Source organism: Microtus oregoni, unplaced genomic scaffold (assembly GCF_018167655.1).
Source record: "Microtus oregoni isolate MIOR12 unplaced genomic scaffold, Mior012 000002F_ref0000024, whole genome shotgun sequence".
Lineage (NCBI taxonomy): Eukaryota > Metazoa > Chordata > Mammalia > Rodentia > Cricetidae > Microtus > Microtus oregoni.
This window is the reverse complement of record NW_024543061.1, coordinates 63244958-63315934: the sequence shown is the minus strand read 5'-3', so window position 1 is coordinate 63315934 and position 70977 is coordinate 63244958. Positions and strand designations below refer to the sequence as shown.

The following is a 70977-nucleotide window of genomic DNA, read 5'->3' as shown; positions in this document are numbered from 1 at the left end:
ACGATTAGATCATTTTTTTAATACTTCAATCAAGTAGTTTTTTCCAGCGTAGTTTCCGAAAGACTTTAACAACAGGACGTGGCTAACTTCTTTTTTTTTTTTTTTTTAACATTTTTAGGCTAACTTCTTTGGTATGCAAATTGGAAGCCGTAGCTCTGACCAGCTGAATCTGGTTAAGAAGCAAATTTTCTATCACTCAGCTCTAACCTTCTCGGTGAGTCCCAGACAGGAGCCCAGGCCACCTGTGCTCAAGCTGAAGGCTTACTGCTGTTTGCTCTCCAGCACCTTGGACCCGATGATCTGCTCTCAGCTACTCCTACTGAAAGACCCCAGTGGTGGGCAGTCTTACAGGCTAAGGAGACCCTCCCAAGGAACAGCGAGATCACTCTTCGGATGCAAACAGCAAGAGGCTTTATTCAGTACACAGGTACCTGGGGCAACTTAGTCTCTCGGAAGACAAGCGCGCCTGCAGACTGGGGGAAGGTCTTTTTATAGGAAAGAGGGCAGCAGAAGCAGATTACAGAAGCAAATGCGTTGTTAGTGGTCAGTTGGAATGGGGCAAGGGGCATAGGTGGTTTTTCCTTTCCCAGCACAGATGTATGGGAACAGATATCCTGTCCCTCTTTTGTTCTTTCTTTCCTTTTCCAGCACAGATGTATGGCAACAGATTTCCTGTTAATTGATGTCCTGTCCTAATCTATAGATATAGATATCCTGTTTTGCAGCCAGGGACCCTGACCTCACTCTGCACTTACATTTGTTCGTCAAAAGCTTTGTGAAATGACGTTACAGCAGCTAAGCTGGGATCTTTCATAGGGGGAATTGTTTCTTTTGTGAATTGCTGATATTCTAAGTTGGGCATATGTGCTGACTATAGGCATCCGGGTTCCCTAAGCAAACGGGATATTCTCATGGGAGCAGGCCAGCTGCGGGTTCTGGGAGGGGGTATCCAGAGGGCCTTCCACTTTTCCTGTTTCTAGTTGGCTCCTTATCGCTTGGGGCCAGATGGCTGACTGGCTGACCGCAGATATCTTGCCTGGCCTCTCCGCCCTTGTTCTCAAGTCGAACTTCCCTGTTCTAATGTTACTTATGTTGCTCCAAAGTTTAAGCCTTGCAAAATGGAGTTGCTGCTGCTTAGCTGTTTGTCTATACTGAGTGGGGGTCTTTCACTACTGAGGAATTGCTTCGGAGAATTGCACTGGAGAAGTCAGAGGAAGATCGTTTGTGCGCCCAGTGGTACAGAGCCCGCCCAGCAGGAACGAGGCTGTGGTGTCAAGCCCCAGCCCTACCAATGCAAGCAAACACCCGAGGTGCCACAACCTGTCCAGTTCATAGTAGCTTTATTCTGATTTCTATCTTTAAGGTTCTATTGAGGTGTGTGTCTGTGTGTGGTGGCCAGGAGCAAGTTGTGGGAGCACCGCACTCCTTTTGGGCGGGGCCCAGAAATCGAACTCAGTTTTCCATGGCCTTCGACTGCTGACTCGGCTCATCAGCCCCGTGTTCTTTCTCTTGCGGCACACAAGATGAAACCCCACTTGCTAAGTAAGTTAACATGCGAGGCTGTTTGATTTTTATGCCACCAGGAATGCGGAGGAGGAATCTAAGAATATAATGTCTTGTCCCATGTGAGAACATACATTTAAAAAAAATCTAAATTGCGGCTGGGGAGATGGCTCAGTGGTTAAGAGCACTGGCTGCTCTTCCAGAGGACCTGGGTTCAATTCCCAGCACCCACATGGCAGCTCACAACTGTCTGCAACTCCAGTTCCAAAGGACCCAACACCCTCACACAGGCAAAACACCAATGCATATAAAATAATAATTTATGTATATGTGTGTACATATGTATGTATATGTGTAAGAGTATATATTGCGTGTGTTTGGAGTCAGGAGAGGGTTTCCTTCAGATCTGGAGCTAGAGTCAGGAGTCAATCCTGGGAATAGAATTCCTTCTCTCTGGGCTCTCAGCCCCACTGCTGTTATTATGCAGATTTGGAGTTTGAGCTGCTATTTTACTGTAGGCTAAAGCTTGAAGGCTGGGAGAAAGATCCTCAGGAAGACGCGGAAGCACGTGGGTGTCGGCTTTGCAAACACATCCCGTCCCTTTGTGGTTTTTTATTCACGGCTCTCGATTTAGGAAGGTCCTGGGAGGCACAGAGAAGGCGTAGCAGAGCGTGAGGCTGTGGGAGCACAGGGCTGGGACCCTCACACCTCAGCCAACCAGGGCAGAGAGCCCAGGGAGTCTTTCCACTCCTGTTTGCTGAGGCTGCTTCTTCTGTAATGTCTGCTGACCCTGAACCCGAGTGGCCTGTCCTGACTCCCTGGCCTCACTGCCTCGCCAGCACAGGGATTTACAGGTAAGCCGCCACCAAGGTATACTTACTATTGTTTTGTTTTGAGACAGGGTCTCACTATTTGCGGTCCTGGCTGGTTTGGAGCTCACAGAGATTTGCTTGCCTCTGCCTCCCCGGTGCTGGCCAGAAAGGTCTGCACCACACCTGGCCAAGTTATTCTTTTTCTGTTTCTTTTCTTTCTTTCTTTTTGAGATAGTGTTTCTCTGTAGCTTTAGAGCCTTTCCTGGAGCTAGCTCTTGTAGACCAGGCTGGCCTTGAACTCAGAGATCCTCAGGCCTCTGCACCCTGAGTGCCGGGATTAAAGGGGTGTCACCACCACCTGGCAAAGTATTCTTCTCTAAGGAACTTTTCTTTAGTAAATGTGAGACCGTAAGGTAGTTTCTGAAGCACAGGCAGGATGCTGGTTGATAGGATAAAAACACAGGGAGCTAGAGAGGTGGCATTTGCTGCTCCTTCAGAGAACCTGGTTCAGGTTCCCAGCACAGTGGCTCACAACCAAGTGGGCCAGTCGGTCCCCCAGGGTTCAAAGCCCTCCTCTGATCCACACACAGCCCTCGGAACCAGGTATACATTTAAGAGCTCATTGTGTAGACCAGGCTGGCCTGAATCTCCCAAACAGCGGCCTGTCAAACCCTGGAGCTACAGGTGTGCTTCTCTACACCCAGCCCGAGGGCAGAGAAATCTCAAAGTGGGTGTTGGTAGAGATAAAAGGTGTTCCTGATTTAGTCCCTGAAAGACCTACACTTGAGGCAGGATGTAGGTTAGTTCACAGGTCACACGCTTTGCCTTAGGCACGACCCTTTGTTAGCCTTCTGATTTGAAACTTCCTACTAATATATATATTCCCTGTAACATTTCACATTGGGCTTATTAAATTAAAATTATTTTTAATTCTTTTTTTTTCCTCCCCAGAGACAGGGTTTCTCTGTGCAGCCCTGGAATTGCTCTGGCCTCAAACTCACAGAGCTCCGCCTGCCTCTGCTTCCCTGGTGCTGGGACTAAAGGTATGGGCCACCACTGCCCGGCATTAGCTTTCTCTTTTTAATTGTTTTTGGCCTTTGAAACAGGGTCTTGTTTTGTAGCTCTCGCCAGCTTCAAACTCCCAACAATTCTCCTGCCTCTCAGCCTCCCAAATTCTGGGAACCACAGGCATACACTACCATGCCTGGCTTAACTTTCAAAAATCAAAATGGGGCCGGGCGATGGTGGCGCACGCCTTTAATCCCAGCACTTGGGAGGCAGAGGCAGGCGGATCTCTGTGAGTTCGAGACCAGCCTGATCTACAAGAGCTAGTTCCAGGACAGGCTCCAAAGCCACAGAGAAACCCTGTCTCGAAAAACCAAAAAAAAAAAAAAAAAAAAAAAAAAGGAAAAAAGAAAGAAAAAAAATCAAAATGGGCTCATGATATATCTCAGTGGTACAGCATCTGTCAAGGATACATGATGCCTGGAATTCAATTCCAGGAGGAAAGAGTGGAGAAAAAGAAAGAGGAAAAAGGAAACAGTCACTAGAAGTTAATATAAATAAATAAGATAAAATAATCAAGTATAAGGCTGGGCGGTGGTGACATATGCCTTCAGTCCCAGCAGGTGTGGAACTCTGTGAGTCTGACGCCAGCCTTGTCTAGAGAGAGTTCCCGGACAGCCAGGGCTACACAGAGAAAACCCTGTCTCCACAAACATACATCTATTAAATCAACCAACCCGATGGCGCACGCCATTCATCCCGGCACTCCTGAATCAGAGGCAGGTGGAGCTCTCAGAATTCAACACCCGTTTAATCAACTAATTAAATTCCAGGTCAGCCAGGACTACACAGTGAGACCTTCCCTCAAATGAAACAAACAAAAAAACAAGCAAATAACCAATACATAATTAAGGTCTTTGGGTATGCATATCACCTGCATACCCTTACCTCAGATCAAGTCACAATACGCAGAAAGTGGTTGTAGTTCTCTTTATATGTACATAAACATGTTCATATAAACGTGTGTGTGTGTTCTTTTTCCTCTCCCTAAAACTAGTAAATCTATTCCTTGGGTTTGAGTTGGGGCTCATATCACTGGCCTCAAATTTAAGCGGAAGCAGTTCTTCCCCTCAAAATCCAAACTGTGGGATTATAATCAAGTGACAGAATTCCTTCCCCACTCCCACCCCTCCTGCGTTGCGTGCACGTGTTGAAAAACCCTCGTTTTCAAGGGCGGTGGGAGAAATCCCCCAGTCTCAATAATTCAGGCCAACAGATGCAATCAGCAAGAGGTGTCTTTATTGATTACACAGGCGCCTGAGGGTGTAACAGTAGCTTACGCCAACTGCCCACCCCAGGCAAATTCAAACAGCCATATTTATAGGGAAAAATGATTACATAAGAGGGTAGTATAGCACAAGCATTTCATTGGCTCTCAAATTGGTGGACTTAGCTCATCCTGGGAATGGCCCCATGTCTATTCTCTAATTTTCCCCGAAAAACCATAAAGACAGATAAAACACCCTGCTGCGAGTTTACAGTTTAGATAGGATATCTTGCGGGGGTGGAGTATCCCTTCTCCTTGGTCCCAAAAACCCACAAAGCTAGATATAGCAGTCTGTCTGTCTCCTTAGCCTAGTCAGTGAGTCTGCCACCCATAGGTATCCAGTTTTAGCATCGCCTGAGCTGAGGGGCCCAGCTAAATTTCAGCAAAGTTTAACATAGTACTTGGGCATGGGGGTCTTTCAAGTATGGGGGTCTTTCAGTGTAAGAGAGAGAGAGTTGGTATTGTGTGTGCCACAGATGTGGAGGTCAGTTCTACCACAGGCTTTAGGGCTGGAACTCAGGTCTTCAGGTTTGTAAAGAAAGAACCTTTACTCTTGTTTACCCACTGAGTCATCTAGACACCCCGTCACTCTCATGAGGCAAGCATTTGCCAGTAGCCTTGGGTGTCACTGCACCTGGCTCCTGAATCTCCAAGGATGCCAAGAAGGCCGAACCTAAGAGTAAAGACCTCAAGCGCCACCTCTTCCTTCTTCAATCCTCTTAATCTAGTCTGAGCAGTGGTGGCGCATACCTTTAATCCCAGCACCAGGGAGGCAGAGGCAGGGGGATCTCTGTAAGTTCCAAGCCAGCCTGGTCTACAAGAGCTAGTTCCAGGGTAGCCAGGGTTGTTATATAGAGAAACTCTGGTTTGTTTGTTTTTTTCTTGTTTTTGTTTTTTTCTTCCAGACAGAGTTTCTCTGTGTAAAAAAGAAAAAGAAAAAAGAAAAAACTACTTCTAGGAACTAGAGAGATGGCTCAGTAATCGCTGGTCCAGAGGACAGGGGTTCAGTTCCCAGCACCGACTTTACTTAGCTCACAACTGTCTGTAACTCCACTTCCAGGGGAGCCAATGCCCTATTCTGGCCTCCTTGAGTACCCACACATGTGTGTGCATATAGACACACATATACATGAATGAAAAAAAAGAAAAAAGGGGGCTGGAGAGATGGCTCAATGGTTAAGAGCACTGACTGCACTTCCAGAGGATCCTGGTTCAATTCCCAGCACCCACATGGCAGCTCACAACTGTCTGAAGATCTAGTTCCAGGGGATCTGACACCTTCACATCAATGCACATAAAATAAAGTAAAAATAAACCATAAAAAAAGAAAAAAAAAGACACTTTTAGCAAGCAAAGATTAAAGTATCTGCATTTCAGAGGCAGAGGCCAGCTGGATCTCAGTGAGTCTGAGGCCTGCCAGAGTGCATAGTAAGACTTGTCTCAGGAAAAAGAGAGAGAGAGAGCGAGTGCTGGGAGTTAGTGGACAGCATCTTTAATCCCAGCACTCAGGAGGCAGAGGCAGGTGGACCTCTGGAGACCAGCCTGGTCTACAGAGCAAGTTCCAAGGACAGCCAAGGCTACACAAAGAAACCTGGTCTCAAGCAAAACAAAACAAACAGTGGTGGTTTGAGCAGATGTTTCTGCAATTTAAGACACAGACTGCTTTTCTGGAGAACTAAAGTTTGACTCCCAGCACCCACATGGTAGCTCACAACTTTCTGTAACTTCAGCTCCAAGGGGGTAAAGTTTCCTCTTTCAGCATGTATGAGCACTACACACATGTAGTACACAGATATACCTTGCAGACAAAACACCCATACACGTAAAATAATAAAATAAATGCCAGGCATGGTGGCAATGCCTTTAATCCCAGCATTAGGAGGCAGAAACGGGCCGATCTCGAGTCTGAGGCCAGCCAGGGCTACACAGAGTCCAAAAATACCAAAAAAGAACTCAACAAAATAGAGAAGAGAGAGAGGGGAGGGACAGAGAGGAAGGGATAGAGGGAGGAGAAGGAAGGATACAGTTACTTGAGCAGGATTGGCTCCTGTACAGTAACAATGTTTCTGGAGGTTTCCAAAGCCCCAAGAGATGACTACACCAAAGACCACTGGCCTTTTTGATGCACACCATCAGTGATCTCAGCAACGCAGGAAGCCAAGGCAGGTGGATTGCTAAATTAGAGATCACTTTGGTCTGCACAGGGCTTTCCAGGCCTCTCTAGGCTCTGGAGCCAGAGGTGGTTCCAAAAACACCAAAACCAAAACCGGAAAAAGCAAACCTGAGAGAGCACAGTACACAATCCACATCAATGGGGATCCACTAGGTAAATTATTGACCAGAACAGGAAACTGAGGGGAGGTAAGTAAGTGTAACAGCTGAGAGGGGAACTCGGCCTTAGAGCGAGCGCCTCACCTCAGCAAATGCCAACACCTGGGGTTTGATTCCCAGCACGAAGGGGAAAAAATAAATCAAAACTACTGCTGTTTGAGAAGTCGTGGCACTTGTCTTTAATCTCAGCACTGGAGAGGCATCTGAGATCGAGGCCAGTCTGGTCTACAGAGCTAGTTCCAGGACAGGCTACACAGAGAAACCCTGTCTGGAAAAACAAAACAGAGAGAGAGAGAGAGAAAAAAAAAAAACTTTGTTGTTGACAAGGTGTCACAATGTAGACCAGAATGGTCTGAAACTCCTTTGTAAATCAGACAGCCCCTGAGCCCACAGTGAGCCTCCTGCCTCTGGCTCCAGCGCTGGGATTAAAGATAGCATGCTTATTATTATAATTTTTAATTAATTGATCAGCTTATATTATGCACATTGGTGTTTTGTCTGAATGTATGTCTGTGTGAGCATGTTGGATCCCCTTGAACTGGAGTTACAGACAATTGTGAGCTGTCATGTGGGAATTGAACCTGGGTCCTCTGGGAGAGCAGTCAGTGCTCCTCACCATGGCTCTCTCTCTCCAGTCCCTGACATACTTATTTTTCAAGTTAGTTCATAGGGCTGGAGAGAGAGGTTAGTGGGTAAAAGCATTTGCCACCACACCTGACACATGAGATCAATCACTGGGCCACCCATGGTGGAGGATGGACACGAAAACACACACATACACTCATGTGTGTTCTTTTTTTTTTTTTTTTGGATTTTCGAGACAGGGTTTCTCTGTAGTTTTTGGTGCCTGTCCTGGAACTAGCTCTTGTAGACCAGGCTGGCCTTGAACTCACAGAGATCCGCCTGCCTCTGCCTCCCGAGTGCTGGGATTAAAGGTGTGCGCCACCACCACCCGGCTCATGCGTGTTCTTGCACACACTTAAATACATGCACATATACACATCATACACAAATGTAATTAAATTAGCTTACATATTCTCTCTTTGTGAAATAGTGGGGTTTTTTGTTTTTATTTTTTAATTTTTTTCAATGATATTTATTTACTTATTGTAGTAATGAGGCGAGCAGGCCTGCTTTTCATCCTGTCTGGCTCCTGCACTGCTAGATTAGCCCTGGAAATAATAACACAGAAACTGTATTCATTTAAACACTGCCTGGCCCATTAGTTCTATCCTCTTATTGGCTAATTCTCACATCTTGATTAACCCATTTCTAATAATCTGTGTAGCACCATGAGGTGGTGGCTTACCAGGAAAGATTCTAGCCTATGTCCCTCTCGGATTGGAGAATCACGGCGTCCAACCAACTATGCTTCCTTTCTCCCAGCATTCTGTTTGGTCTACTCCACCTATCTAAATCCTGCCCTGCCGGGCGGTGGTGACACACACCTTTAATCCCAGCACTTGGGAGGCAGAGGCAGGAGGATCTCTGTGAGTTCGAAGCCAGCCTGGTCTACAAAGGGAGTTCCAGGACAGGCCCCAAAGCTACAGAGAAACCCTGTCTCGAAAAACCAAAATAAATAAATAAATACATAAAAATAAAAATTAAATAAATAAATAAATTCTGCCCTATCAAAAAGCCAAGGCAGTTTCTTTATTAATTAATGAGAGTAACACATGGACAGATGACCCTCCTCCATCAATTTATTTTGATTTTTCAAGACAGGGTTTCTCTGTAGCTTTGGAGCCTGTCCTGGAACTAGCTCTTGTAGACCAGGCTGGTCTCAAACTCACAGATATTTGCCTGCCTCTGCCTCCTGAGTGCTGGGATTAAAGGCGTGCATCACCACTGCCCTGGCCATGATATTTATCGAGCTCTACATTTTTCTCTGCTCCCCCTACCTCTCCCCTATCCCCTTCAATCCTCCCCCAAGGTCCCCATGCTCCCAATTTACTCAGGAGATCTTGTCTTTTTATACTTTCTACTTCCCATGTAGATTAGATCTATGTAAGTCTTAGTGTCCTCATTATTGTCAAAGTTCTCAGGGATTGTGGTTGTAGGCTGGCTTTCTTTGCTTTATGTTTGAAAACCACCTATGAGTGAGTACATGTGATAATTGTCTTTCTGTGTCTAGGTTACCTCACTCAAAATAATGTTTTCTAGCTCCATCCATTTTCCTGCAAAATTCAAGGTGTTGTTATTTTTTTCTGCTGTGTAGTACTCCACTGTGTAAACATACCACTTTTTTAAAAATCCATTCTTCCATCGAGGGGCATTTAGGTTGTTTTCAGGTTCTGACTATGACAAACAAAGCTGCTGTGAACATAGTTGAGCACATGTCCTTGTGGCACAATTGAGCATCCTTTGAATATATACCCAATAGTGGTATTATTGGGTCTTGAGGAAGGTTATTTCCTAATTTTCAGAGAAATCGCCACACTGACATCTAAAGGGGTTGTACCTGCTTGCTTTCCCACCAGCAATGCGGGAGTGTTCCCTTTTACCAACAACCTCTCCAGCATAAGTTGTTATCAGTGTTTTTGATCTTGGCCATTTTTACAGGTTATGATGGAATCTCAGAGTTGTTTTGATTTGCATTTCTCTGATGACTAAGGATATTGAACATTTCCTTAAGTGTCTTTCAGCCATTTTAGACTTCTCTGTTGAGAGTTCTCTGTTTAGGTTTGTACTCCATTTTTTTATTGGATTATGTGATCTTTTGGTGTCCAATTTCTTGAGTTTTTTTTTTATATTTTGGAGATCAGACCTCTGTCTGATGTGGGGTTAGTGAAGATCTTTTCCCATCTGTAGGCTGTCGATTTGTCTTGTTGACTGTGTCCTTTGGTTTACAGCAGCTTTTCAGTTTCAGGAGGTCCCATTTATTAATTGTTTCTCTCAGTGTCTGTGCTGCTGGGGTTATATTTAGGAAGTGGTTCCCTGTGCCAATGAGTTCAAGTGTACTTTCCACTTTCTCTTCTATGAGGTTCAGTGTGGCTGGCTTTATTTTGAGGTCTTTGATCCATTTGGACTTGAGTTTTGTGCATGGTGATAGATACAGGCCTATTTTCATTTTTCTACATGTTGATATCCAGTTATGCCAGCACCACTTGTTAAATATACTTTCTTTTTTCCATTTGATATTTTTTGCTTCTTATCAAATATTAAGTGTTCGAAGATGTGTGGATTGATACTTGGGTCTTCTATTCGGTTCCATTGGTCCTCCTTTATGTTCTTATGCCAGTACCAGGCTGTTTCCAGTACTGTAGCTCTGTAGTAGAGTTTGAAATCAGGGACTGTGACGCTTCCAGAAGTTCTTTTATTGCCCAAGATTGTTTTGGCTATCCTGGTTTTTTTTTTGTTTTTTTGCTTTTCCAAATAAAGTTTAGTACCGTTCTTTCAGGTCTTTGAAGAATTTTGCTGGGATTTTGCTGGGCAATGAGTTAGATTTTCAACAGGATCGGAAGTCTTTTTAGTCATTTGTTGGTGGGGGAGTGGCGGGGAATCAAAGACAGAAATTCCCTGGGGTGACAGAGTGTTCTGGTAATCCCAGGACCTGGAAGGCAGACAGAAAGCATCACCATAAGTCAGGAGCTAGCCTGGGCTACACCAAAAGTTCCAGAAAGGTGCCGGGAGATGGCTCAGTGTAGCGCACCACACCTGTCTGCACTACCATACAGTCCATGAGCCGGGCAAGGGGCTGGAGATTGAAACACACAAAGACTCACAGACAGGGACACAGGTCATCCTTGATGCCAGAATGCCCCAAGAATGCCCCCTCTATTGTGTCCAGGGGCAGCTTATATAGGGATAGGCACGCCTCAGCCAAACCCATCAGAAACCACTCCCCTGCCATCAGGAACTCCTGAGCATCTCAGTGCTCAGAGCAGCTGCAAGCATTACAAATTGTTTACCAGAAATTCAGGATCTGGAGGGTTCACAGCTCCCAACAGCTCAGGTTAAGAGCACTTACTGTAGAAAACCCCATTTGGTTTCCAGCACCCACATGGCAGCTCACAACCATATATAACTCCAGTTCTAGAGGATCCGATGCCTTCCTCTGACCGTACACAGACACACAGGCAGGCAAAAACACTTCCATACATAAAACAAATCAAAAAAAGTTCCAGGTCAGCCAAAGCTACATAGTGAGAGCCTGTCTCAAGCACACAAACAAAACAAAACAAAACAACAACAAAACCCAAACCAAACTAAAAAAAAACCAAAAAACAAAAAACCCTGACCTGGGACTTGCTAGGTAGCAGAGGACCACCTTGAACTCGGGTTCACCTGCTTGTTTGCCCCCCAAGTATCTGGATGACAGGCGTGGGGGCAACCGTACTCGGTCCTCCCACTTCTGGGTCCACACTTCCCTTTCACCTTGTCAAGAATTCTGTGCTTCTCCACACAGAGCTCCTCTCTGAAATGCAGTGTGTGAGTTCGCTGAACCCCCCACGCCGCCACCACCCCTCCCGCCACCCCGATGATCGACAGCGTCTGCGTTCTCACCAGCAGACCGGACTCAGCCCCTCAAAACATTCCCATGGCAAATGTACTGGTTTTCTTTTCAATTTCAGACAACATTCATTGAGATGAAATACACTCCAAACTTCTGATCCCATCCCAGCCTCCTGAGCAGCTGGGATTACAGGTGTGTGTATCGCTATGCCTGGTTAAAAACACTTTTTAAAAAAGATTTATTTATTTATTTACACAGTATCCTGGCTGTAGGCCAGAAGAGGGCACCAGATCTCATTATAGGTGGTTGTGAGCCACCACATGATTTCTGGGAATTGAACTCAGGACCTCTGGAAGAACAGTCAGTGCTCTTAACCACTGAGCCATCTCTCCAGCCCCCTAAAAACATTTAGTCAGATGTTAGTGGTGCACACCCTGCCTCAAAAAACATTTTTCTTTTTTGGTTTTTCCAGACAGGGTTTCTTTGAAGCTTTGGAACCTGTCCTGGAACTAGCGCTTGTAGACCAGGCTGGTCTCGAACTCACAGAGACTTACCTGCCTCTGCCTCCTGAGTGCTAGGATTAAAGGCATATGCCACCACTGCCTGGCTAACATTTTTCTTTTCTTTGTTTTTAAAAGGTTTTCATTTTCAAAGATTTGTTTATTTATTTATTTATTTTATTTTTATTTTTTTTTTTTTTTGGTTTTTCGAGACAGGGTTTCTCTGTGGCTTTATTATGTATTCAGTGTTCGTTGTAGCTGCATGTTTTTCCTGCAGCCAGAAGAGGGCGCCAGATATCATTGTAGATGAAAGGGAATTACTAACATTTTTCTTTCTTTCCTTTTTGTTTTCGAGACAGGGTTTCTCTGTAGCTTTGGAGCCTGTCCTGAAACTAGCTCTTGTAAACCAGGCTGGCCTCAAACTCACAGAGATCCACCTGCCTCTGCCTCCCGAGTGCTGGGATTAAAGGCGTGCGCCACCACTGCCCGGCCTAACATTTTTCTTAATTGAGGAACTTTTTTTTTTTTTTGCAGCATTGGGATTGAAAAGCAGGGTCTTGAGTGTTGACTGCTGAGCAACACTCCCAGCTAGTGTTGTGCCATTAGACCATGAGCTATAAAGTTAGAAAACTTCACTTTTAAGATTTATTTTTATTGTTTTAAATTATGTACATGAGTGCAGGTGTCTGCTGTGGCCAGAGGTGTCAGGACCCCTGGAGCTGGAGTCACAGACAGTTGTGAGCCACCAGATATGGGTTCTAGGAATCAAACTTGGGTCCTCTGGAAGGGTAGCAAGTGCTGCGAAGCCCCGAGCTACCCCTCCAGCCCAAACTCTGAGAATCGAAATGAACTGAGCATGACAACACATTTATAGCTTAGCCACAGCTCTTCTGTGAGGTTGAGGCAGGAGGATTACCTGAACCCAGGATTTTATGACTCCCCTGAAAAAGATAATAAGGACACACACACACACACACACACACACACACACACACACACACCCATCTCTCTGAGACAGGTCTCATGTAGCTTAGGATGGCCTCTAACTTCCTATATAACTGAAGCTGGTCTTGTATTTTGACTTTTCTATCTCCACTTCTTGAGTATTGAGATTACAGGTCTGTAATTACCCCCTACAAGAACTCATTTCTTCTTTAGGAAGGAAGGAAGGAAGGAAGGAAGGAAGGAAGGAAGGAAGGAAGGGATTATAGGGCCAGGGATGCAGTTTAATGGGCAGTCTGCTTGACCCTGTATTCCTCCACCCCACCCCCCAACAGACAGGGTTTGTGTAACAGCTCTGACTGTCTTGGAACCCTCTTTGTAGTTCAGGCTGGCCTCGAACTCACAGAGATCTGTCTGCTTCTGCCTCCCCAGTGCTGGGATTAAAGGTGAGCACCACCCCTACCTGGCTCGTCCTGGATCCCATACCATGCATTTTATCAACTAGTTCTGGTGGCAGGAGCCTGTAATCCCAGCACTGGGAGTAATATGTAGGCTAGATCAGAAGCTCAAAATTGAGCCGGCAAGATGACTCAGTGGGTCAAGGTGCTTGCCACCAAGCCTGATAACCTGAGCTCGATTCCAGGGACCCCCATGGAAGGAGAGACCAACTCCCGAGAGTAACCCTTTGAGCTCCACACTTGTACTGTGGCGCACATACCCCACTCACGTGCGCAATAAACAAACAAGCAAACAGATGTAATGTTAAAAGAGAAAAAAGACGGAAGGTCAGCCTAGGATACATGAGATCCTATTTCAAAAAATATATACATATATTTAATAAAAACAAAACAATATAATAAGTTATTCTCTGCCATGCTCCCTTGCGCATCACAGACAAATTAATGTCTGTGTGTTGAGCGAGTGTGTCTCCTTTCCCACCCACCCTGTCCATTGCGGACTGGTACAATTTGACCCCCTCCTCCCCCCAGGGTAGAGCAAGAGAGGGAGGGGGAATACTAGCCACATCGTTGGTCGGTCTTTTCACATCCAATTGCCTCCTAGGAGGTGGGAAGAGAGCAATTCACACTTAATTACCTCCCAAGCTGACAAGCGCAGGGGAGGCTGGACCACCCAGCCTAGCTCCCCAGGGGTTGCGCTGCACCCACCCAGTCGGCCATGCTGCCTTCCCTGAGGCTTTCGACTCTCGGCTTCCTCCTGTTGTGTCTGGCACCAGGACAGACGTCCAAGTATCAAGAACATGACTTTTTGCAGTTTCTGGACTTGGAGAAAACGTCTTCACCTCGCAGGTTCCAACCTGTGCCTCACTTCTTAAGGAAGATCTTCCAGGCTCGAGAAGCTGGTGGGGCCTCCCAGGATTTATGCTACGTGAAGGAGCTGGGTGTCCGTGGGAACCTGCTTCGGCTTCTCCCAGACCAGGGTAAGGGACCCTAGTGTTTGTCAGGGAAAAATCTCAAGTGGGTGCTGTGGAGATAGAAAGAGGGGACAGATTGGGCACCTTGGCTCATAGGAGTCTGAGCTAGGATCTTCAATATTCGGTCTCAGCTTTAAGATCAACTGAGGGGAAGGCGCGTGTTCTTGTCACCCGGGGCTTCTCCACGCTGCTCTAACCGCCGCTGAGTCCTTAGCAGAGTTTAACACACTGTTGGGGGTGGGGGTGTCTGAATGCAAGGTAGGCCGACTCCCCCTCCCCCCCCCCCAACATCTCCGTTCTCCCTCTCTCTCACCTCTCTCTAAAAATGTGTTTGTGCAAGCCTCTCAGAGAGTCCAGCGGGGGCCGGATCCCCTGGAGCTGAAGTTTCAGGAGGTTGGGAGCCGCCCAATAGTGTGGTTGCTGTGAACCGAGTTCTGGTCCTCTTAACCACTCAGCCATCTTTCTAGCCCTCTCTGTTACTTTCCTTGGATGCAAATGGCATGTCTTGCTTTTAATTAGTTTTGAGGCAAGGTCTTTTTTGTGTAGCTCTGACTGTCCTGGAACTTGCTATGTAGACCTTAGCAAACTCCACCTGCCTCTGCCTCTCAAGTACTGAGTGTTGGGATTAAAAGCCAGCAAGTCACTGGTCTTTAATTATTTATTTGTTTATTTTTGGTTTCTTCAGGACAGGGTTTTTCAGCCTGGTGATGGTGGCAAAAGCCTTAAATCCAGCACTCAGGAAACAGAAGCGGGCAGATCTCTGAGTTTGAGGCCAGTCTGCGGAGAGAGGTCTAGGATAGTCAACGCTCTACAGAGAAACCCTGTCTGGGGGGGCATAAAGGGGGATTCTCTGTGTAGCCACGGCTGTTCTGGAACTCTGTAGAACGTGGCCTTAAACTCAAGAGATCTGCCTGCCTCTGCCAACCCAGTGTTGGCATTAAAGGCGTTCAATTTGATTTTTTTTTTAAACAGACCAATGATATTAATTTGAGCCACAATCACATCTTTGTATGAAAGCAGAGTGGCTACCGTCTCACAGTTTCTCAAACTCACCCCCTACGGAATTACACTAGCCACCTGTTTTGAAAGTAGGTTCTTCCAGGCCAAGGCTGTCTGCCCTTCACTCTTGTACTTAATTCTTATTCAAAATAGGAGGTGGCTGGATGAGCCAGCACATTCCTGAGCCTCCACCTTGGCATTCACATGCGCAGCTAGCTTCCTTCCTAGTTACTGGTTTTTCTTTTCTTTCTTTGTTTTTGGGACACTACTTCGATCTGTAACAAACTATGCAGTCCAGGCTGGTCACAAACTTCAGCAATCCTCCTGCTTCAGGTTCCCAAGTGCTGAGATTATAGGTGTGACCCACCACTGAAGACCAAGGGTATAGTTAGTTACACGGCAGATGAAGAGAAGACATGGCTACGCGTTTGTCTCTGAAGCATTTAATGTATACCTGCTGTTAGCTGAGCTGGCCTGGGAATGGCCTTGAGAATGTAGGTTTTTAGAGCTGGGCACCTTTAATCCCAGCACTGTGGGAAGCAGAGGTGGGGGAAGCTCTGTGAGTTTGAAACCGGCCTGGTCCACAGAGCTAGTTCTAGGACAACCAGAGCTACAAAAAGAAGCCCTGTCTCAAAATTAGTTAAAAAGAAGTAAAACTCCAAGGTTGGTCTGAAGAGGGAACCAACAGGATTCCCATGGATGAGGTTTCTCATGATGGAAGGGCCTCAAAGTCACCGGGCGGGGTGTGGGGAACAAGGGAGGGAGCTGGAAGAGGGAGAGCATTCATTAGATGAAAACAAAACAATCTATGGAAATTCTAAACCAAAGGGAGCGGAGGATTCCCACTGTAGCCTTGAGAAGTAGGAGAGGCCGAGCTTTGTTGACACTTTCTGAAGAGGCTCAGCAGTAAAGAGCTCTCTCTGCTCTTCAGAAGATTCTGGCTCAATTCCCAGCATCTGAATAATGGCTCTCAATTGTCTGTGACTTCCGTCCCAGGGGATCCAATGCCCTGGTCTGGCCTCTTGGGCCCACATGTATGTGGTGCGCAGGCATACATGAAGGCAGAACACTCTTATCCATTAGTTGGTATTAAGTTAAAATCACAGTGAGGACGAGGGGGCTGGAAAGGTGGCCCAGACTCAGCACCCGCATCAGGCAGCTCACTATCGCCTGCGTTAACTCCAGCTCCAGGGACTCTGACACTTCTAGACCTCTGCAGGCATTTGCTCAAATTCAGTGCATGTACACATTAAAAAAAAAAAAAAGTGAGAGCCAGGCGGTAGTGGTGCACACCTTTATATCCAACCCCGGGGAGGCAGAGGCAGGTGGATCTCTGTGAGTTTGAGGTTAGCATGGTCTACAGGGTGAGTTCCAGGACAGTCAGAGCTGTTAGACAGAGAAACCCTGTCTCAAAACAAACAAACAAACAAACAATCAAACAAAAACCCTTGAGAATGAGGCTAGATGTGGTGGTATTTCCCTACGGTCATTGCACTCTGCAGGCAGGGGTGATTGGATCTTTTTTGAGTTCCAGGCCGGTCAGGAAAACATAAGACTTTGTCAAAAAATAAAAAATAAATAAAAATAAAAAAGAAGAAGAAAAGGAAAGGAAGAAAGAAAGAAAAAGAAAGAAAGAAAGAAAGAAAATATGGTGGCGCAGGCCTTTAATCTCAGCGTTTAGGAGGCAGTGGCAGTCTAGTCTCAGTGAGTTGAGGCAGAGGAGACACTTCCAAGAGCAGCCTTCATTTCCAGGCCAAATTCTTGGGTGGTCTGTGACTGTGGAATCTCTCTTTTCCCCCAAGCCTGGCTTCTTTCACTCAGTCCCATGTTTGTGGGATTTGGCCATGCTGTTGGAATTGGTAGTTCTTCTGTTCTGACTGCTATGTAGTATTTCATACGAATGAAGATTGGGGAACCATCTTGCCAAGGGAGGGTTTGCATAGAACTCAGATCTATGCGCATGTTGACATTTATCTCAGAGGTGGGTCTGAAGTACAAAGGGTTATTGTGATTCCCGTGTGTTCCTTTTTGCTTCTAGGTTTCTTCCTTAACACACAGGAACCCTCCCGAGATGGCTCTTGCCTACAGAAGTTCCTCTATTTTAACTTGTCTGCTATCAAAGAAAAGGAGAAGTTGACCATGGCCCGGCTGACTCTAGACTTGGGGCCCAGGTCCTACTATAGCCTGGGCCCAGAAGTGGTGGTGGTGCTGTCAGAGGTTGAGGACCATGGTGTGTGGGGGCGACCCCACCCTAAACCAGGCAGAATGCTCGCGCTGCAGTCCGTTCCAGGGCCTCAAGGTCCTCTGCACTTCAACGTGAAGGATGTGGTTAAGGATCAGAATGGCAACCGACTGAAGAGTTTGGGCTTATACTTAGAGATTCTGGCCAAAGAGGACAGATACTCTGGGGAACATTTCCAGGCTGAGAACACCTATCTCCGGCTGAGGCGTTCTCTTCACGCCTCCCTGCTGGTGGTGACCCTCAACCCTGACCATTGCCGCCCTTCTTCCAGAAAAAGGAGGGCAGCCATCCCTGTCCCCAGGGGGTCTTGTAAGAATCTCTGCCATCGTCACCAGCTGTTCGTCAGCTTCCAGGACTTGGGTTGGCACAAATGGGTCATTGCCCCCAAGGGGTTCATGGCAAATTACTGCCATGGAGATTGTCCCTTCTCGATGGCCACGTATTTGAATAGCTCCAACTATGCTTTCATGCAGGCACTGATGCACGCGGTTGACCCCAAGGTCCCCAAGGCGATCTGTATCCCCACCAAGCTGTCCCCCATTTCCATGCTCTATCAAGATAATGATGAGAACGTCATTCTCCGACATTATGAAGACATGGTAGTTGATGAATGCGGGTGTGGGTAGAGGAAGAGGAAGGAATGGTCTTCGGGTAATTCCTTTAATAAAACTTCCATTCTGGCCTATGACCTTTTGAATATGACACGTCCATCATGTTTAATAGCCCATAAATACGCATATTTGTGTGCTTACCATGGAGTCCTGGTAATCTTAGCTACTTTGAGCTCTAACATGCTCATACACATAACATGCTAGACTTTTGTCCCAGGTCTTACTGTGTGTCCTTTGCTGTCTTTGAACTCAGCAATCCTCCTGCCTCTACCTCTGGGGTTACAGCTGTGTGCCTTCAGGACCAAATACATTTTTTTTTTAAGTCAAGGTCTCAATATTTACCTACTGCTTACCCTGAACTTACTATGTAGACTGGGTTGGCCTCAAGCTACCAGAAAGCTACCAGAATGTGGATCAGGCTGTCCTGTAACTCACTATATAGACTAGGCTGTCCTGTAACTCAACAGAGATCAGTTGCCTCTGCTTCCTTAGTGCTGTGATTAAAGGCGTGTACCATACCACGTGTATATGTAAAAATTTGAAATTTCCTTGAGAAACTATAATGTAGAAAAACTCAAATGATTTTTAAAAATATTTTTTCATTTTTATTTATGAGTGTGAGCTTGTGTGAACCTAAGTGCACTGTGCACATGTAGGAGCCGCTGGTGGCCAGAAGAGGGCGGTGATGAGTGGCCATGTGGATTCTGGGGTCTGAAAGTGGAACTCAGCAAGTGCTCTTAACTGCTGAGCCTTTTCTTTAGGTCCAGATCTCTCCTGTGATCGTAGAACTGAGATTATTTGCTCTCCTCACGAGTATATCATGGACTTCTGCTGTGTTTTGTTTTCTTGAGACAGAATCATGGAGTCCAGACATTCCTCAAGACCCTTCATAGTCGAGGATAATCTTGAACTTCTGACCCTCCAGCGTCCACCTCTCCCATGGTGGATTGCCCATGTGTGCCACCACACCCAGAGGTCCTTGGTTTTGGTCTTCTGGAGAGTGTCTCACTCTAGTCTAACTGGCCTCCAAGCTTCTGCACTGCTGGGTTTATAGACCTGACCCTCCACGCCTGGCTTTAGAATTTCTTTCCCTATCTTAATTGAGACAAGAATCTTATTTATCCAAGGTTAACTTAAAACTACCTGAGGTAGCCCTAGTAAGGACAACCTTGAACTTCTAACAGACCTGTCTAAGCGTGTTGCAGCTATGGGCATGTGCCACCATCCCTGGCTTGTGTTTGTGTGGCCCAGGGGACCATGCCAGGCCTGACTCTACCAACTGAGTAGAGCTTCAGTCCTCTTTTGGGGTTTGAGACAGTATTGTATATAATCTACTGACCTCCAACCCTTGATACCTTAGGCGCTGGAAAGCTAGTACTGCAGATTCAGATCACCCTTGGCTTTGATTTTTGTTTTTTTGGTCTTTGTTTTGAGACAGGATCTCTCTATAGGACTGCGCTGGTCTCCAGCTCACAAGGAGTCCACCCCACCTCTACCTACCTCCCTGGTGCTGAAATTAAAGGCATGTGCCACCACACCCTGCTATCACATCCCCGTCAGCCTCCCCACCCCACCCCCACCCCCAGGGAGAGGGTTTCCCTTTGTAGCTCTGGCTGTGCTGGAACCTTGTAGACCAGTCTAGCCGCGAACTCACTTGAGATCCGCCCACTTTCTCGATACAGGGTCTTACCGCGTAGTGCTGGCTTGGATGGAACTCAGATATGTAAACTAGACTGCCCTCAAACTTAGGGCGATCCTCCTACCTCTGCCTTCAGTGTGTGAGTGCAGGGGTAACAGACTTGCACCATCAGGGAGAGTTCATTTATTTGTTTGCAGTTGTGCTGGGATTCAAACAGACATGTGCCACCAGGGTTCACTTATTATCGCATTATGTCCTAAGAACTGGGCTAATTTTTTTTAGTTGATCAAAATTACATATATACACACAAACACATACACAAATACCACAAGCACATACATACATACACACAAACACACACAAATACCACAAACACACCACAAATAATGTACATACGCACAAACAATACACAAATACCACAAGTACACACACACACACACACACACACCATAAACCCGCACACACACAAACACCACAAACACACACGCAAAACTAAAACTAAAAGGAAAGATTGGACAAGCCAGTCAGCCCCATTCATTCCTCTGTGGCCTCTGCTTCAGCTTCTGCTTGCAGGTTCCTCCCTTGAGTTCCTGCTCTGACTTTGCTCAGTGAGGAATTGTCCTCTGGAATTGTAAGATGAAATAAACTCTTCATGACAAACCCAAGTTGTCATGGCTGGAGTGTGTCACAGCAACAGTAAAGTAAATGAGGACACCTTTCAATAAAAGCTGTTGAAAGGCAGAGTGGAGAGATGGCTCAGTAGTCAGGAGTGACTGTGGCTAAATCCTGAGGACCAGAGTTCAGATCCCATCACCCATGTAACAAGCTTGGTGTCCTGCAAATACTCTAACCCTGGCTCTGAGGGATCCTATACCCTCTTCAGGCCTCCACACAAGAGATGTGTGTGTGTGTGTGTATGTGTGTGTGTGTGCATCCACCTACTCCCCCATCCCCCACCCACAGTCTTTTTTGTTTTGTTTTTGTTTTGGTTTTTCGAGACAGGGTTTCTCTGTAGCTTTGGAGCCTGTCCTGGAACTAGCTCTTGTAGACCAGGCTGGCCTCGAACTCACAAAGATCCATCTGCCTCTGCCTCTGGCTTTAAAGGCGTGCACCACCACCTCCTGGCTCCCTATTTCTATTCTTAAATAAGAAATAGCACATAAATATTGGGACATTAGTGATTGTTCAAGAGTTTTTTTCCTTCCTTCCTTCCTTCCTTTCTTTTTTTGTTTTTTCCAAGACAGGGTTTCTCTGTAGCTTTGGAACTGTCCTGGAACTAGCTCTTGTAAACCAGGTTGGCCACGAACTCACAGAGATCCGCCTGCCACTGCCTCCCGAGTGCTGGGGTTAAAGGTGTGCACCACCGCCGCCTGTCTTTGTTTATTTATTTATTTATTTATTCTTATTATTTTTTGATACAGGGTCTCACGTAGCCCAGGCTGACTTTACACTCACCACGAAGCCCAAGGGTGACCTTGGCCTCTGCCTCTGCACCCCATTGCTGGAATTACAGGCTTGCACCACCACTCCTGCCTGAGCCTTACTTCCTGGTCATTTTAGTCTCTACTTAAGACAGTGTCGAGCACTTCCTCTATAATCAAGCACACATGGATGCTTCACTTCCGCGCAGAGAAACGGGAGTGTGTGTCCGTAAAGGTCGGACCCTGGTGAGTCAGCTATCAGCAGCTGTCTCTGTCAGGTCTGTGTTCTGTTGATTTCATCATTATTTTTTGTTTTGTTTTGTGGGTGGGGAGGAGACAGAAATGAGGTGAAACATTACACGTGACAAGATTCTCTCCTCGACTCCATTGGCCAGGGTTCCCCACCATCACTCCACGTAGCTGGTGTCCTGAGCTATAGTAACTCCCACGGGATCTCAGCGATGTTGAATTTCCCCACGTTGACGTTCAGAGCACTGGGCAGGAGTTTGGCTGCATTATCTGGCAGAATTGCCATCTCATGTCTGACTCGGCAAACGTTCTGCTGGGTTTGGCTGGATTGCCCCACCCTCCCTATCTGACCAACCAGGCTGGCTGGGCATCTCAACAACTCCACTTTACTTTCCATCCTAGATGTTAGGGTATTGTAACAGGCCCCCAGCCCAGACCTTAGCACCACTGATCTCATGATGGAAGTGCCATCCAGGCTGTAAAACTCAACACACAGACAGCACCACCAGCCAGAACTAAAGCAAAGACCTAATCCATCCAAGTCCACAGTTCTGGGAACGTCTCTAATGTACTGACCTTGCTTTTTTGGCTTTTGCAGTTCTGTTCTGGATAACTGTTCTTGTTAACTGCAGTGTGTCAACCCAGAAGATAGTTTTTTTTTTGTTTGTTTGTTTTGTTTTTGAGACAGGGTTTCTCTGTGACTTTGGAGCCTCTCCTGGAACTAGCTCTTGTAGACCAGGCTGGTCTCGAACTCACAGAGATCCGCCTGCCTCTGCCTCCCGAGTGCTGGGATTAAAGGCATGCGCCACCACCGCCCAGCCCCCCAGAAGATAGTTTTGTGCTTAAAAGCTCACCCCCGAGAAAGGCTCAGGCCTACACTGGATTCCTGAACACCCAGTATCATCCATAGCTAGATAATAGAGACTTCTATTGGCTCAAATCCATGTCTGAGCAGTCTTCTCTGGTGGATACCCCACGACAGGGGCTTATCAGCGAGATTTGCTTCAGGGTGAATCCTGTTTGGGACCCGGCTTGTAACTCAATGATGTGGAGCCTGCATGAAGCCCTGGACCCAATTCCTGCACCCAAATCTTGTCTCTATAGTCTTTCCATGTTCTTTCTCCTCCATCACCCTGGTCCTCGGCACTTCAACCTGCCGCGTTCCTTTTCCCTTGTATTTAAGACTGAGCATTGCTGGAGAGATGGCTCAGCGGGTAAGAGCACTGGCTCCTGTTCCAGAGGTCCTGAGTTCAAGTCCCAACACCCACAACCAGATGTGGTGGTTCACAAACATCTGTATTGAGATCGGGTGCCCTCTGCTGGTGGGCAGGCACACAGGCAGGTAGAGCGCTGCACACAATCAGAGGACAATCTTTAAGAGTCAGTCTCCCAACAAGTGGGTCGTGGGGACACCACTCAAGTCATTAGGCAAGGCCGCAAGTGCCTTTCCTGCCGAGCCATAGTGATGGCCCTCGCTTTGTTTTTGAGGCGGGATTTCATTTACCCCAGACTGGCTTTGAAGTTACTATTGGTATATAGCTAAGGGTGATCTCGAATTTAGAATCTTTTCCCTCCACCTCCCAAGCACTGAGACTCTAGGTGTTCGACGGTATTTCCAGTTTATCTGGTGCTGTAGTCAGCACCCAGAGGGCTTCACGGCAGACAGTCTACCAACTGAGCGACATCCTTAACCCCAGATATAATTCTTTGTGGACAAAGACTTGCCGTCCCTAGCTTTTACCTTTGCTCCATTCCAGTACAATTTCTCATTCTGAGAAAGAACCCAGAGAAATCACATAGCCCTGGATGTCTTGGAACTCACTATGTAGACCAGGCTGGCCTCCGACCCACAGAGATCCACCTGCCTCCATGTGATGAGTATAGTTTAACAATGTCTTTTAGATATGTAAAAATAGCATGGTCAGGAACCCCACTACACCCAACGCTGCACCTGATGACTCAGTGATGTCACTTAGTCACGATAACCAGTGGATAAGCAGCGACCAAGAGCAGTGCAGTGTTCTGCGCATCTTCTACCGGAGACACTGGAGAGACGCCACTTTGATCTGCCCTGCAGCTGGAGAGTCTCCCCAAGGTCCTGAGCCTCAAATCGGAGGCTTCTGTCGGAGACTAGACCCGACTAGATGAGATACAGCACACAGGTGGGCAGCCTTGGGGAGACAGACTTAGGAAGTTAGTGTGGGCCTTGTCTGATGACCCTCGGCATAATAAAACAGCTTTTGTTTGACCAGCTCTACATACCTGTCTTCCTCTCTCCCTGTCTCTCTCTGTCTCTCTGTCTCTGTCTCTGTCTCTCTCTCTCTCTGTTTTTTTTGACACAGGGTTTCTCTGTGTAACAGTCTTAGCTGTCCTGGAACTCACTCTTGTAGACCAAGCTGGTCTCGAACTCACAAAGATTCACCTGCCTCTGCTTTCTGAGTGCTGGGATTAAGGCATGAGCTACCACAGCCCAGCTCATACCCACCTTCTTGTCCCTGACACTCTGCCTCCCTAGGGCTGAGATTAAAGACATAAAGACCACCATGCCTGATTTACATGTTACTTAAAGAGTTTTTCAAAATCAAAAAGTATTAACTTTTGGCTCCTTAAGGGTTAATTGTCCAAAGAGATCCAGAGAAATAACAATCATTTAGTAATCGTGAGCTGCTGTGTAAGGGTGACTACTGGAACTCTTGCAGGTCCAGGGTCGAAGTGAAAAACAGAAGGAGAGAGTGGACTCGATACAGGCATGGGTGGGGGCGGTGGGGATTCTTACAGAGGACGAAGAGTGAGAGGCAGGTAAAGAGCTCCTCCACCTTGTGAAAAGCCAGAGAGCAAAGGCAGGACACAGAAGACCCTGAGGACTTTCAGGGATGTATGTACAGGGCCTTGGTGGTATTGTTTTTTTTTTTTTTCCTGCCCTCTGCTGGCTAAAACAAGGATGATCAAGCTGGACACGGCTGCCAGGGAGGCTGTGGTGAGAGGCAAGAGGCGGGTGTCCTGGAACTTGCAGTCAACAGCTCCCCAGAAAGGATGGTGAGCTGGTGGGATTTGAGGTTTTAGGCATCAGCTGCCTAGGAAAGATGAGTTTGACTCCCTGGTCGTTTCCTGAGGACTGTCCTTTGGAAACAGCTGAACCTGTGTCTTCTGTTTAAGCTGTTTGTTTCTGCGAGGCTGTGACTGTGTAAGCCCTGACATATACCTGCTCCTGGTGCCACTGATGTCACCAGGCACATTCCTGCGGTGGGGAGCATCCGACCCTGGAGTGCAGGCCCCGCCTAAGCTGGCATAAGCTTGTACACAGATTGTTGGACCATATTGTCCTAGGCGGAAACAACCTATTTCCTGAGTTTGAAATTCTGGGTTTTTGTTTGTTTGGGACACAGTATGCTAGGGGTCAAAGCCAGGGCTTTGGGCTTGCCACACAAGTATTCTACCTACTAAGCTATGTTCCCAGTCCCTTAACATTATAGAAGCAGAGGTGGGGGCTGAAGGATTTGTTCAGTGGTTAAACACACTTTGTTTAAGAACCACCAACCAATCTGCCTTAGCCTGGGAACCAGAGCAGATCTCAGATATGACCAAGATAGTGAGCACGCCTGGATTTCTAATGGAGATGTCTCTCAAGGAAAAGGTATTCAAGACTGATTCTATGGTTCCAAAAAGACCTTTGCTTTCTGGGTTCAGCTGGCCATAACAGCTGAAGGACCTAAAGGCAGGTAGGCCGGCCAGGAGTGTTGTCTACTATGCCCAGCCAAAGGCTGTCGCTTAGGTCCTGGCTAACATATGTCTTAATAGTCGGGGATATAGCTCCACTGATAGTATGCTTGCCTAACATGCAGGAAGACCTGGGTTCCATCTCCAAGACCACATGATCCAGGTGTGAGGCACACAGCTGTAATACCAGCACTCCAGAGGTGGAGGACGGAAGGATCAGAAGTTCTAGGGCACCATGGCTATAGAGTGAATGGGACACTAGCCTGGGGTAAATGAAATTCTATCTTTAAGAAGAGTCACTGCGCCGGGCGGTGGTGGCGCACGCCTTTAATCCCAGCACTCGGGAGGCAGAGGCAGGCGGATCTCTGTGAGTTCGAGACCAGCCTGGTCTACAAGAGCTAGTTCCAGGACAGGCTCCAAAACCACAGAGAAACCCTGACTCGAAAAACCAAAAAAAAAAAAAAAAAAAAAAAAAGTCACCGCATTGTAGCTCCCTCTCTAGGACTTTATCCTAAGGAAGTGATTATCTAGAGATGGAGGCATAAGGATGATACTTGCGACATTATTTACAATGCCTAAGCATCAGTAAAAAAAAAAAAGTCCCTCAGGTTTAGGGGTTACACCAGTTATTCCACCACTGAAGGTTGAGACAGGAGGATTGGCCGGAATTTGATGTTTCCTGTGTGTCCTGAGCTTCAAGGCGAAAGACAATGAACACCATGAGTTTTGGCGTGGATGATGGTCTGTGTAGAGACTAAATAAAAGGGGGCTTTACATTGTCTCCAAGAAAGTACTGTGGATGGTACTCATGGAGTTACTGGAAAGACAAGGGTCCCTTTTACAGCAGTCTCATAGATAAAAGAACTAAAAAAAAAATACAAATAGTAAACTTGATAATTTTACTAGTTTTAAGAGAAAATCTACACCCTAGGCAAGCTAGAGACCTCAGCAGCTGTCAGGTAGAGAGATATGGATAAGATGTTCTGAATTAATTTTTTGTTTATTTATTTATTTTTGGTTTTTCGAGACAGGGTTTCTCTGTGTAAAGTCTTGGCTGTCCTAGAACTCTCTTTTGTAGACCAGGCTGGCCTTGAATTTACTGAGATCCTCCTTCCTCTGCCTCCGAAGTCCTGGGATTAAAGGTGTGTGCTGCCACCACCCCACAAAGGCTGTGTGCCAGTTACCTTGGTTTTGGTCTTTTTTTTCTTTTGTTTTCATTGCTGAGGACAAAACCCAGGGCCTCCCACTTGCTAGACAAGTACTCAACCACTGAGCTACATCCCCAAACCCATTTTTTTTGTTTATTTCTTAAAAAAAATACATATGTTGCCAGGCAGTGGTGATGAATGCCTTTAATATCAGTACTTGGGAGGCAGAAGCAGGCAAATCTCTGAGTTCAAGACTAGTCTGGTCTACAGAATGAGTTCCAGTATAGCCAGGGCTACACAGAGAAACCCTATCTTGACCCCACCCTGCCCCTCACATGTGTTCCTGATACTCACGGAGGTCAGGAAAGGGTATTGCATCCCCCTGGAAATAAAGTCACACATGGTTGTTGCTGGCCTGGTAGGTACCGGAAGTTGAACCCAGGTCCTCTGAAAGGGTAACCAAGCGCTCTTGGGCACTGGACCCTCTCTAGGCCTGCTTTCTAACTTAGAAAGCTGGCAGGTGGAGCCTGGGAGCAGCTCCATGGCAGGGGGGTACTTGGAGAGACTGAGAATGTTACCGGAGGTCAGGGCTCCCTGTTGTGAGCTCTTAGTCTCACCAATACACTAATTTCAAAAGGATTTAAAAGCTGGCTGTGGTGGCACACACCTTTAATCCCAGTACTTGGAGGCAGAGGCAGGAGGATCTCTGTGAGTTTGAGCCTAGCCTGTTCTACATAGCGAGTTCCAGGACAACCAGAACTACATAGAGACTCCATTCCCAAAACACTAAATGAATAAACAAATAAATAGGATTCAGAAAGACCTTGAAGGCAATTTTTATTTATTTTTTATTTTTTTTATTTTTAATTTTTTTTCCAAGACAGAGTTTCTCTGAGTAACAGTCCTACCTGTCCTGGAACTCACTTTGTAGACCAGGCTGGCCTGGAACTCACAGAGATCCACCTGTCTCTGCTTCCCAAGTGCTGGGATTAAAGGCGTGCATGACTACTGCCCGGCCTTGAAGACCATTTTTAAAAAAAATTTTTAAAGTGATTTATTTATTTTTATTTTATGTATATTGGCATCGTATCTGTATGTTTGTCTGTGTGAGGGTGTCAAATCTTGAAGTTACAGACAGTTGTGAGCTGCCATGTGGGTGCTGGGAATTGAACCCAGGTCCTCTGGAAGAACGGCCAGTGCTCCTATCCACTGAACCTTCTCTCCAGTCCCCAGATTCCATTCATTCTTTTGACCAGGAGGAAGTAACTTTTCTTTAACAGCCCCTTGATAAACTCCGTCTTCCTATGATATTTTACAACCTAGGAGGGACATTTGTGATACTTTCCTTGCTAGTTTTACCAGGAGAGTGGGAGCTGAGGCCCAAAACTGTAATCAAGGATGTGTGTATGGAGGTTCATCCTCAATGGCCTCCAACTCACAAAAGTGGGCAGACCTAGGATACCACTGCCTGGTCTGTAAGGCTGACCAGTGGGGCTGTTTTACTCCCTGAGCTTCAGGCAAGCTTTATTTATTAAAATACAAATGAAATGCCACTACAAAGTCTGGGACAGAAAGAAAACGCAAGCTAGAGTCATCTGGGAAGAGGGAAGAAATACCCCCATCAGATTGGCCTGTAGGGATGTCTGTGGGCTGTTTTTTTTTTTTTTAAATTGATGATTGATGGGCTGGAGAGATGGCTCAGCGGTTAAGAGCACTGGCTGCTCTTCCAAAGGTCCTGAGTTCAATTCCCAGCAACCACATGGTGGCTCACAATCACCTGTGGTGAGATCTGTGCCCTCTTCTGGCCTGCAGGCAGAGTACTGAGAATACTGTATACATAATAAATAAATAAATCTTTAAAAAAAAATTGATGATTGATGTGAGAGGACCTAGTCCACTGTGGGCGGTACCACCCTGGGGAGGAGGCCCTGGGGTGTATAAGCAGGCTTAACAGGCAAAGGTGAGCAAGCCAGTAAGCAGCACTCCTCCATGGCCTCTGCATCAGCTCCTGTTTCCAGGTTCCTGCTTAAGAGCCTGCCCTGGCTTTCCTCAGCGATGGTGTGGGACTTGGAAGTGTAAGCCAAGTAGACCCTTTCCTCCCTGAGTCGTGTTGGGTCTTGGCGTTTATCATAGCAAGAGAAACCAAACTAAGAAAAGACCCAGTGGGAGACATAGGTCTTGAGAGAATGATCTCAATTCTGAGGAATGGTGCTGACTCCCAGAAAAATTGGTAGCCTGAACTTGACCCTGACAACAGAGGTGATTGCTGTAGAGATGTAGAGCACATTAGCTTTTTTTTTTTTTTTTTTTTTTTTTTTTTTTAAATTAGGGCTAAAAATTTCAAGAGTGGACTTAGTCATCCAGTTAACCTTCCCTTCAAGAGCCCCAGACCAGCACACTAGTTATCTGACTCAGAGACCAAGGTCCAGCTGCTTTTGTACCCTTAGGTGCCCCTCCCTTCTCCGACAGAGAGATGGAACAAAGGACAAATGAGAGGAAGTAATAGGTGAAAACCACAATGTTCTCGCCAGGTCACGCTAAGAAACAGTTTCATTTTCTCTGACCTCTGCACTGCCTTCTCTCCCAATCTTACTTGAACTCGAAGAAGAAAGCCTTGTAAATTTAGACGTCACCAGGAAACATCTGAAATTTATTAAACATATGAAATTTCAAACTATCAGTTTCTATTCTGCAGAAGTGACGATTCCTGTGCCTTTGGGGTTCCTCCCTGTGGAGGATGAAAATCCAGATGCCACTTCCTTCTTCATTTACATAGGACAGCTCTCAAGTAGCTGCTGCCACTCAGGAACTAGTCATCCTCTGTCTACGCGGGTGACTGTGGCACTCCAGAGGAAACGAAACTCAGACACACACTTGGCAGAAGTCATCCTCGCTACATACGCTCGGGAGGAAGGAGTCCAGATAGAGCAAGATGAGCTCCGAGACAGGTAAAGGGGTGCCAGGTCCTGGCAAAGTGTGCAGCAGATTTTTTTCCTCTTTACTTTGCTTCTTTCTATACAGACTTTTGTCTCGTTGGCCCAGACTGACCCCAACTCCTGGCCTCAATGATTCCCCTGCTTCCCTCAGCCTCCTGAGTATATGGGAATGCAAGTGTCTGCTGCCATGCTAAGCTTGGGTCCATGGTCTTGAAGCGCACATCAATTATACATGGGTGTAACCTGCTTATGCTTGGGTACCTAGGTGCTTTCCAACTTTCCTATTATGATTAATACATTAATATTGTTCTTAAGATGAATTACTATTCTGATGGGGTATTTATAGCTCCTAATGATTTTGACAAGCAACCCTAAATCAATGTTGGTTTTATGGTAATAAAAAATTTAAGTTAGTTGAGTCTGGTGATATAGTCTTATAATTCTAAGTCCTTGGGAGTCTGAGGCAGGAGAATTACTCGTTGAAGGTCTTTGTGCACTACAGGGCAAGTTCTAGGCCATGCTGGGTAATTTAGCAAAAACCTGCTTTTAAAAAAGGTGGGAGAGCTGGAGGGGATGGCTCAGCAGTTAAGAATATTCGCTGTTCAGTTGGGCGGTGGTGGCGCACGCCTTTAACCCCAGCCCTCGGGAGGCAGAGGCAGGCAGATCTCTGTGAGTTCGAGGCTCAGCCTGGTCTACAAGAATTAGTTCCAAGACAGGCTCCAAAGCTACAGAAAAACCCTGTCTCCAAAAAAAAATTTTTTTTTGTTGTTCTTGTTTGATTCCCAGTGCCCACATGAAGCTGCTCACAACTGCCTGTAACTTCAGCTCTAAGGGTTCCAATCCAATGCCCTCCTTTGGTTTCCACAGGTACACACACACACACACACACACACACACACACACACACGCAATTAAAAGCTTTGTTTTTGCTAAGAAGAGTTACGGTGTAGCGTAATGGTAGAGAGCTTGCCTAGAATATATGAGGCCCTGGGTTTAATCCCTCAGTCCTGCCCACACTTCAACCTGGAAAAAGTAAAACTAAAGCTAAGTAAGAAAAAAGCAGAAGCAATAGCAAATGGTCTGTGTGCTAGCTGGCTTACTAGACAATGGTGAATAATGTCAGCCAGCTGTGGTTACTCCCACCTCTGATCTCAGGAGTCTAGAGACTGAAACAGGCGGATTACAGAAAAATTGAAGCTATCCTGGGCAACACAATACACTTCAGACCAGCCTAGGCTACAGTATGAGACATCCCCTCAAAACCAACCAACCAACCAACCAACCAACCGACAAACAAGCAAATGGTCTGGGGATGTAGCTCAGTTGGCAGAGATTTGACTAACATGCAGGAAACCCTGGGTTCCACTCCCAGCACCATACACAGCAGACATGGTGGCTCACGCCTGTAATCCGAGCATTTGCGAGGTGATATATGAAAAATTGCAGGCGGGAGACGTGCCCAGCTTTGGAAGGAAGTGACCTTAGAAGAGCTGAAATTGGAGCCCACGCCTGAAATTGTTTTTCTTATTGTCTTTGGCAGGGTTCAAATCTTTGGAGATTTAAAAAAAATATTTATTGTTAAGACGTGGTCTCCTGTAGCCCGGGCTGGCCTTGAACACACTGAGTAGCTGAGGATGATCTTGAGGATTTCTGAGGCACAGAGATGACTAAAACAGTGTTTTGGATACATTTGCCTACTATTTAATTGGTTTGGGGCTGGGCACAAAAAAGAGTGGAAAAAACAAGGTTATGTGATCTGTTTATTATAAACTGACTCTCAAAAGCAAACAAAACACAAGCCAGAGTAACGGTGACCCAGAGCAACGGTAGGGCCAGGGCGACCATGTTTCTAACTAGCTCTTATGACTTAAATTGACCTGTATTCTAAATCTATGTTCTTCTATGAGACTCGGTTGCCTTTACTCTGTATGGCCTATCCTGGTTCCTCTCCAATCCCTTTCTGTTCCCAGAAGTCCCTCTTAGTCCCTTCCTACCTAGTTAGTGGTCATTCAGCTCTTTATTAAGTCACAGTGACAAATCTTCATGCAGTGTAAAGGAATATTCCACAACACCGTACTCAACAGTTTACATATGGTGGAAGCGAAGTTCTTCCAAGGACAGTTGTCTGTGGAAGATGTAACCATGATGGTGTTGTATAAATCCACTTTTGTCCTTAAAATCGCCATCTCTTGAAAAACTAGAGAATAGACAGGAAGTAGCTCAGTATACAATTCACCAACAAGAAACGGCCAAAAAGGAAGAATAGCAAAGAGTCCACTGACTAGCAACCCTATAGGGACACCCCATCTCAACTGTTTAAATCACCCACTGACCAGCCACACTGTAGGGATACCCCATCTCAACTGTTTAAATCACCCACTGATCAGACACACTGTAGGGACACCTCAGCTCAACTGTTAAATAACCCACTGACCAGCAACCCTATAGGGACACCCCATCTCAACTGTTTAAATAACCCACTGACCAGCCACCCTATAGGGACGCCCCATCTCAACTGTTTAAATAACCCACTGACCAGCCACACTGTAGGAACACCTCAGCTCAACTGTGGTAAGAACTGAGATCAGCTCTCATGGATATAGGGTCTGTCTGTGTTTATCAGAAAACCACGTCTGAAAATAGATTCTAATCATGTATAAAGTATGTTCAGCTTGCACACTACCCCAAAACAAACTCAAAGAAACATAGAGGTGAAAATAGAAAATGCTTGTAGAAGACTTTTGTAAAGCTCATCAATCAGGATTCAGTACTCTGCATTGCTCACCAACATGTCCTCAGGAGAGTGACAGAGTCTGGAGGAAGAGATGTATCATCTATATCCCACAACTTCCAAATTGAACCTCTGGGACCCTTGAGAAGTGACTTTCCCATTAGATTGCTTTTCTTGAGGTCAGATCAGAGTGTAGCCTAGGCAGACCTTGAACTCCGCATCCTCCTGCCACAGTGTCTAGTATGTGGGGATGGGAGGTGCACGCTGTACCGGCTTCGCTTTTCCAATATGGTTGTAGATTTGGGAGACTAGAACGCGTTACCATAGCAGCTCCATGCTGATTGGGTGTTATCTGACAAAGTCGTCTGTCTCTTGGTTCACAGGTCCTGCAGTTGTTGACCCCACTCTGAGGTAAGACGTGCATAGTGCCTCCCAACTCAATAACAGAGATAAACATTTAAGAATTACACAACTATAGTTTATTTTTTAGTGTGCAAATTTGCTTGTCTTTATTAGATAGTATAAAAAGGACCTCAGCACTTGTGGAAGGGGACAATACTTATACTTACTGTAAAAAGAAAATAAGAGGATTTTTGAATATATGTCAGTTTATTTGCTTATTTTCTTTTATACACTTTAATATTATTATTATTATTATTATTTTTTGAGATAGAGCTTCTCTGTGTAGCCTTGGCTGTCCTGGAACTCACTCTATAGAACAGGTTGGCCTCAAACTCACAGATAATTTGCCTGTCCTTGCCTCTTGAGTGCTGGGCTTAAAGGCGTGCACCGCCACTGCCCAGCTCATTCCATATCATTTTTCAAATGTTTTCTATATTAACATTATCCTGGATACCTGGCTTTCACAGGACATGATCAGGGGTGCTGAGCGGGAAGTTGCATGCTCTCATCAGAAGGTTTTTAGTGATGTCTCTGAGCAAGGGCAGAGGAGCCAGCTCCCTCCCATCCTCCTCCCACCCCCCTCCCATGTCTCTCCACCTTTAGGGAATGAGATAAGTCATCTTGCTATCACGCTTCAGTCATGTGGAAAATCATGTTTCCTGGTGACACACAGAAGTAAATATGAGCATGTTTTAATTATTTGTCTTTTCCTTATTTACTTAATCTGCCTTTGTGTGTTTTAAGAATCTGTTTTTTAGTCGGGCGGTGGTGGCCCATGCCTTTAATCCCAGCACTCAGGAGGCAGAGGTAGGGGGGATCTCTGTGAGTTCGAGGCCAGCCTGATCTACATGAGCTAGTTCCAGAAAAGGCTCTAAAGCTATATAGAGGAACCCTGTCTCGAAAAGAAAAGAATAAATAAAAGAAAAGAATATGTAACCATCTAACCAGCTACATAAATCGTTACCATTAAATTTATTTTGTTTTGTAACTTAGAAACCACCACCATTATGGCCCACTTAATAAAACAAACAAACAAACAAACAGGAAATTCCTTGTGTGAAAGGGGTTGTGGGTGGTAAAAGATTAAAAAGCCAGGCCAGGAACATCTTCCTTGCTTTAGGTTTCCCCTTGTCACACGCCCATAAGACTCTCGCTGTAGCGTGAATGAATGTCTAAGTGTTGATGTTTTAAAAACCAGCGCTGTGTGCCTGGTGCCTAGAATCTGTCCATTATCGCAGACAACTGCCTGTCCCTGCCTCCCAAGAGCTGGGCTTAAAGGCATGTGCCACCCTGCCCAGCTCATTCCATATAACTTTTCAAATAACGCGATACTCTGCCCACTCTCTGCCGTGGTCTTCTTCAGAGACTTATGCAAAATCCTGGTAGTTATTATCTGTTTGCCCATCCATCCATCCGTCCATCCATCCATCCATCCATCCACCATCTATCTATCTTCATAAGCTGCCCTAGAAGCCAGAGTGAAATCCAAAGGCTTAACTCCATGATGAATGTTTTTCAAGAAGGCCACTATCCATCATGTGGGTATGTGTTGGCTTTTTCCTGGTCCCCACAGGCTCCAGGTTCCTGGATGTGCCATCCTCAAGGGAACTCGAGTCTCTGTGCCAGGTCTGCCATGGCCTGTATTCAGAGAGGTCAGGGGTAAGGACTGATATTTCTGTTTTCCCACCTGTGGTTTTGAGCAGTTTCTGCTGCTTCTTATAGAAGGCTCTTTCAGAAAAAGAATCGATCAGTTTTTGTTCTCTGAAAAACTGTATTTTTTTTTTTCAAAACAGGGTTTCTCTGTGTAACAGTCTTAGCTGTCCTGGAACTAGCTCAGTAGACCAGGCTGGCCTCAAACTCATAGAGATCCACCTGCCTCTGCCTCCCGAGTGCTGGGATTAAAGGTGTGTGCCACTACTTCTGGGAAAAACTGGATTTTTACAGATCACTTAGAAATGACTTCAGCAGACTTTATTTACCTATTTTAGCTTTACCTATTTTATGTGCATGAATGTTCTGATCACCATGTCCATGTCACCATATGAATGCCAGATGCTGATGAGGCCAGAAGAGGGTGCCTGATCCTCTGAAGTTATAGATGGTAACATGAGCCTCCATGTGGGACCCAACTCAGGTCCTCTGAAAGTGCTTTTAACCTCCGAGCCTTCTCTCCCTCTCCCGGACTTCTGTTGCTGTTGTTAATTGACTTGTTCCGGTTCTGCTGACACATCCTTGGGGGATCTGAGGTTCTGCTCTCACGCAGAGTCCTGACTTCAACTGGTCCAGATGGCAATGGAGGGAGGGAAACTACAGGTTTGGTTTTGTTTGCATTTCCACGCTTTCTCAACTTAATCTCTAATGGTCATTGTGATTGGGAATAACTCCTATATCTTTTTGTTTCTGTTTAAATCACTGTTAATGGAACAGGCCCCCCAGATCTTAGCACAACTGACGCCATGATGGAAGTAACATTCATGCACTGGAACCCAGTGAGTAGGCAGCAACACCTGTGAAAAAGGGAGCCAAGATCAAATCCATTGAAGTCCACAGCTCTGGGAAAGACGCTAATGCACTAACCTTGCTTTTTGGCTTCTGCTTTTTTCCCCTTCTGCCTGACTGTTCTTGCTGACCGAGGCATGTCAACACAGGATGTGGGCGTTGTGCTTGAAATCTCACCCGGAGAAAGGCTCAGGACCTTGCTTGGATCCCGAATAGTGTAGTGGCTAGGAAATACTTCCTAAAGGCTCGGACCTGGTCTTCTCTGGTGGATCCCCCACAACATTGCTGGAAATTCTGGGGAGTCTGTCCAGAGCCACCACATGTTCCTGGGGAAATCTGGGTCTCATCTTGGGATTGGATCCTTAGTCATGTTAATAAAATGGGTTTAGAAAAAAGTACAAGAAGCCGGGCGGTAGTGGTGCACGCTTTTAATCCCAGCACTTGGGAGGCAGAGGCAGGCTGATCTCTGTGAGTTCGAGGCCAGCCTGGTCTACAGAGCTAGTTCCAGGATAGGCTCTAAAGCTACACAGAGAAACCCGGTCTTGAAAAACAAAACAACACAAAACAAAACAAAAACCAAAAACCAAACCAAACCAAAACAAAACAACAACAACAACAAAAAAATAAGTACAAGAACAGTTATGTGAGAGATTAAAAGAAAAACCACAGGACAACCAAGATGTTTATCCCAGCAGCTGCCCAGAAACAAAAACAGGGAAAAGAGAAAAGTTATCTATTTAAGTCAGCCTGGAGATCAGCCACACGGTGGACAAGCAGCCACACGTCATAAAAGGGAGCCGTAGAGAAAGAGCCACGCCTGCTGTGCTAGGGAAAGCACGCTTAGGCTCCGACCAGCGCCCCGAGAAAAAGGCAGAAGAGAAGTAAAACAAAGTCTTCCAGAGTCGGGATTAAATGCGTTTCCAATCATTTCAATAGTTTGTAATAATTTCATTATTAACGAAATGCAGTGATAGAAAGCCTTGGAAATCACAGTAGGAGTATGGAGCAGTAAACTCCTGCCCTGGCCCCTTCGCTTGGTTGGAAATGGGTTCCTTCCCTACTTACTGACGTGTTAGTAAGCTACCTCTAAGGCCCTGCATTTCGGGGAGGATAGTCATTTCTATGGTCCCATTTTAGAACTCCCAGGAGCCCTTTGGATTCCTTGGCAAACGTGATAGTTCTGAAAATCCCCAAAGCTTTGTCCCTCGCAAATCCCGTTTCCACGGCGTCTCCTTGTGAAGTTTTAGATAGTGCCTGAGAGCAGCCTCGGCCATACACGGTACATGGCCTGTGTTGGCCACACTCTCAGCCTCCCCAGTCAGCTCCCAGGCCAGCCAGTTGGGAAAATCTACTCAGCAGTGTGTGAAGTCGGGGAAGCAAACCCTCCTCCTCCTGCATCTCAGGCAACGTCTCTGGGGCTGCACCACGGATCAAACTCCCAGGGTGCTCTCTGTTGTGGAGCCAAGTAACACTCAGAAAGGCAGGCTGACCCAACAGAGCTTCTTGACATCCCCGGAGCAACTGCACGGGGGTGGGGGTGGGGGGCGGGGGCAGGAATTCCAGAAGGAAAGCTACAAAATCTCATTAGAGGGGCAATTACTCCTCCTATCCCTTTGACATGGTTTAAGGTACTCCTGCCTTACCAAGCGGGTGGTCCTGCAGCCAGGTGATCGACTGACTGGATTCTTTCCTCCTCCTCTAGCTCCTCCTCCTCCACCTGCTCCTTCTCTTCTTGTTTTCTCCTCCTCCTTCTTTCTGTAGCCCTAGATACACAGGTCTTTTGAGTTCACAGAGATCCTTCTGCGTCCTTTTTTCGTTTGTTTGTTTTTGGGCTTTGTTTTTGTTTTTTCAAGACAGGGTTTCTCTGTTTAACAGTTCTATCCTGGAACTTAATCTGTCAATCAGCCTGGCTTTGAACTCACAGAGATCCGTCTGCCTCTGTCTCCCGAGTGCTGGGATTAAAGGCGTGCGCCACCACCGCCCGGCATAACTTCTCTTTTCCTTACATTTACTGTTATTAATCTGTGTGAGTGGGGCAGGGGAGTAGACACGTGCCGTGGTGTGCCCTCCCTTTTTCTAAATTACATTTCTGTATTTTATGTGTGTGTGGGAAGCGGGCGTTGTGCACGCCTTGCCACACTTGTGAAACCACTTCTTTTCCCGCCTTCTACCATATGGATCCTGGAGACTCAACTCAGATCATCAGGCCCGGTGCCTTTACCCGCTGAGCCATCTCCCCAGCTCCTGGTTTTGTTTTTAAGACAGAGTCTTGCTGTTCTTGAACTGTGAACCTTCTGTGTCTGCCTCCTGAGTGCTGAGATTATATGTGCCACCACACCTGGCGATTAGAAAGAGAAACTTGTAAGAGAGAAGGACGGAGTGATATCTCAGTTGGTAGAGTACTTGCCCACATACACGAAGCCCTGAGTTCCCACACAGCGGTGGTTCCAGTTCTTCGGGTAGAGGCGGGAATATCAAATGTTCAAGGTCCTGCTGGGAAGATGGCTCATTGGATATAATGCTTGCTCTACAAACACAAGTACCCTATTTTGGATTGCTAGCATCCTAACAGTCAGGCCTGTTGGTGTGTTTATGTAACCTCAGCACCACAGAGGCAGAGTCAAGTGGATCCAGGGGGCTAGCTGACCAAGAGCTCTAGGTTCATCGGAAGACTCTGTTGGGGAAAATAACGGTGGAGGATGTTAGAGGAAGATGTTCAGCACTGACCTCTGACCTCTGCACGTGTACATACGAGCAAGTGCATGTGGCCATATGCATGTGAACATATATGTACGGCACACACACACACACAAATAAATAAAGTATAAATAGAACAGAAATCAAGGTCAGCTCTGGCTCCATATCAAATTCCTGGCCAGCCTAGGATATGTAAGATCTGTTTTAAAAACAACAAAGCATGAGGGGAAAGTTTCTTAGATTCCCCTAGACTGCATGGGAGTCTTTTTGTGTTTCAGGAGAAGAATCGAACCCCAGGAGTTTGAAGTCTTCTTCGACCCCAGAGAACTTCGGAAAGAGACCTGTCTGCTCTATGAAATCAGCTGGGGCGGAAGGCGCAGCATCTGGAGACACACGAGTCGAAATACCGACAAACACGTTGAAATCAATTTCATAGAAAAACTCACCTCAGAAAGATCTTTTCGTCCATCCGCCCGGTGCTCCATCACCTGGTTCCTGTCCTGGAGTCCCTGTGGGGAGTGCTCCAAGGCCATCACAGAATTTTTGAGTCAGCACCCCAACGTGACTCTGTTTATTTATGTAGCACGTCTTTATCACCACATGGATCCGGGGAACCGGCAAGGACTCAGGAACCTCATTTGCAGAGGTGTGACTGTCCAGATCATGACCGAGCAAGGTAAGAAAAGAATGGTCCTTGAGGGAGTGGTGTTAGTGATGCTGGGGTGGAATTCCAGAGGGGGAAGTTCAACATAAAGTGAGGAGGGACCAGGAGGGATTGACGAACAAAAGCCCTTCTCTCCTAGGTATCTCTGCCTCCAGCTCACCTAAAATGAACTTCCTTTTAGGGAGTGTGACCCCTTCTAGGAACAAATAGGCAAAGCCTTTAGGTAGAGTTTATGCTTGGTGGTTGTTGCTGCTGGGAATTAAAGCCAAAGCCTTGCAGGTGCTAAGCATATATGGGAGGCAGGCTCTATATACACTGCTGAGCCACATCCCTGCTCTCCTTAGTTTTTACTCGAGACAGGGTCCTTAAGTTGTTACTCTGTACTCGCTACAGGCTAACCTTGAATTTTCAGTTTTCCTGCTTCAGCCTTCTGAATAGCTTGAATTGCAGGCATGAGACACTGTGCCCAAGTGTGTATGTAAGTATGTATGTATGTAAGTATGTATGTATGTATGTATGTATGTGTTTGTTTGTTTTCCGAGACAGGGTTTCTCTGTGTAACAGCCCTAGCTATCCTGGAACTTGTTCTGTAGACCAGGCTGGCTTTGAACTCACAGAGATCTATCTGCCTCTGCCTCCTGAGTGTTGGGATTAAAGAGGTGTGCACCACCACCGCCCGGACTCCAACTAATTTTAAATAATTTACCATTGCATTTGCTAGATGAACCAAATTTTGTGTTTCTTTAGAGTATTGTTACTGCTGGAAGAATTTTGTCAACTACCCACCTTCAAATGAAGTTTACTGGCCAAGGTTCCCAAATGTGTGGATGAGGCTGTATATGCTGGAACTCCTCTGCATCATTCTAGTAAGTGATTCTGGCTTTCTGCTTTTTTCTGTTTTGAGATAGGGTCTTATATAGTGTAATCTGCTCTTGAATTTATTATGTAGTGGATGGTGACCTTGAATTCCTGATCCTTCTGTCCCCACCTTCTGAGTACTGGGATTATATTACAGTCTGGTACTACCACATCTGGCTTCCTAGTAAATTCCTCCTCCTCTTCCTCTTTTAAATGAGTCTCTGTGTCTTTATGAAGGGATGCTTGCAGAGGGTGCCCTGGAGCTGGAGATAGAGGTGCTTGTGCGCCCCCTGGTGTAGGTGCTGGGAACTGAACTCTATGAATGGGTACTACAAGAGTTCAGGTGCCCGCAGCGGGTCCTCTGAAGTTAGAGACAGTGATGGTTGCTGCTGGGATCAGCCTCAGCAGAGAAGTGGGTCTCGAATCTGGGATGTCTGGAAGGCAAAATGAGTACACAGAGTACACAAACACAGGATTCTGATGCAAGCTGACAGGCTGTCAGCTTCAGGGCTGCTGCTGCTGCTTCTTCTTCTTCTTCTTCTTCTTCTTCTTCTTCTTCTTCTTCTTCTTCTTCTTCTTCTTCTCCTTCTTCTTCTTCTTCTTCTTCTTCTTCTTCTTCTTCTTCTTCTTCTTTTTCTTCTTCTTCTTCTTTCCTCCTCCTCCTCCTCCTCCTCCTCCTCCTCCTCCTCCTCCTCCTCCTTTTCCTCCTTCTCCTTTTCCTGAGCTTCTTCTTCTGCCCTGAGCTTCAAACCTCAGTCTTTTATTGTAAATTTTACACAACAAAAATCATTATTTTTTTCTTGCCACAGGTTAATCATTACCTGGGCAGAGCAGTTCACAAGAAGTATAAAGATTCTTTGAAGTCAGAACATTACCATTCATTATAACATTTTCCCACTTGCCAAGCCCCATGCCAGCCACGATATTCTTAATTCTTAGCTGAGTTAATCATAAAACAATTTCTGAGGCTTTCACCTCAGAGGGAAACTACTTGCAGTTACAGAAGCATAAGGGGGTTTCCCTTCTTGTCATACCCTTCCCATTGTTGTTCCTCACAATTCCGACTTTGATTTATAAGACCATAGGCAGTCAGCCCCAAAGCCCTAGGTTCTTCAGAAACTTTATTCATCATAGTTAGTATAATTCTTTTGCCAAGTTTTATAACCAGGTAAAAAATAATTTCTGCATTTTTCCTAAATTTCCCCAATTCTTTCATCAGTCAGGTTTTCCCCCATAACCTGCTTTACAGCTTCAGTGCCTATCTGCTCTATCAGATCAGGAAGACTCATATTATCATACGGCACATCCATATTTTTAGAAGCCACTGGTGTGGAAAGAGAAAAAGAAAGTGAAGAACAAGTACACGAATAGAATTGCTCTAATCAGAATCATCTGTAACATTGCCAAATGCATATGCAGACTCCATAGAAGCAGTCCTCGGGGCACATAGGTGTTTTCTTCTTGGTCCTCAAGTAACAGGCTCAGTGAGCTGCCACTGGGTTGCCTGGACAGAATTACTTCCTGTATCTCAGGAACCACATGTGCAAGGGGGCCATGCTTTGCCATCTCCACAGGTTGCGAGCCCCCTGACTTGGGTGCTGGGAACTGAACTCTGGGTCCTCTATGAGCACAGTCTGCACTTGTACCCATTCCTTCACTGCTGCTGTGATAAACCTCATGACTGTAGTAAGGAGGCTGCTCGTTTGTTCCTAGACACTTAGCCCTGAAATAATCACACAGAAACTGTATTAATTAAATCACTGCTTGGCCCATTAGCTCTAGCTTCTTATTGGCTAACTCTTACATATTAATTTAACCCATTTCTAGTAATCTGTGTATCGCCATGTGGCTGTGGCTTACCAGCTTAAGTTCCCAGTGTCTGTCTCAGGGGGGCTACATGGCTTCTCTCTGACTCTGCCTTCTTCCTCCCAGCATTCAGTTTAGTTTTCCCCACCTAGCCCTGTTCCCTGCACAGGCCCAAGGCAGTTTTTTTTATTAACCAATGGTAATCACAGCATACAGAGGGAAATCCTACATCACACGACTAAGCTGATTATAGAAGCAAGGGTTTTCTTGGGCTTACAGCTCCCAGGGGGAGAGTCTACATAACATCAGGGAGGCATGGGAGCAGGCAAAGAAAGCTGAGATGTTAGACCTTAGCCCCATGAAGGAGGAGAGAGAGAGAGAGAGTGAGAGCTGGGACTAAGGGGACAACTTTAACCTCTCAAGCCTGTCCTCAGTGAGATATTTCCTCTAACAAGGCTTCATGTTCTAAAAGTTCATCAATTCCCAAACCACGCCACCACCAGACATCAAGTGATAAAATACTCAGGCCTGTGTGGATGTTTCATCCAAACCACCACAGCACCCTAACTGCTGGGGTATCTCTCCAGACCCTCTTATAAGTGTTTTTCCCTCCCTCCCTCCCTCCCTCCCTCCCTCCCTCCCTCCCTTCTTTCTTTCTTTCTTTCTTTCTTTCTTTCTTTCTTTCTTTCTTTCTTTCTGTCTTTGAGACAGGGTCTCACTATATAACCTTGGCTGGCTTGGAACTCACAAAGACAGATCGGTTTGTTTCTCCTCCTCTTAGTGCTGAGACTAAGGAGTGTGCCAATCCCCCTCCACCTTTCTCGGAAGTCTACATAAGTTCACAGAAAGATGTGGCCTTCTTTGTGCTTCTCTTCTGAGGATTTCCCCATATGCTCTGGTTGCATTTTTTTTTTATCATTTATACTGCATTTTAGTTATTTAACTTATTAACTTATCTTAAAGTGAGAGGACAAGATAATCTGAATCCAGGCATGGTGATACATGCTTGAAACCCCAACACTCAACAGGCTGAGTCAAGAGGATCCTGAGTTCAAGGCCAGCCTGGGCTATAAATCTAGACTGTATCTCTAAAATCTGCACCACCGCGGCCAAAAACAGCCTCCTTTAGTGGGAAGCAGGTAGGAGGAGGGAAGGGGCCAGTCAGCGTAAGGTGTATCTGGAACGTGTGGTGACTCCGTTTTGTCACACTCGATGCTGTTGCCGCCACACTTACTGGGGCTCAGTGTTCCAAGTCGTCTTGTTTCACAGTGGTTGAGATCAGGCACACTATTGAAGAAAAGGTGCCTCATTCAAATTCTTAGTCCAAATGATGGCTCAACTGAATCCCAATAGACATTTTTAGATGTTTATAGTAATAGTAGTGTTAATTGTTACTGAGGATAAAATATAATCTTTGTTTCAGGGACTTCCACCCTGCTTGAGGATTCTGAGAAGAAACCAACGCCAGGGTACCCTTTTTACACTTGTTTTTCAAAGATGCCATTACCAAAGGATCCCACCCCCCATCGTTTGGGCTAGAGGGATGTGACCTGGGAGTTGGAGATGAATGGAATGTCTGCTTGTATGTGTACTGTTTGGACAGCAAGCGCTGATGGCACAATAAAAGTGACTGCCGTGAAGAATCTAGAAATCAGGCTGGGGCTGTCACTCCTGGGTCGTGTACTAGCTATACGCGTGAGGCCCTGGGTTCAATGCCCAGCACTCCCAGGAAAACAGAGAGAATCTAGAAATTGAGCCAGGTATGGTTGTACATTCCTGTAATCCCAAAACTTGGGAGGCAGAGGCACCAGATCTCTGCGAGTTCAAGGCCAGCCTTGTCTATATAGCAAGACTGAGGCCAGCCTAGGACTTACACAGTGAGATCTCGACTAAAAAAACCCCAAACCTTCAAAATCAAGAATCTAGAAATTGAAGATTCAGGTAAGGTAAGGTGGGCATTCCTGGACTCCTAGTAATTTTGTGATAGAGGCAGGAGAATGACAAGTTCAAAGTCAGCTTTAGCTACACAGTAAGTTTGAAAACAGCCTCAACAGCTATGAAATTCAATATGCTGTCTTGTGGGTTATGCCACCTCACCAGCTTGTGTAATAGGGTCACTCAGACCAGCTGACCAGTTTGTGTAATAGGGTCTCTCAGACCAGCTCACCAGCTTGTGTAATAGGGTCTCTCAGACCAGCTTAGTCATTTGCCTGCCTTCCTCTCCAAAGACTGTGATGGCATACAGCAGTCCCTGGGTATAGTGAGAGGTCTCTTGTTTGTTCCTGGCTGCTCAGCCCCATAATAATCACACAGAAACTATACTAATTAAATCACTGCTTGGCCTATTAGCTCTAGCTTCTTATTGGCTAACTCTTACATATTAATTTAACCAATTTCTATGAATCTGTGTATTGCCATGTGGCTGTGGCTTACCAGCTAAGGTTCTGGCGTCTGTCTCCTGTGGGGCTACATGGCTTCTCTCTGACTCTGCCTCCTTTCTCCCAGCATTCAGTTTAGTTTTCCCTGCCTACCTAAGTTCTGCCCAATCAACAGGCCAAGGCAATTTCTTTATTCACCAATGGTATTCACAGCACACAGAGGGGAATCCCACATCACCTCCCCTTTTCTGTTTAAACGAAAAGGAAGGCTTTAACTTTAACATAGTAAAATTACATATAACAAAACAGTTATCAAGAAAGAATTATAGTTACAACATTTATATCTACTTTATTTTTATCATAACTAAGGAAAACTATATCATTACTATCTACTTTTCAACTCCATCAAAGACTCCAGAAGGATAAGATATTACCTAAGTAAACAGGAAGTGCACTGTAAGCAACTTCCAAAACTCTAGAATTGACAGAGACATCTCACTGCCTGACAGTCATCCAAAGTTCTGTACCATTGGGGCATCCATCTTCAGCCCACAGGCCCATAATATTCAGCAGACTTTTCCATGAAGCAGGAAATTTCAAAGATAGTTCCACCTATATTGGCAGCTTGTCAGTCACTTTTTTCTGTATTCTGCAGAATGTCTAGAAGACTCTTTCATGAAGCAGGAACCCCAAAGGACCATCTCACCTTTAGGCAAGTTAAACAGTCATTGTGGGTACTGCATGTCCAGTTCACACAGCATACTATCAAGCAGTCTAGGCAAGAGCAATTTCTTGCCCAAATGGCTAACCGACTCCATAAGGAGCTTCTTCAATGCCCATCTTCCTCTTGAAATAGATTGGTGCTGCCAGAAGCAGATGTGTCTCACTGTCATGAAAAATCCTAAATTCTTAAACATTTTAAATGCCATATTCTGTTAGTCTTTGAGATATTTGAAAAATAACTATCCATCTGAAATACATCTCTGTACATCTAGAAAACCAAACTAACCTGACTACAAGCTTGACTATTATAGATGACTATCTATTAACCTATATTTCTTAATTATCCATTACTTTTTTAAGTGAGCTGCACAAACACAATACCTTAATCAAGTTTAGAAATACATATACACAGTATAATAAAACTGACTTTAAATTTGTATCAATAGACCAAGATTCATACCAGTGCAAATCTCTATAGTATATCCCCCTTTAAATGTAAACAAACATTTATAAACAATATTTTGGAAATGGGTATAGTTGTCTCCAAACTGCTTCCTGCTATTTATTGGGCAAAGTAATTTTTTTGAGGGGTGTTCAAGGCAACCTTTCAGGGGGTCATTGTCCATCAGACAACATTAGTCTGGAAGGATTTCACAGGTTCTCATCCTCTATGGAAACAAAAGAAGAACCTCTTTTCCAAAGCACCATATCCTTAGATTCAAATTCTGAAGTCAAGATACCTTTAAAGTATATATGCTGGTTTAGTTTAGCAGCCCGTACAATGAAATGTCTCTCTGTACTTAGCTCATTCACAGTCAAAAAACTCAAAGAAAATACAGTAATATACATAATCCAGACTCTCAATTTTTCATCTTTATGTGGCTTATTTCTCTTTACTCTTTTTAATCTATGACTGTCTGTACTCTGTCTATTTCTTTTCTAACTCTCTATACTCTTTCACTGAAAGAGGCTAGGCTTTACAAAGTCTATCTATGCCCCACATTTTAAAAATCATTTATTTATTATTATTATTACTTGTGTGGAAGGGGTTGTGTGTGTATGTCATGACACTTCTGTGAAGATCAGAGAACAACTTTTAGGGTTCTCTCTCTCTCTCCTTCTACTATCTACCCTGGGGAATGAATGAAGATTGTCAGTTTAAAAAAGTAGTTTATTACTATTATTTTTACCCCCAAGTCATCTCAACAGCCCTATATCTATACATTTTTTTTAAAAAAAAAACTTCAGTGAAAGATACCATTTACCAATTATTATTGTATTTGTTTGGCTCCCAGCACCCAATGGAGTTTGTGAGAAAAACGAGGAAAGGTGTTTGTTGTTTGGGAATCAAGGCTTCCCACCTCATTAGAGCCAAACTCAGCTTTTTTTTTTTTTTTTTTTTTTTTTTTGCTTTGATTTGTTTCTATTTTGAGACAGGGTCTCAAAAAGCTTCCAATTCACTATGTAGTTATGGATGACCTTGAACTCCTGAGTCTCAACATTTTTGCCTTTTATCCATCCACTTGTCCATCTGGGATCCAGAACTCAGCTGTGGTCTCCTCTCTTTCCAGTTCACTCTGTCTTAGATCCTGCTCCCTTCTCTCCTGGCTACTCCTTATCACAGAAACCCTTCAGGCTTTGAGCACATTTTCTTGACTCCAGTCATGCACTTCTATCTTGAAAGACATCTTAACTGTGTATCATCTCTTGTTCTAATGAAAAGGTTTGTATTAGGCGTGGCAGCATGCCCTCTGATCTCTGTACTCAAGAGGCTGAGGAGGGGGACCATGAGTCAGAGATCAGCCACTGGGCTACCCATTGAGACTCTGTCACAAACAACCAATCAAACAAAAGAGGGAACAGGGCGATTGCTTAGTGGGCAAAGACCATTGCCCAACAAATCCAGGCAGAAAGCCAGGCAAAGTGACATGAATCCAGGATCAATGGACCCAAGGACCGTGGACTAAAATCTCTGAATCCATGCACTGATTCTTCCTTCTTAATAAATAAAATCAACCTTGGGTCAGGAAAAGGACCTTGCAACTTTGAGACAGAAACTAGTCATAGAGGGTCAGAGGAAGTCTGGAAGACAGAGATATGCATAGGAAGTAGTAGGGAGGGACTTTGAGTGGGGAAGTCAATTTTGGTTTGAAAGAACAGAAGGATGCTCTTTTTCGGAGACATCAGCGAAGAGGGAAGATCAGCTAGTTGCTCCTCAACCTTTCTGATCTAGCAGGTTTGCACCCCAACCTCTGACTGCCTAGTCTTATTGATAAATAGAATAATGAGTTTTAGTTGAAGCTGTATTTGATGGCAGGGGCAGGAGACAGCTCCAGCAATATGTAAATGTCTCACCGGGCCGCTGAGGAAGAAGTGGGCCAGTAACCATGGAGCAGCAATTAAAGATTCAGGTGCAGCTTCTGTGCCAAAGATAAAACAGCATGACGATGGAGAGGCAGAGAGACCCCAAAGTTCATTCCCAGTGACAAACTTACTCCAACAAGGCCACACCTCCTAATTCTTGGTGACCAATCATTTAAATATATAATCCTATGGGGGCCATTCTTATTTGAATCACCACAAGAATGTAGATCAATAGTATAACACTTATCTAGCCTGTGTGAGGCTCTGGGTTTAATCCCCAGCACTGCAAAAAAAAAAAAAAAAAAAAAAAAAAAAAAAGAAAGAAGAGAAGGGAAGACAGAAAAGGCAAGAGAGAGAGAAAAACATATCCTTACCTCTGTCTTCTAATGCTGTGTTATTCCCATGTACCCGTTTCTTCTCTGCCATATGTCTTAAAATAGTCACATGCACTCATTATCATTCATTATCTATTTATAGCACCCACGTTCAACTACATTATTCTTAAAAATTTGACATCTATTATGTGCTTTTAACCTACCCTTTTTTAGGTCTTTGTTGTGTTTTAAAAACAGAATTAATTGATTTTACTTTTCTGGTATAAGTGTTGTGGCCCCAGCAGGAGCCTGGATCTTCTGAACAAAACACTCTGGTGTGAATCTTCACCAGCAGGTCAGTGAATTCCTGATAGGGAGACTTGGTAGACAGTCTCTTTCCAGTGGTCAGGGTCAAGTAGTTGTGGAGCTGGGAGATGCGTCAAAGATGGCCTTGGTGAAGTTGCCCAGGGTGGAGGTGAATCAGTACTGGCTAACCAGCAGCTTTTGGGACACAGAGCAAAGACAGTACCTCTGGGGCCAGGAATGAGGGGTAGCAGCGTAGAGCCGCAGGGTGTGGGGCTCGCCAGTCTTGTTACCCAGGTAGCCTCTCTGCACAGGGACGATGGAAAGCTTGGGAAAACTAATGGTTTCTTGGATGGCAGTGACTACCTCCACAGAGCACTTAATGTTGGGTCCACGGGGGTCACACAAAGATGGGGACAGACCACCGAAGTATAGTAAACCAGAAGCAAACTTCATTCCAGGAAAAAAATAAAAAATTAAAAAAATAAATCTCCTTGGAGCACAAAAAGTTTATCAGATAGCTGAGACCACAGCCAGAGATGGGACAGCTTCTGAACCTCAGCTTTTAAAAGTAAGGATTAGGCAATAGCAAAGGAATTTTTAATCTTGAAACTTAGACACAGATTGCCCTTCTTTGCAATAGTTAGTACCAGGGTTTTTCAGTTAAACTAGTGTTTGTATTTAGCCTGTTGTTTCTCTCTGGCCTTGCTGGTGGTGTTTATTGATGTCTGCATTCCCCTGACACTGCCAGTTTGCATAGAAGGGAAGGGCATGAGACAATATAAAACCAAAAAGTCACATACATCTCATCAATTAAAAGTTAACTCAGCTCACATCAATTGCTGGTCATGTGTGGCCAGGGGCGTTATCTAAAAGCTGATCCTCAGTTTTGCAGAGTGTCCCTCAGTTTGCAGAGAGCTGCTTTAGCCTTGCCAATGTGTAAAACAAAGTAACCCACTCTTAATAGTTAATCCTTAAGCTGCTGAGACAGCTGCTGACAGCCTGCTCTCATTCTCCTAGGCTTACAGCTTTCTATTTCTTTATTTCCTACCTCCTTATTTTTGGAATCTACACTTCTATATTCTTATTCTTGGACTCTTCACCACATACACTCGGAGGTAACCATCATCATGCTTTTAACAACTGTTATCACACCAGAGACTCAGCTGCTCAGATAACCACTCTGTCCCGGCTCTTGAGCTGGCTGGGTACAGTTCAGTCTATAGTATCACTGTAGAATATAATAAATTGCTCACGCACATTCTGGAAGCTAGCAGAAGAAGCCATAAACAGGTCAAGTTCCAGTTCTGTTTCCTGCTGCTGGGGCCTCAGGCAAGTTAGTCAGCTGTTTCTGTTTCCTCCTCAATATGATGAGAATTGCTGACGTTGCCGTTGCGAAACAGGGCTGTGAAAACGAAACCTAAGTCACAACGTCATAGGCCAAGTGATTTTCTTCCTGTAAATGTTCCCAGAGTGCTGGGACACTTACAGGAAACTCAGAGTGAACAGGATACTCATCAGTCAATCAGGTCTTGAGTCTTGATTCTATGTCCTGCGTTGCATGGGAAAAATAAAAACAAAACAACGACAGCAAAACCCAGCAGATGTCTATATGACATTCATCGTGGACCAAGTACGGAGTGCCTCACACTCAGAGATCTACGCCTCTGCCTCTGGAGTGCTGGGATTAAAGGTGTGCACCACTACTGCCTGGCAAACTCATTTATTCTTACCAGCTGCCTCCAGAATTACTTTGGAAAGGAGAAAAACTTCAACACAAAAAGTTCAAATGATTCAACCAAGGCCACCGAGCTGCTGAACTTTTAAGTCCCTCTCCCTCAGGAAAGAGGAAGCAGCCTTTTATGAACAAAAGAGCATTTCTGGCACCTTTCTTTATAAATACCAGACTTAGTTCCCTCCAGATTTTATAATTCAAAAATAACCTTTGGAGGAAGTCAGCTTTGGCCCTGACACTGCCCGGGGATGTGAAGCGATTTGACCTTTCATTAAACAGGCACGGATGCATTGAATATTTCTCCTCCATCCCAAAATGCATATGCTCACTTTAAAGTATAAAGTGATGTCTCTGGGAGCTTGGGTGGCCCCCAGTCCTTGTTCAGTTACGAAAGAGTAACTACAGCAGGCGTTGGTGACAGAGGAACCAATAAGTGTGACTCACTTCCGGAATACCTCCCGACTTCAGGGCAAGCAAATCCCCAGATGTGTGCACCGGTGTGTAGACTTGGTTGGTGGAGTCTGACCCGCCCACAGAGGTACACCATGTTTACACACTGTAGTTAGAAGGGTGCTAATCTGGTCTTCAGTTATAAAGGGAACACGAGCCTCAGCTGTCACACTGGTATCTGTGAAAAAGGACTGAGACAGCGTCTCAAATTGAAGTCCATACATTGTCAGGGCTGGAGACGGGGCACAGTCCAGAGATCTTTTGCCTAGCTTTTGGGAGGTCCGACGTTTGATTTTTAGAATCTCAGAAGCCAGGAGTGCTGCCGTGGGCTATCAACCCAGAACTCGGTAGGTAGAGGCAGAAGAATCAGGTGTCCAAGGCCACCTTGGGCTCCACGGTGAGTGTGAGGCAGCCTGAGCTATGAGATAGACACTGTCTCAGAAAGAGCTCCTCTACATCTCAGGTGCTGTGTCTCCTGGAAGAACTGATTTTATTTTTTGTTATTTTTGTTGTTGCTTTCACATCCTCTTCACTTGTTACGTTTGAAACAAGGTCTTTCTATATAGCCCAATCTGACCTCAATCTTATGATCCTCAGACACAGTCTACCACATCCGGCTTACCCCCCACTCCTCCACACACACATTATTCCTTTGGTGTCAGGGATTGAATCCAGGACCTTCCCAATAGCGAGAAGGTACTCTATCACTGGGCTACACCCCCAGTTCCATGCCCTCCCCCACAGCGAGTAGGTAGGTACCCTACCACTGAGCTACACTCTCAGCTCCTGGCCCTTCCCCACAGGGAGAAGGTACCCTACCACTGGGCTATACCCTCAGCTCTGGGCCCTCCCCCACGTGAGTAGGTACCCTACCACTGAGCTACACTCTCAGCTCCTGGCCCTCCCCCACAGCGAGTAGGTACCCTACCACTGAGCTACACTCTCAGCTCCTGGCCCTCCCCCACAGCGAGAAGGTACCCTACCACTGAGCTACACTCTCAGCTCCTGGCCCTTCCCCACAGGGAGAAGGTACCCTACCACTGGGCTATACCCTCAGCTCTGGGCCCTCCCCCACGTGAGTAGGTACCCTACCACTGAGCTACACTCTCAGCTCCTGGCCCTCCCCCACAGCGAGTAGGTACCCTACCACTGAGCTACACTCTCAGCTCCTGGCCCTTCCCCACAGCGAGAAGGTACCCTACCAGTGGGCTACACCCCCAGTTCCAGGAATAACTGCTTTACCACAGAGCCGCCCATGTCTAGTGAGTATCGCATGCGCTTAGCAGGCACCGTGCCAGACGCCTGGTATCGTGACTAAATAGATGGAACAGCTGAGCCACCCTCGGACACAGGCTGGATCTGAAGCCCTTTTCTTTTGCTGCCTAAGTCATCGCTATGTTTATGTCACAGCAAATCCTATGAAGTCCTGTCTTGTGTGAAAACATTCCAGTGGTAGTGAAGAGACCATTGAAATCGTGGGAAAAAACACCTAGGGTTTAGACTACAAGGAAAGGCAACCACAGGCCCCAGTTTGCTCTTTACACAGACTGATCTTGCAGGACATTTGTGGAACCTTCTCGAACGTCTGTGCATCGTTGTCGTCTACATCTTTGGCTTAATTTCTTATTTAGACCTCATGTCTAATAAAGAAACGTGACACCTCGGTGAGATTTAAATCGGAAAGTAAAAGAAACCAAATTGCATGGACCATGACAGTTTTAAAGCCCCAGGGGCCGATTCTATTTGATTAGCACTCAAAAGTGGTTGTTTGTGCCGTGCAGATTTCACGGTCTGAAGACTAGAACATCTTGGTGTGCATACAGCTGACCAGGCTTTGTGCCTGTCTCCCAGATGGGCCATGACTCCAGGCAAGTTCCCTCCCAAGGTGGCTCTCTCTCCAGCCAACTCTGCCACTCCCTGGTTATCAGATCTCCCAGAGAAGAGGGGACTGGCCCAGGGATTCTTCACTATCTTGTTTTTGGCACCTCCTTTAATTTAATCTTCTAAACCATCCTCTCATTAAATGCTCATTAGGTTTCCTAGGTAAAGTTACCTTCTGCAGATAGAATCCCATTTTTATGAAATTAATAGGTAATGCATTCTTAACTCTTCCGGGCTTCTGAGACATGGCAGGAATTAGTAACTTGAAGGGAAGGATATGTTAGTGCGTCTATTAAAGTTTCAGGAGCCAAGAATAAAGTAGAGGCTATGTTCAACTTGCAGACCCATGTGGAAAGGAACCCAGAACAATGCATATCCAACCATGGGTGCAATTCCTGGGGCAGCCTTTTCCTCAGAGACAGCCAACAGGCCAGAGGATGGCTGGTGCTGTCTCAGTGTCTGTTCTTTGTTCATCTTTATTGGGACTGGATGCAGCTTGTGGACCAGAAGAGACAGGAAGGGTGTTTGAGTAGAGAGAGGAGGATCCATAGAGTCTTGTGATGGAGCCCAGGCTGGCTGGGAACTTACGAGCCTTCTAGCTAAGTCTAAGTGCTGGGGTTAGAGGAGTGCCACCACACCTGGAAACAGTCATCGTGAAGTTCATGCACAAACAAAGAATGAAATTATTGCACATCATGAAAATTTAGTCCTCTGAGGAAATAAAACTAACACATCTTAAACCTCAGAATGATAGGAACCTGCTGGTAACGGTTGTTAAAACACCGGTAGAGACTGGGTGTGGTGATGCCGGCCTCACTTCTCACTAAGTAAACAATAAAGGTTTAACATTGTGTTTTAAGTTTTTATTTTTTTTTGTTGTAGAGACAGGCCCAGATTGATCTCAATTTTACTAAGTATCTAAAGAAGACCTTGAACTGTATATATATCTACATATATATTGATATATTAATATGATTTTATTTATATGATGTCTTGTGAAGATGCATTGTGTGCACTGCAGTTCTGTCAGGATTAGAGGACAACTTGCAGGAATCTGTTTTCTCCTTTCACTTTTACGTGGGTTCCAAGGATTGAACTCAGCTCGTCAGACTTACATGATAAATGCTTTTAATGTCTGAGGCATTTTAAAGGGCTGACCTTGAACTTCTGACCCTCCTGTTCCTATGCTCTGAATGCTGGAATTGCAGGCTTGTATCCCCATACCCTGAACCCGGGACTTGGTGCACACTGGGCAAGCACTCTCCCTACCAAATAGTTCCGCTCTCAGTCCTGAGTTATTATCTTCATTGGATTGAATGTTTATTTATGTTTCAAAAGACTAGAAGTATCAGTTCCCATGAAAAAAAGTTCTCTGAGTCCCATCTCAAAATTTCAAATAGTGTTTCTCTGGATACATGGGATTCAAGACATGTGCCACTATTACCTGGTTTAAGACTGCTTTAAAAAATTATTTATATTTTTAAATTTATGTGTGTGTGTGTTTGTATGTCACATGTATGCAGGTGCTCATGGAGGCCAGAAGAGGATGTTGGATCCCCTGAAGCTGTAAGAACTTGGTACGGCCAGCCAACAGATGACACATCACCAGGCTGTCTGTCACTCCCCGTTCTCAGCTTTCTGAAGAAACAGTTATTCAGAAGAATGGGTCTTTCCTCTTTCCCATCGAAAGACCGTCCTGCTGCTAAATATTCCTGGTTTCTCTGGAGACCCGTGGGCTCAAGGACCTTCCTGCTATGCTCCCTACAACTTTGCCGGCAGCACATTAAGTCAAAATCACAGTGATTATAATTTCTCAGACTAACGGCATCTGAAATTGGTGTCTCATGAGAGAGTACGGGCAGTAGGAACCACTTTGGCTTCCCCGTGAGCCTGGACCAGCTCGCAACTCTTATGGGCTGTTTACCTTTCATCTTGGGGATGAATTAGAGAGCTATTTAGGGGCCGCGTGTGGTGGTGTGTGTTTGTAATCCTAATACTCAGGAGACAGAGCAGAAGGGCCAGGCAAAGTAATCAGTTAGTTAAAACAAAAGCTCAGTCGAGCGGTGGTGGCACACACCTTTAATCCCAGCACTTGGGAGGCAGAGACAGGTGGATCTCTGGGAGTTCGAGGCCAGCCTGGTCTAAAGAGTGAGCTCCAGGAGGGCCAGGGCGATACAGAGAAACCCTGTCTAGGGAAAACAAAACAAAAACAAAACCCAAAACCAAAACCAAGCAAACAAACAAAAAACCCAGAAAAACAAAATAATAAACACCAAAAGCAATTCACAGAATTCTACTAATTTTATTGGAAAACACCTCCCTCTGCGTGAATCCCGACACCCAAAGCTAAGCAGGTCCTCATTTCCTTCTCCCACAACCAGCGTTTAGGGGTCTCTGTGGGTTTACCAGTTGTCAACATTGCTCTGTTCTGACTCTCTGTGTTTGAGACAGCGTCTCATGTGTCCCGCACTGGCCAGGAGCTCACTGTGTACTCACATCTGGCTGGGGGCTGTGTGTATGTGTGTGTATGTGTGTATGTGTGTGTATGTGTGTGTATGTGTGTGTGTATGTGTAGGTGTGTGTGTATGTGTGTATATGTGTGTGTATGTGTATGTGTGTGTGTGTGTATGTGTGTGTGTATGTGTGTGTATGTATGTATGTGTGTGTGTGTATGTATGTATGTGTGTGTGTATGTATGTGTGTATGTGTGTATGTATGTGTGTGTGTGTGTGTATGTAGGAATCATTCCTCTGGCTCTATCCACCTTTTTTTTTCTTTTTTTAAAAACAGAGTCTCATTATGTAAACCAGGCTGGCTTCAAACTAACAGAGGTTTTCCTGCCTCTATCTCCCAAGGGTTGTGGTTAAAGACTGAAGAGTCCAAAATAAGAATATAAAAATGTAGATTCCAAAAATAAGCAAAAGTAAATAAATATAAAGTTGTAAGCCTAGGAGAATGAGAGCAGGCTGTCAGCAGCTGTCTCAGTAGCGTAAGGATGAACTATGAACAGTGGGTTACTCTGCTTTACAACTCACAGATTGAGAGGCTGAAGCGGCCCCTGCAAACTGAGGATCAGCCTTTAGATACCCCGGGCCACTCATGACCAGCCACTGATGTGAGCTGAGGTAACTTTTAAATGACAGGAGGGTCGTGACGTCTGACTTTTTGGTTGTGCATCTTCCCATATCCTTTCCTGCTACGTGAAACCGGCAGTGCCAGGGGAGGTGCAGAGCTTCAGTAAGCACCATCAGGGAAGGCCAGGGGAAAACAATGGACTCATACAAACACTAGTTTAACTGAAAAACTCTGTTAACGGAAGTTGCAAAGAAGGGCAATCTGTGTCTAAGTTTCACCTCAAGATTGTAAAAATCCCTTTGTTATTGCCTAATGTTTGTTGCTTAATGTAAAAAGGTGGTGTTCAAAAGCTGGCCTTTGCCACAGCCTTACAAGCCCATCTCTGGCTGTGGTCTCAGCCAGCTGATAAGCTTTTTGTGCCCTATGGAGATTTATTTTTTTTTAATTTTTATTTTTTTCCTGGAATAAAGTTTGCTTCTGGTTTACTAAGCTTCAACTGTCTGTCCCCATCTTTGTGCCAACCCCATGGACCCAACAAGGTGTGCACCACCACCACCCTGCAATCTGCATGACTTTAATTTTATAAATCAATTTTTACATTATTTTATTCATTATTTATTATTATTCTATTATCTTCAAAACTTCCAAATTTTATTTATTTATCCAGTTCACTTGAAATGAGCCAGAATAAATTTGCTGTGGGGAAAAAGGTTTCTAAAAATCAAGAGACTAGCTGCTGAGCGATGGCGCAACAGTTTTAGATGGTGGCAATTTTCTGTGCTGCCGTAGTAATTTCTAACGTTTCGCATGTATGAGACTTCAGGAACTCACTTCGATATTTCAGAAGAGGAAATGATGGCAGGAATGTCACTGGACGCTCTACAGCATAAAATAAAACACAAATAGATACAGGAAGCCATGATATTTATTTTCAACTCTTCCACAGCAGCTCACATACAATAAATACAGTTGTGTGCACAGGACTTCCTGTGGGTCTTTTAATTGCATAATAAGGGTGATTGGGTAATAACCGCACAGGGATGTTTATTCTGAATTCTTTTCTCACTATCGAAGGTAGTTGTTAGGGAGACTAGGTACACATAGGGACTATGGGTCTATGTTGGTTCCTTATATTTTGTTGGGTAAAACATAATTTCCTTTTGTGGTCTTGCATTTTTCCTTATTAAGTATTATTTACCACCCCCACCACTGTTTTAAATAGGGTCTCACTGTGCAGCGCAGGCTGGCCTCAAACTCGCCATCTTGTGCCCCTCTTATACAGTTCACAGTTTAGGGGAGCAGCATCGCACACATACAAAAACTGGAAAACCCTAACTGTGTCAACGAGAACAGATCACCTCTCCATACTCAAGCAGCTCCCAGGTGTCCCTTACTAGAAGTCTGTGGTGTTTCTAAAGCACAGGCTCCTTTAAGAGTCGTGAGGGAAGGAGACAGAGTGATGCAGCCATTTCTGCTGCCTCCCATCCCTGCACGCTTCTCCTTGGAGCTCCCACAGCGGCACCGAGTTGGACCAGAGCATCCGGAGGTTCACCTCCTCCGTGGTCGGTCGCAGCCACTGTGAGGAGGACGCGGGAAGAATCTGCCATTTCTACTGGGAAACAAGCGACTCTGATGACTGTTGGATCTGAATTCGCTGCTCCTTTCTTTATTGCAAGGCACCAACTACTTAAAAAAAAAAAAAGATGCTTAATTCATCCCTTTCAGAGAATGAAGGCTGTTTAAGGGATGCGCTCTGAAAATTGACTTAAACTCTTGAACTCTTATGCTAGATCAGATTGCAAAGAAGCTGATGACATTAAAAAAAAAGTCTGTGAGCCGGGCGATGGTGGCGCACGCCTTTAATCCCAGCACTCGGGAGGCAGAGGTAGGCGGATCTCTGTGAGTTCGAGACCAGCCTGGTCTACAGAGCTAGTTCCAGGACAGGCTCCAAAGCCACAGAGAAACCCTGTCTCGAAAAACCAAAAAAAAAAAAAAAAAAAAAAAAGTCTGTGTTCCCAGAGCGTTCGCTCCTTGTGGCACCAATTCATTTCCAGATTTCTTCATAGTCCTCTTCCGCCTTTTAAGATCCTTTATTACAACCACCCAGAGCTGATCACACACAGCTCAAAGCCCACCCAAGCCCTCTCACATATAAACATTTAAAAGCACGACAGACAATGAAAACGTACAGCGCATGCCTGCATATTAATGCTTTGGCGAGAGCGGTTTATGGTTGGTCCCGCTTCCTCACCAGGACAGACCACAAACTATGACCTCGGGGAAAAGGCTTCCTTGAAAGTGAGCCCCAAAGGAAGAGAGTAGAAAAATCTGTCACTGATACCGCCGATAATTCAAAGGAATAAAAACACAGAGGGTGCGTGTAACAAATCGCGTGACCGTCTCCATATGCTCTTCTAAGCATAAGTCTTCTGTTTCCATTCTGCTTAAAACTCAGAGAGAAACGTCACTATGGTCCAAAGTCATGAAATTCTGTTGTTCTCCAGCAGATGGCGATGTTGCTCTCAAAGCTGCCAGCTGTATCATCTCTCTGGAGGTCCTATGCTATTTTGCATAGCAAGCATTTTTAAAAAGTCATATAATTTCCCCCCTACACTCTATGAAAATGAGCATTTAAGAAGAAAAACGGACACTTGAAGGATTGTTTTCCTATCCACTCTCTCCAACAGAGAAATTTCATCACATGTGACATTCCAGGAGGTTGCTATCAAAGTCCCAAAATACGAAATGCATCTCGCAAGTCATCAACTTCATACAAGGGCTGCGGAGAAAGAGAGATATAATCTGAGTGAATGGCTTCAAAATTGAGCTGGGGGTGGGGGAGGAAAAGCGTCTAAATGAAGTGGGTGGCTTGAGAGGAAAGTATATTGGGACCAGGACCTTTTTAGGAGGGAGAATTCTGGCCTGGAAAGAACCCCATCTGAGGGGAGGGTAATAACAGGAAAAGTTGTGAAGACTTGGTGAAGAGAAGGCGAGAGGAAGGAGTCTAAGTGGGGCTCTGCCCTGGGGAAAGACGGAAAAGGAAGGAAACTGGACTGCAGGAACCCTGAAACATTCACCATATAAAAAATGAGTGATTCAGAAAATATCTAAGAGGCTCCAGTCAGGGGAGAGGGAGACAGAAAGAGGGAGGGGGAGATAGAGAGGGAGGGGGAGAGAGAGAGGGAGGGGGAGAGAGAGGGAGAGGGAGGGGGAGATAGAGAGGGAGGGGGAGAGAGAGAGAAAGAAAGGGAAGGAGGGAGAGGGAGGGAGAGAGGGAGGGAGGGAGGGAGGGAGGGAGGAAGAGATTCTTACCAAAAGGATGCGCCGGAGCTGTCTGGTTAGACGGACAGAATTTTCATGCAGCCCCTCCCAGGCTTTGAAAGTTCTCTCACGATTTTCTACAAATGTATTCCAGCAGTAGAAATAGTCTTAAAAGAAAAAAAAAAGGCAAGGTGGAAGTGTGTGTGTGTGTGTGTGGGGGGGGTACAGTGTGTAGGTGAAGGTCATAAGTCGGAAGGTTAGAGGGTTCGAGGACAGTTCTCGAGACTTGCTTCTCTTCTTGCATCATGTGGGGTTCCAGGATTCAAACTTAAGTCATCAAGGCAAAGACCCCTCTGAGCCACCTATCTATCTGACCCTTTATTATTATTATTATTAGTCTGGTAAGGGCGGAACGCAGGGCTTTGCATATGCTGGACAAGAGTTCTGTCACTGAGCACACCTTCAGGGCCCCAACTTCTGACCCTCAAATTCTGATCATTCTGAGACAGGTGCATACTCAGAATTCCAGCACTCAGAAGGCAGGGGCCAGAGAGTTGCAAGTTGAAGGCTGGCCTGGGATAGTGAGACCCTGTCTCAAAAAACAAAGTAATACTTTTGACATTGAAGAGGAATTGAGAGCAGGTAGGGAGTCGCCCCCCCCCCCCCCCCCTCGGCCCGCAGTCTCCCCTCTGACTAGCTTCACTCTAAACTGCAGTTCAGCTCTCCCTCTACTGGGCAGAACTCTCACCTTTGAAGGTCATGATCCCGATTTGGACACCGGCGCGGTGCAGTTTCCGCAGCCCCTCGGGCTCGGCCTTGCGGTCCTCGCAGAAGTAGAGGCGTGCGGTGAAAATCCTCAGGGTGAGGTTGGGGTTCCATCTCAGAAACTCAGCCACGTGCCGGGCACAGTCGTAGCAGGGGCTCCAGGAGGTGAACCAGGTGACGCGGTAACACCGGCCGGGGTCCAGGTCCCAGTCTGAGATGTAGCGTAGGAACAACAATTCCACGTGGCAGCCCGACTGGGGAGAGAGCAGAGAGCGCTAGTGACATGCCCTTAGACCCAGGGCCAGGGGCTGGGGGAAGGGGTGTCGCAACTGGCTGACCTGGAACTCGACATATAGACCAGGCTGTCTCAAACTCATAGAGATCCACCTGCCTCAGCCTCCGGAGTGTTGCTCTGGAATCAAAGGCGTGCGCCACCACACGCAGCATACTGTTAATTTTCTTGTTAAGCGAGCTATTGTTGGAGTCAAATCTATCTTCTTCCAGTCACAACGATGAACTGAGTTGCGACTGGAAGAAGAATCCTCATACACCTTGCAGGGATTATATTTGTGTTTCGAAAGTGCCTGTTTGGATGCAACATGTGAAACTGCACCGTGACCACTAGGTGGCGCCAGAACTATTTGTAAAGGGAATTAGGACACTGGAGATGAAGCTTTTTTTTTTTGGTATTTGTGTGTGTGTGTGTGTGTGTGTGTGTGTGTGTGTGTGTGTGAGAGAGAGAGAGAGAGAGAGAGAGAGAGAGAGAGAGAGAGAGAGAGAGAGAGAGAGAGAGAGAGAGAGAGAGAGAGAGACTATCTTGGCGTAGAAGTGGGGAGTGATTGTGTGTGTGTGTGTGTGTGTGTGTGTGTGTGTGTATGTTGTGTGCTCATCATGTCTCTGATCATTGCAACAGTAGTAGGTCCACCTCCTATTGTGGAAAATAGTCTAAGACTCTGAAGATAGCTTTTAGTTTACTTAACTCTGTTGTTCTATTTCCTTAGTAGTAAATAGTGTCGTGAGCACTGCATGAGAAATAAGATCAAGTACCAATTGATAGAACCATCTAGAAATACAGTGTGTCGTGGCTCCAAGTAGGATTGTGTGCTAAATTGCTGCTAAGTTACCCTGTGAAAAGGTAGGCAAAAGAGACTACGTAATAAATCGCCAGCCCCACGGGCCCTTCCCTGGGAGTCCTGGAGACGCCCACGGGCACATGGAAGCCAATCTGCAACTCAGTGAACTCTGGTGGAAATGCTTCTCTCAGGAAGCTGAAGGATTGATCTCATTACCCAGCAGGCAGGGCTTCTTTATGGCTCCCGAAAGACGCTCGCCAGGTTAAACATGTTTGCTGGCCTCTGGTCTTTGTGAATAGGAGGCAACAAAATTATTCAGATAAACAGAGTTGAGTTGATATAATTTTTTCCTATTTTTTTCTCCTTGACTTTCAAAATAAATTTAAAGACAATGTACTTTTTTTCACTCAAGAAAGTGCTTGAGAAAGAACCCAGCGCTGAGGGGATAGAGCGCTGAGGGGCTGGACGTTGCTAGGGATGGAGCTCGGGGTGGGCCCTTGTCTGGCAAGGGCAGGTCCTTCACTTCATCCCGAGGACTGTGAAAATTATTACTTTTTTAAAGACAGGGTTTCTCTGTGTAGCCCTGGCTGCCCTGGAACTCACTCTGTAGACCAGGTTGGCCTCGAACTCAGAGATCCGCCTGCTTCTGCTGGGATTAAAGGCGTGCGCCACCACCTGGCTGAAAATTAAAGTGTAAATAAAAAAGTTTCCTGCATCAAAATACTTTTATTTTTTGTTTTTATTTATTTACTTTGGATTTTGCTATTTTTTTGGACACAGGGTCTCACTATGAAGCCCAGGCTGGCTTGAATTTATGGTAGTTCTGCCTCAAGCGCTGAAGATCCATGCATGAACCACCAAGTTTGTCCTCTTACATGAATGATTTTAAAGGCTATTTTTATTTAATGAGCATGGGCGCTTTGCCCGCATGTGCCTGGTACCCTTGGAGGCTAGGAGAGAGTATTGGATCCCTGGAACAGGAATCATAGTTGCTGTGTGTTGCTGTGTGGGTGCTGGGAATCAAGCCCAGACCTTCCCAAAGGACACCAGGGGCTCTGAGCCCCAAGCAGCCTCTCCAGCCGCCTTCTTTACTTTACTCTTAAAGCAGTTCAGAGGCTGGGAAAAGACAACAGAGGCTGGGGACAATTCTTTTTTTTTTTTTTGGTTTTTCGAGACAGGGTTTCTCTGTGGTTTTGGAGCCTGTCCTGGAACTAGCTTTTGTAGACCAGGCTGGTCTCGAACTCACAGAGATCCGCCTGCCTCTGCCTCCCGAGTGCTGGGATTAAAGGCGTGCTCCACCACCGCCTGGCTCTGGGGACAATTCTTGTCATTGAAGAAAGGTGTGCAATTAGGGTGCCCAGCATGACTGGGGAGGGCACTACCACCCTTCTGACCATGTCTAATGCGGATGGATAGAACGTGAAAGGACTCCGAAGAAGCTGGTGGAGACAATCCAATCTGAAAAAGTGCAGTGTGGTGGCGTATGCCCGTAATTACAGCGTGCAGAGGCAGGAGGACGGCCAGAGTTGGTCAGCTTGGGAGTAGAGGTGCTTGCTTTCTCTCTCTCTCCTTCTCTTCTCCCTCCCCTTAGAGATAGTGTCAGTACCAGTAGCACCCACAACTTAACATCACTGCTACAACGTAGCCGTCACCAATGGTACCTTGTTGCGAAGGTGGCCGAAATCCAGCGAGAAGGAGGTGGCGCTGTCTCTTCTCTTCACCACATAGCACAGGTAGGTCTCATGCCGACCCTTAGCCCAGCGGACATTTTTGAAGTGGTAAAGAAACTTCCTCCTTTTCATAAGAAGGCTGTGAACGAGAGTAGAAACTCAGGGCATCCTTCCCTGTCACCATGTCCTTCCTTCAGCTTTATTATTATCATTATTTATTGCTGTTAATTATTATTGTTGAGGATTGAGTTGTGTGCACACTAGCTAAGTGCTTCACCACTGAGTTGCATCACTGAACCTATTAAAATCATTGTTTTAAAACTTTTATGATTATTTGGGTTAAACCAGGAAGATAGTCTTGCTTCCTTTTCTGGATACCCGAGACCACCCTCAGCTTTTCTGGATACCCGAGACAACCTTCACTTTAAAATCCACCCATTTTTTTTTTCCCACTTCAGATTGAGACCCAATGGGAGAGCCCTCCACCTATTTGGGTCCCCATGACAGTCACGCCTTACATAGCTGTCTTCTAGCTGATGATGATGTAAAAGGATCTTTCCTCAGTCTTATCGCTGTATTTCCAGCTTTTTCTCCTGTCTCTACCTCCATCTTCTGCATGGATCTCAAACTCCACATGGTCAAGCAGTGACCCTTACTCACCCAGGGCCTGCCCCTCCCCCCACCACAGTAGTCAAACTAGGTGGTCACTCCCCCCTCGATTGCTTCTTCTTCTTAGTTTTCGTATTTAATTGATTTGGGTAAATTTGCAATTTCTGCTGGGCGGTGGTAATGCATGACTAATCCCAGCACTCGGGAGGCAGAGGCAAGTGGGGATTTCTCAGTTCAAGGCCAATTTGGACTACACAGGGAGTTCCAGGACAGACAGGGTTCCACAGAGAAACGCTGTCTCGAAAACAAAAGACAAAACAAAACAAAAAAATGTATGTTCTGTTGGGTCTCAGAAAAAAAAATATGGCTCTTTGACATTCTGAGAACTTGGAACATGGGAGACACAGCCTTAAAGGGCATCTCTCTAACCTCTGCTCTCCTGGTCTCCCGGCTACCCCAAGAGCATCACAGAACCAGAACTCCTGTCTGTGGGCTACCCCCAAAACATCATAGAACCAGAACTCCTGTCTCAAGGGTACCCCAAGAACACAGAACCAGAATCTCCAGCACAACAAAACAAAACCGACCTAGAGAGGTTGCTCTCAGACAGGCACACTGGCACACAAATCCAATTCCAGCACTTGAGCGGTGGAGGAAGAGCAGGAGTTCACAGCCAGCCCAAGCTACTGAGGAAAGAAAAGTCTTTCTCTTCCTCGAAGACCCTCATTCTATGGGAGTCCCGCCCAAAATCCAGGTAAAGGAACACTGCAGACAGGTCTTGCCCGATGTCTCCCCTACCTCTCTAAGCACAGGGTCATAAGAGGTCATGCCAGTTTCCAATCCCATTTCTACATAGTACCCATTCTTCATTGTACAGAAGTATAATAAAGTCTCCTTTGTGTCTTTAAAAATTACATTTAATTATTATTGTTCTGTATATAATGTGTGTGTACGGACACACACACACACACACACACGTAAGGGGAGGTCGGGTGACAACTTGTGGACGTAGGCTCTCTGCTTCCGTCATGTGAATTCCAGGGATCAAACTCAAGTCACCGGGTTTGGCTGCAAGCACCTTCACCTGCTAAACTATCTTGACAGCCCTCCCTTGGCTTCTGGATTTCGTTGGTTTTATTTATTTATTTTCTTTGTTTGTTTCGAGATCTCACGGAGCTTAGGCATATAGGGAACTTGACCAGGGATGCCTCTCCTGTCTCTACTGCCAAGGGCTGGGGTGCGAGGTGTGTCCCGCCCACTTGTTTTAATGCGGCGTTGGGGACTTAACTCAGAGCTTGGTGCATGCTGGGAGTTCTCTACTAACAGAGTTAAGTCTCCATCCCGTTAAGGTCTCTCTCTCTCTCTCTCTCTCTCTCTCTCTCTCTCTCCCTCCCTCCCTCCCTCCCTCCCTCCCTCTCTCTCTCTCTCTCTCTCTCTCTCTCTCTCTCAAAATAAAACCTTTGTGGGGGCTAGGGAGGGGACCCAAGTTCTAGACCAAGCAACCACATCAGGTGGCTCACAGCCACCTGTCACTCCAGCTCCAGGGCAGCCAACCTCTGGCTCCTGAGGGCACTTGCACTAACACACACACACACACACACACACACACACACACACACACGTACGAACGGGGGGGGGGAGAGAAAGGGAGAGAGAGACTTAAAAATAATTTTAAAAATCTTTGTATTGTATGCAGACATATATGGGGGGGGGGGCAACCCGTGCCACAGTGCGTGTGTGGAGATCAGAGTACAGCCCTGGATGTTGGTCCTTGACTTCCCTCCTGTCTGAGGCAGAATCGCTAGTTCTTTGCTCGGCACCCCAGGCTAACTGGCTCACCAGCTTCCTTGGGTTTTCCTCTCTCTACCTCCCATTTTACCTTAGAAGCTTTGGGATTACAGACGTCTGCTTTTGGGGAGCAAAACTCGGGGCGTCATGCTTTCATGGCGAGCGTTGCTCCCGCAAAGCCGTTTTCCCAGCCCTCAAGTTTCTTTAAAGAAAGTCAAGTCCCTGTTAACAGCGCTGTAGACACGAGATAGCGAGATAGCGTGATTGGTAAAAGCTAGCGCCCCTCCCTTGTAGAGACAGCACTGCCACACAGTGGTGTTGCCGGGAAGTGAAGTGCAGAGAATAGGTTTAAATTTTTTTTTTTTTTTAAAAAAGGGCTAGTTAGGAATTTGAATATGGTTTTGATGCAAGAGAATTGAAACTTTTTCACTTTTGGGGAGTGGTTGCTGAGATGCAATTTACATAGTAAGGTCCCCTCACTTAAGATCTACAGCCCAGTAGATACTGACAGGTTCGCACCCCAGACTGCCAGCGCGATCAGAGTAGCCGGCGTCTCTAGCCTTCTTCGTATCTTTATCTCTATTTGCTGCTATTTTCTAACTTCTTATAATTTCAGATAAAAATATAAATCACATTCTCTCCTCCTTCCTGTGTGACTTCTCTCACTGAACATCGTGAATCTGATATTCATCCAAGAATTAGCAGCTGCTTCCTTCTTCCTTCCGAGTGATATTCTACTGTGTGGGCACAGTGTGCTTTGTTGATTCCTTCGCGAGCTGATTGACCTCTGGGTATGGTCCACTTTGGCGCTGTGTGGGTGAAACTACTATGAATACGTATGGACCATCACTGAGCGCCTGTAGTTAACAGCTCATGTTTCAATAAGGCAATGCAAGTCCCTCCCTGACTTTTGGGGAAAAAAAAACTTTTGGAGATATGGTCTTGCTGTGTAATCCACACTGACCTGGACATCTTGATGTAGCTGCAGCTGGCCTCAAACTGATGATCCTCAGACTCTAGAGGCCTTGGCCTCTAGCAATACTAGCTTATTTTGAAATAATAATAATAATGTACTATGACAGTCATCACAGTATCTTTATGTCTACTGTTTATCACTAGCATAAAAAAACCACTTAGAAGCTGGGCATGGTGGTCTACACCTTTAATCCCAGAATTTGGGGAGGCAGAAGCAGGTGAATCTTTGTGAACTGGAGGCTAGCCTGGTTTACCTGGAGAATTCTAAGCTAGCCAGGTTTTGTAGTGAGACCCCGTCTCAAAACAACAACAACAACAAGCATGTAGCACAGCTAAGCTCAGCAATAACAAGGAACACACGGAGAAGTGCACAGACCTCACGAATTCAGCCAGTTTTACACAGAGTGAGCATCGTCTCTTAGCAATAAATCCCCTTTACATTTAACTAAACTTTCTGTGCTGTCTAGATGGGAAAAGTGGAAAACCCTGTACAATGACTTGAGCCTGGAGCCTTGTACACACTAGTGAGTGCCGGATACGCAGCCATACCCACAGCCCTGGAAAACTCGTTTCTTCCCCATAGTGTGGGGAGCCCGTGTATGTACATGTTTCTGTGTGTGTCTGTGTGCATTTATGTGTTTGTTGCTGCCATGAAGAAGGAGAGGTATCCTGGGAGTTTAGAAAAGGATGATGTGCCACAAGCAAAACAATTACGTCCGAACCACAGGACGATACACTAGGCAGAACCACAGGAAGATATACAAGGCTGAACCACAGGACTATATACTAGGCTGAACCACAGGACGATATACTAGGCTGAACCACAGGACGATATACTAGGCTGAACCACAGGATGATATACTAGGCTGAACCACAGGACGATACACTAGGATGAACCACAGGACGATATACTAGGCCATTTCTGCTTTATGATTCCAGCCTCGGTGACCAGAATCGCACAATCCTGACCTGCTGATTGGATGCCTTGATCCATCATTTCCCTCAGCTCTAGCTAGGAGCCTGTTTCTAGTTCCCTCTTCTCAGTCGCAGGTAGGGAGGACATTGCCAGGTAGTTTTTCAGGCCTGCAGATTGACAGCTGTTGAGACAGCTGTGCTCCTTGAGGCAGAACACGAGCTGCTTCCCCAGCAATGCAAACCAAAGACAAAAGGTCAAAAATAATCCCAGCAGAGTCACAGGGCGGCCTTGGCTCTGTGCAGTCCTTTCTCCGCTCTCTGGTTTGGTTTCTCTGACTTTCGGTCCTGCCTTTATCTTTGCATTTTGTTATGTGCATATATTTCTCTCAGTCCCTTCCCCGTCAGGGTCTTCAGATCTGTTTTCTATAAGCTCACGAAGTAGCACTGTCTGCCCCCTGAAATTTTTTTTGGGGGGGAGGGCTGGGGAGAGAGTTCAGTGACAGAACATTTGTCTAGCCTGTGCAAGGTCCTCATTGTGGTCCCTAATAGGGACGAGGGGGAGTGGAAGGAGTAGGAGGGAGGGGAGAGAAGAAAAGAAATAAAAAATAAATAAATAAAAAAAGAAGAAGAAAAGAAAGGAAAAGAACTGGAATCCGACAAGCATGCACACTATCATTAGATATTTTAGCTCTATATTCCAAATGTTATAACCAAAGTGGACTTGAGCTCAGGGTATGGGGTAGGCACGACTCTCACACACTGGCAGTAAGTGTAGGAAAACAAGAGAGAAACTACTGATAATGGCTCGTCGTGACCTGCATACAACAGCCCTGAAAAGCTTTCAAGAAGTTAAGACATCTCTGCACAGATTTCATTAAGCAGTGAACATGCCACTAAGCGCCGAACAGTTGATGCTATAACACTAAACTGCCTGCTTTAATGAAATTCTCTCTTTACAAGAGACACCATCGCAGTGAACTGCAAGCAATCATCTCAAATGCTTGGTATTTTTTAAGACGCACAAATTTCTTTACTATAGCCAAATAATCCAGTGAAGACTCCCCATGTGAGTCTTACAATGTTGATCATTTGCCAAAGAATTATGGAAATAACCACTCCTGTTTTTAGTAAGGTGCTGAGACAACCCTTCGTGCTGGGTCCCTAAGGGTTCCTTGTGATTGCTATTGAGCCAGTTCCAGTACTGTCCGAATCTCAGTGAGCCAGGACTTCCTACCTCCTGTGTGACACGGAGAAGAGAGAACTGGAGAGAGGCGAGGAGGGCTAGGTCCAGAGTGCAGAAGACCCGAGCTTCATGAGAGACCCAGCAGAAGAAAGTGCACAGTGACAGGCGGAGCCTGCCACCCAGACAGCCAGACTGCACACATACACACACACACGCACACACACACACGCACGCACACACACACACACACACACACACACACACACACACGCTCGCATATAAGACTGCCTTGTTACCTGTCCATTTCGGTCTCCAGCGTGACTGTCTTGACTCGTTCAAAGTCTCAGGCCAAAGGAAGCTTGCTTTCAAGCAAGGCTGCTTCAGTGCTGCTGTGTGACAGAGCACTGGACCCCGGCATTCAAATCTGAGCTCACCCTTGTGGGCTCCTCCCCCAACAGCATCACTACCCCCAGGTATCCAACATCTGCCTCCTGGTTGGGTCCAGTAAAGATGGGTGGGGCTGTGGTAGGCAGAGCCACATGGTTTAAATGATTCAGGGCAGTTCTGCTCAGTTCAGCTTCCCTTGAGGCTTTTCCTCTTAAAAAAAAAAAAAAACAGCTCAGGAACCACAGGTAACAAAGATCAAGGGACAACAACAGTGGACACTTCACAAATTGTCAGCATGTTAATAAGAAGTATCTCGTGTGTGTGTGTGTGTGTGTCCTTGTGTGCGTGCATGTATGATCCTGAGTATCAAACCTAAGGCCTTGTGTAAGCTTCCTAATTTTAAAACTCTGATAATAATAATAATGACAATAGTCATATTTACTTAAGGTGGCATTAATTAAAATTTCAGTGGCATCTTTCTCGTCCCTCAGTCAGTGACATTCAACTTTGGGCCTCAGTAGAGATAGGTGCTGACAGCCTCGCCTCTTGGCTGAACAGGTAAACTCAGTCGCACAGCATCCAGAAAGTGGAGTTTGGCCTCTCCACCCACTGATACTTTTGTTTTTAAAAAATCACATTACAAGATAGCTAGAAAGACTAGCTGCTCACACCAAAGAGTGATTTTAAATGAACCATTTTCTCCTCATTATAAATATCTTGCTGGGGGGCGTGGTTAGGAGCACTTGCATCTATTGCAGAGGGCCCAGGTTCAGTTCCCTGCAGGTGGTTGAGAGCCACCATGTGGATGCTAAGAACTGGATCCCCATTGTTTGGAAGAGCAGCAAATGCTCTCTCTTTCCTTTCCTTTCCTTTCCTTTCCTTTCCTTTCCTTTCCTTTCTTCCCCTCCCTCCCTCCCTCCCTCCCTTCCTTCCTTTCAAGACAGGGTCTCATTATGTAGCTCTGGCTGGTCTGGAACTTTCTATGGAGACCAGGCCAGCCTTGAACTCACAGAGATTGGATCCCATTGAACACACACAGCACATACCCCTGCCGCTACACCTCTGGCTGTTGCCTACAGAATCTCTCCCTACATCATTTTACAGTTCAGGCTTCATTTATTCCACCCCTTTACTCAGCTCCCTGGCAGCTGAGACTCTCCTGAATGTCGTATGTGCAAAATGTTAATAAGCCCATCCTCCTCCTTCCTCCTACGCTAACTCATTTTTCTTGCTATCATTTATCACTTTAAGAGATTATTTCACTCACCGAGGAATTAGGAATTCCCAAAAAAAGAAAACCTCCAGGGTGCCAGCGGTAGACATCATCACCTGCAACATTACAAGTTTGAGGGAACCCTGGGGACAGGAGGACATTTGGAATCCAATCCCCCTAACCTGTCTCATCAGATGTGACTTGCTGGGGCCTTTGCCATGCTTTCTGTCAGTTGCCCGGGGATGACAGACTGAGAAAACTTGATGCACATCCTCTCAAAGGGCCAGCTTAATTGTCATTTCTGGTGCCATTTCTTCACATTTTAAAAAATTAAACATGTGTATTCTTGCCGAGTTTGGTGGTGGAGGGGTGTGTGGGGCCCAAGTGCCACGGTGTAAAAGTCAGAGGATAATTTGCAGGAGTCATTGACAGTGGTCAGCTGCCGTGTGTGTGCTGGGAATTGAACCTGGGTCCTCTGGAAGAGCAGTCAGTGCTCTTAGCCACTGAACCATCTCTCCAGCTCCCCACTCTAAAACTTTGTTGCAGTAAAAAAAAAAAATAAAGCCTATAAGAACAGTTAAACAACCACTAAACTATCTGTAATGAGCCTTTTTCTGTTCTGCCAGTCAGCTCCCAAATAATGACATGAGACTTCTTGTTAATTATGAAAACGGGGCCTTAGCTTAGGCTTGTCCCCCTGGCTCTTATAATTAAAATGAAATCATTTCTATTCATCTATGTTCTGTCACACAACTGCCCATCCTGATTCTTCTGTGTCTCCTGCCGTCCCTCTCACACCTCAACAATCTCTTCCTCTTCCTTTCTCTTCCAGGAAATCCCACCTATACCCCCTGCCTAGTTCTTGGCCATTCAACTTTTTATTACACCAATCACAGCATATACACCTTCACAAGTCTACAAATATTCCACAGCAATTCCCTCTTTTTGTCTAAATAAAAAGGAAAGGTTTTAATTCTAACACAGTAAAACTATGCACAATAAGAACAATTATCAGGTAAGAATTAAATTCACAATGTCTAGTCCATTTGTATTTGGCAAATTTGGAGAAAATATTGTATTATCTATCCTATCTTAGTGAGTCCAAAGTTTTATACCTAAACCATTTTCTATCTTAACTTGTATTACAACCAACCCAAAACTATCTTTTTAGATTTCTAAAACATTTTTCTTAAACAATTTCAGCTTTTATGTCTTTCAAGTTCATACACTTTATGTCTTTTGTGAGTTTCTTTGCTAAATTTGTTAACAAAGAAAACTGTATATGTGTCTTGTGTTCAACCCCATCAGAGGCCCAAGATGGACAAACATTATCCAAGTAAACAGGAAGTGCAGAGCAAGCATCTTCCAAAGCCATAAAAATGACAGAAACATTTGAGTGTCTGGACAGTCACCCAAGGTTCCCCTGCAATGTTGGGACATCCATCTTTAACCTACAGGCCTATAATATCTGACAGACTTTTCTGTGAAGCATGGATTTTGAGGCTGACCTACTCTGTCTTGGCAAAGTTTGGCAGTTGCCTTCCTTTGTGTAGTGCTTGTGCAATTTGGATAGCATACTGTCAGCAGTAAGGCAAGGGCAGTTTCTTGCCTGGTGGCTAACTTGCCACAACAAAAACAAGCTTCATAAAGAGGTTCTTTGATGCCCATCATACTTTCTGGATGGGTGTCAAAGAACCTCCATATGGATTTTGCTTTCTTGTGGTAAAAGCTAGCCACTGGGCAAAGAACTGCCCTTGCCTCAACTGCTGCCTCTTGGAATGGCATATGTTTTACTCAGTGACCCATCCCTACCCCACCAACCCCTGGTAGATGCTATTCTATGTTGACATTTGAGATTCCATGTAGAAGTGAGATTATACATCATGTTTTTCTGTATCTTTATTAGTTCATTCAGCCAATTGTTCTCCTGAAAGGATCTCCTTTATTAAATTATTTTTTTAAATGATAATAATTTATCATTTAAAATTTTGCAGTGCTGGGAAATCAAACCCCAGGTCTTTGTTTGTGTCAGAAAAGTATTCTACCAATGAGCTGTACCCCAAACCCAAGATCTCACTTGATGTGGCTGGATGACAATATTGTGCTGATGCCGCATGGTTGTGTATTAATGATGTGCACTGTGCTCCACAGGCAGTGGATAATGTTATTAGATGCCTTGGAACTTGATGTGATGTTTAGATGACCGTATAAAGCAATTAGATGGCATTTGAAGTCAAAGTTAAGGACTTATGCATTTCGATGTTGAAGGTGCATTTAGTTCACCTAGCCCCAAGCTTTCAGCATGGTCTGTGTGTATCTGGAGGTTCACCTCAATTGTAGCCCATAGGAACAGGCCAGTGAGTACAGGAAAGCGTGCAAGGTCTTCCTATAGCTGGGCAGTAAGGAAGACATTACTTTTTCATTATTATTTAACTTATACTTTAACTTATACAATGATTAAGACTTCTTTTCTTTGTTTTTTCTTTTTGTTTATTCTCTCACACAATACATCCTAACCACAGCCTCGTCTCTCTCCACTCTTTCCATCCCCCCACCTCCTCTATCTCCTAGATTGTTTAGGGGCTGGGAATGTGGTTCCATGGTAGAGCTTTTCTCTAACAGTTAGGAGGCCTTAGATTCAACATACATGCACACGGGCGCGCGCATGCGCGCGCGCGCGCACACACACACACACACACACACACACACACACACACACAGATTTGGGCCTGGCAAGATGGATCAGCAGGTAGAAAACACTTGGTGTGCAAATATGGCAGTCTGAATTCAATCCTCCAAGTCCACGGAAAGACAAGGCATGAGGGGCATGCATCTGTCACCACAGCAGTCCATCCCTATATAGGGACGGTGGAGACAAGAGACCTGCCAGAAGCCCTCAGGCTGAGCCATCTGGAGCACTACATAGAACAGAAACAGGACAGAGTCTGACTCAGCAAGGTGGAAAGAGATAACTCCCAAGAGTCGTCT

At 45.6% G+C, this 70977-nt stretch overlaps 3 protein-coding genes across 3 annotated transcripts; 2 read left to right on the top strand and 1 right to left on the bottom strand.

Moving 5' to 3' along the window:
* The first annotated feature begins 14052 nt into the window (after positions 1–14052).
* On the top strand, positions 14053–18175 carry Gdf3 (growth differentiation factor 3). The gene is made up of 2 exons (XM_041679406.1): positions 14053–14314; positions 17346–18175. The coding sequence occupies exons 1-2, from the start codon at positions 14053–14055 to the stop codon at positions 18173–18175; spliced, it is 1092 nt and encodes a 363-aa protein (XP_041535340.1).
* A 10680-nt stretch (positions 18176–28855) lies between these two features.
* Positions 28856–42799, top strand: Apobec1 (apolipoprotein B mRNA editing enzyme catalytic subunit 1). The gene is made up of 5 exons (XM_041641092.1): positions 28856–29282; positions 32385–32412; positions 37878–38275; positions 39011–39129; positions 42351–42799. Exons 1-5 carry the CDS (start codon positions 29267–29269, stop codon positions 42474–42476), a joined length of 687 nt encoding a protein of 228 aa, XP_041497026.1. The 5' UTR covers positions 28856–29266; the 3' UTR covers positions 42477–42799.
* Positions 42800–56875: 14076 nt separating this feature from the next.
* Positions 56876–66719, bottom strand: Aicda (activation induced cytidine deaminase). Its single transcript, XM_041643246.1, has 5 exons — positions 66686–66719; positions 60911–61058; positions 58160–58430; positions 57463–57548; positions 56876–56929 (listed from the first exon to the last, which is right to left on the bottom strand). The coding sequence occupies exons 1-5, from the start codon at positions 66691–66693 to the stop codon at positions 56876–56878; spliced, it is 567 nt and encodes a 188-aa protein (XP_041499180.1). The 5' UTR covers positions 66694–66719.
* Between the last annotated feature and the right edge of the window lie 4258 nt (positions 66720–70977).

Coding starts and splice junctions, on each gene's coding strand:
- Apobec1 (XM_041641092.1), top strand. Junction 32,413..37,877: donor GTTGTTGACCCCACTCTGAG/GTAAGACGTGCA, acceptor TTTGTGTTTCAG/GAGAAGAATCGAACCCCAGG. Junction 38,276..39,010: donor CCAGATCATGACCGAGCAAG/GTAAGAAAAGAA, acceptor GTGTTTCTTTAG/AGTATTGTTACTGCTGGAAG.
- Gdf3 (XM_041679406.1), top strand. CDS start 14,053: ATGCTGCCTTCCCTGAGGCTTTCGACTCTCGGCTTCCTCCTGTTGTGT. Junction 14,315..17,345: donor TCGGCTTCTCCCAGACCAGG/GTAAGGGACCCT, acceptor TTTTGCTTCTAG/GTTTCTTCCTTAACACACAG.
- Aicda (XM_041643246.1), bottom strand. Junction 58,431..60,910: donor TCGGCCACCTTCGCAACAAG/GTACCATTGGTG, acceptor CTCTCTCCCCAG/TCGGGCTGCCACGTGGAATT. Junction 56,930..57,462: donor AGCTCCGGCGCATCCTTTTG/GTAAGAATCTCT, acceptor CTTTCTCCGCAG/CCCTTGTATGAAGTTGATGA.